The sequence below is a fragment of the Mesoplodon bidens genome (genome assembly GCF_964165515.1).
Source record: "Mesoplodon bidens genome assembly, chromosome: 16".
In the NCBI taxonomy this organism is placed as follows: domain Eukaryota; kingdom Metazoa; phylum Chordata; class Mammalia; order Artiodactyla; family Ziphiidae; genus Mesoplodon; species Mesoplodon bidens.
The window spans coordinates 26,668,777-26,740,865 of record NC_138173.1 but is presented as its reverse complement, the minus strand read 5'-3'; positions in this window follow the sequence as shown (position 1 = coordinate 26,740,865).

Here is a 72,089-nt window from a genome sequence, read left to right as displayed (position 1 = left end):
GACTTTTGTATAGGACTCATATCTAACTTCACTTGTCAATTTTACACAAGTACTAAAGACTGGAAAACTACCAAAGGATTTATTAATGGAGTAATTTACTGTTTCACTTCCTAGAAAGCATATCACGTAATCCACTGCACCTTTTCTAATGGTTATAATTATCTACCTGTTACTATTTCACTGAAGTGTCTCCCTCTTTAACCCAAAAATTCAAAACAAGTTAGCAACATGGAGATATTATTAATTTCAACACATACTTGTTAATACAAATTTTTACATAAGTTCATTTTATTAAATATATTTAATCATATATGTAGAAATGTATACTTAGGCCATTTTACTTATGAAAAGTGTCCATCATATAAATAAATTTGCAAAGTCAATCTTTGATGCCAAGCCAGGATTATTCAGTTAGGAAAATTCCAATACCATTTTCTCATTTTAATTAGGTATGATAATATTTATTTTTAGGTATTTTATGAAGCACAATGAAAATGAATTAAAGAAGGTTTTTTTGTGACATATTGTTAAAATCACTCAAGCCAAGATGAATATGATTAAAAATTAGATTGGCCATATAATTTATCATCCAAATCAGACCAATTTTAAGAGGTAAAGGAGACACTTTTAGTAAATGATATGAAACAATGATATAAAGTCATATGAAAAACTTATATGAAACTGTTTTTGTTAAACTAAGCCATATGATTATTTATTCACTTCTATGACAAATTAAAAAAGAAAAAAGTCAATGTGCTGATTATTATGGCTTAATATAAAATAATTCAATGTATTAGATAGGAAAAATATGTTTTATATCAGATAAGAATTTTGGAAAAGGGAGGATTTTCACATATGAATCATGTTTGAGCGAAAGCTTTAAACATATAAAATTTTGGTAATTTTATATAAGAATTAATAATAAAAGTTAGATATAATTCTAAAAATTTAGTTAGGCTTTGTGACAATGTTTTCCATGTTATTAAATAAATTATGGTTCCATACAAATTGTGAAATTTTTGTTCTACATCTGTGAAAAATGACATTGTTAGTTTGATAGGGAAACACAAAAGACCCCCAATAGCCAAAGCAATCTTGAGCATGAAAAACGGAGCTGGAGGAATCAGACTCCCAGCCTTCAGACTATACTAAAAAGGTATAGTAATCAAGACAGTACGGTACTGACACAAAAACAGAAATATAGATCACTGGAACAGGATAGAAAGCCCAGAGATTAACCTACGCACTTATGGTCACCTTAATTTTGATAAAGGAGGCAAAAACATACAATGGAGAATAGACCACCTCAGCAATAAGTGATATGGGAAAACTGGACAGCTACATGTAAAAGAATGAAATTAGAACACTCCCTAACACCATACACAAAAATAAACTCAAAATGGAATAAAGACCTAAATGTAAGGCCAAACACTATAAAGCTCTTAGAGGAAAACATAGGCAGAACACTCTATGACATAAATCACAGCAAGATCCTTTTTGATCCACCTCCTAGAGAAATGGAAATAAAAACAAAAATAAACAAAAGGGATCTAATGAAACTTAAAAGTTTTGCACAGCAAAGGAAACCATATACAAGAGGAAAAAACAACCCTCAGAATGGGAGAAAATAATTGCAAACAAAGCAGCCGACAAAGGATTAATGTCCAAAATATACAAGGAACCCACACAGCTCAATATGAAAAAAAAAAAAAAAACAAACAACCCAATCCAAAAATGGGTAGAAGACCTAAATAGACATTTCTTCAAAGAAGACATACAGATTGCCAACAAACACATGAAAGAATGTTCAACATCATGAATCATTAGAGAAATGCAAATCAAAACTACAATGAGGTATCATCTCACACCAGTCAGAACAGTCATCATCATAAAATATACAAATAATAAATGCTGGAGAGGGTGTGGAGTAAAGGGAACCTTCCTGCACTGTTGGTGGGAATGTAAATTGATACAACCACTATGCAGAACAGTATAGAGGTTCTTTAAAAAACTAAAAATAGAACTACCATACGACCTATCAACCCCGCTACTGGACACATACCATGAGAAAACCATAATTCAAAAAGAGTCATGTACCACAATGTACCTTGCAGCTCTATTTATGATAGCCAGGACATAGAAGCGACCTAAGTGTCCATCAACAGGTGAATGGATAAACAAGATGTGGCACATATATACAATGGATTATTACTCAGCCATAAAAAGAAATGAAATTGAGTTATTTGTAGTTAGGTGGATGGACCTAGAGTCTGTCATACAGAGTGAAGTAAGTCAGAAAGAGAAAGACACATACCATATGCTAACACATATATATGGAATCAAAAAAAAAAGTTATGAAGAATCAGGGGCAGGACAGGAATAAAGATGCAGACATAAATAATGCACTTGGTAACATGGGGAGGGAGAAGGGTAAACTGGGCCGAAGTGAGAGAGTGGCATGGACTTATATATACTATGAAACATAAAATAGATAGGTAGTGGGAAGCAGCCACATAGCACAGGGAGATCAGCTCAGTGCTTTGTGAACAATTAGAGGAGTGGGATAGGGAGTGTGGGAAGGAGATGCAAGAGGGAGGAGATATGGGGATATATGTATATGTACAGCTGATTTACTTTGTTTTAGAACATAAACTAGCACACCATTGTAAAGCAATTATATTGCATTAAAGATGTTTTTAAAAATTAATTAATTAATTATGTACTGTAAAACAAATCAGTATATTAAAATATATAATGTCATTTGTTTGTCAATAGGTGGTAAAACATCAAAAGATTTTAAAGGATGAAATTTGATGTGGATTGATATATATTTGAATAAATATTTCTTGAGAGGTTGTGGCAAAATAGGTTCTAAACTCGTCTAGATCTAACTCTATGTCTGTATCTATCTATATTTTATCTTCAAACTGAGTCTGAAAGAAATAATGGGAAATTTATTCATTTTTGCATCTAGTGAACTTTTATATATCTGAGAGTCCTAGAAAATATTCAAGTCTTAATTTAAGGCATTGGCTTCTTTCACCTGTACTGTTTGGATGTTAAAGAAGGATTTCCTTTCCATAAAATGCTATATCCTACAGATGTGTTCTGAGAATTCACAAAATAATATTTAGAGCTAAATGGGTGGGTGTGGGTGTGGGGAGCATCTTTAATATCCAAAGTATTTTAATAAAGCATTTGATGTTATCTTTGTTTCCCTGGGACTTTCCCTCAAGCACCTATATTCCTTGTAAATAGAAGAAGGAAGAGCTGAGATGGTTAAATGATTCCTCTAACCTCTTATTTCTAGTGCTCGTGCTTCCTTCTGCTCAGAAACGTAGACTCAGAAATGTAGGCAAGATAGAGGAAGTCAAAGACTTTTGGAGTTCTTATGGTGCATTTATGATGTTAGTAAATACTTATATAGAATTTATTATAGGCTGGGCATTGTTTTAAGCACTTTTAACTTTATTCATATTCTTAATTCTTATATCAGCCTTCTGAAATAAGTACTGTTAATATCTCCATTTTAAAGATATTCAAATTAAGGCATGACAAAGTGACTGGGAAGGAATTTGCAGCCAGGCTGTCACTTTCCAATATGCAGTGTTAATTGTAGTGTATTCTGGGGCCTTTACCCTTAAAGGGTGTTCCCCAGAACAATCAATTAAAATTGTCTCTTTGGTGCCCAAAGAGGTTTTACACTTTGAGGCAATGCATGGTACCAAGGTTCAGGTATGGTGAGGGTCATAACTTTCCTTTTTAAGGTAAAGTAAGAGGAAGGAAACGAGAGATGGAAAAGAGGAATTTGAAGAATGCCTAAAAGGCACACATCCAGACAGATCAATTATAGGAAGAGTTTACACAAAAGTTAATTATTTGGGCACTGATTACTTTAAAATTATTAGCACCCCCACATCCATTTGAGATTCTTCAGGTAACCTCTAGGATACAAGTACTCTAGTCAAAAGACTATGTAGTACTCTTTTAATTTAATTAATTAATTTAAAAAATTAGTAGCAAGAGAAACCTTCCAGATGGCAGATGAGTGAGACCTGGAGATTGTCTTCTACTCCACAAATATATCAGAAATACATCTATATGTGGAAGAATTTCTACAGAACACCTATTGAACACTGGCAGAAGACCTCAGACTTCCCAAAAGGCAAGAAACTCCCCACATACCTGGGTAGGGCAAAAGAAAAAAGATAAAACAGAGACAAAAGAATAGGGATGGGACCTGCACCACTGGGAGGGAGCTGTGAAGGAGGAAATGTTTCCACACACTAGGAAGCCACTTCACTGGTGGAGACGATGGAGGGTGGCAGGGTGGAAGCTTCAGAGCCACAGAGGAGAATGAGGCAACAGGGGTGCAGAGGGCAAAGTGCAGAGATTCCCGCACAGAGAATCAGTGCCGACCAGCACTCAGCAGCCTGACAGGCTTCTCTGCTCCCCTGCCAGATGGGAAGGGTGGGGGCTGGGAGCTGATGCTCTGTCTTCAGAGGTCAGATCCCAGGGAAAGGACTCAGGTTGGCTGTGTGAACAGAGCCTGAAGGGGGCTAGTGCACCAGCTAGCTGGGATGGAGTCCAGGAAAATGTCTGGACCTGCCTAAGAGGCAAGAGAGCATTTTTTTTAGGGTGCCAAGGAGAGGGGATTCAGAGCACTGCCTAAACAAGCTCCAGAGATGGGCATGAGCTATGGCTATCAGCACAGACATCAGAGACAGGCATGAAATGCTAAGGCTGCTGCTGCAGTCACCATGAAACCTGCGTGCAAGCACAGGTCATTATCCACACCTCCCCTCCTGGGAGCCTGTGCAACCTCCTACTGCCAGGGTCCCATGATCCAGGGACAACTTCCCTGGGGGAACACATGGCGCACCTCAAGCTGTTGCAAAGTCAAACTGGCCTCTGCCATCGCAAGCTCACACCACATTCCGTACCCCTCCTTCCCTTATGGCCTGAATGAACCAGAAACTCCTAATTAGCTGATACTTTAACCCCATCCTGTCTGAGCGAACAGCAGATGCCCTCAGGTGACCTACACGCAGAGGCAGGGTCACATTCAAAGCTGAAACCCAGCAGTTGTGCGAACAACAAAGAGAAAGGGAAATCACTCCCAGCAGCCTCAGTAGTAGTGGATTAAACCTCCACAATCAACTTGATGTCCCCTGCATCTGTGGAAAACCTGACAGACAACGAATCATACCAAAATTGAGGCTGTGGATTTTGGAAGCGACGATATATACATTTATTTCCTCTTTCTCATTTTGTGAGTGTGTATATGCTTCTTTGTGTGATTTTGTCTGAAAAGCTTTATTTTACCAAAACCCATCCTAGGGTTCTGTCTATCCTCTTTTCTTTTTCTTTTTCTTTTTTTTTTGGTATTGATTTAGCACTTGTTATCAATGGTGGATTTCTTTTTTGGTTTGGTTGCTCTATTTTTTCTTTTTTTTTACTTTTTACTTTCTTATTTTTAATAATTTTATTTAAAAAACTTAATTTAATTTAATTTTTTTCTTTCTTTCTTTTTTTCTCCCTTTTCTTCTGAGCCATGTGGCTAACAGGGTCTCGGTGCTCTGGCTGGGTGTCAGGCCTGTGCCTCTGAGGTTGGAGAGCACAGTTCAGTACATTGGTCCACCAGAGACCTCCTGGCTCCACGTAATATTAAAGAGTGAATACTCTCCCAGAGATCTCCATCTCAATGGTAAGAACCATCTCCACTCAACGACCAGCAAGTTACACTGGTGGACACCATATGACAAACAACTAGCAAGACAGGAACACAAGCCCACTCATTAGTACAGAGGCTGTCTAATATCATAATAAGGTAACAGACACCCCAAAACACACAACCAGACATGCTCTGGCCCACCAGAAAGACAAGATCCAGCCTCATCCTCCAGAACACAGGCACCAGTCCCCTCCACCAGGAAGCCTACACAGCCCACTGAACCAACTGTAGACAGTGGGGGCAGACTCCAAAAACAATGGAAACTATGAACTTTCTGAAGGAGCAAGGTAAAACCCCAACAGACCAAACAAATGAAGAAGAAATAGGCAGTTTACCTGAAAAAGAATTCAGAATAATGATAGTTAAGATGATCTGAAATCTTGAAATAGAAAGGAGAAAATACAAGAAATGTTTAACAAGGACCTACAAGAACTAAAGATCAAATAAACAAAGATTAACAAAACAATAAATGAAATTAAAAATTCTCAGGAAGGAATCAATAGCAGAATAACTGAGGCAGAAGAACAGATAAGTGACCTAGATGATGAAATAGGGAAAAAACTATCTCAGGGCAGAATAAAGAAAAAAGAATGAAAATAATTGAGGACAGTATCAGAGACCTATGGGACAACATTAAATGCACCCACATTCGAATTTTAGCAGTCCCAGAGGAAGAGAAAAAGAAATGTACTGAGAAAATATTTGAAGAGATTATAGTTGAAAACTTCCTTACCATGGGAAAAGAAAGTATTAGTCAAGTCCAGGACGTATAGAGAGTCCCATACAGGACAAATCCAAGGAGAAACATGCCAAGCCACATATTAATCAAACTACCAATAATTAAATACAAAGAAAAAAAAAACCATCGAGGGAAAATCAACAAATAACATTTAAGGAACTCTCCATAAGGTTAACAGCTGATCTTTCAGCAGAAACTCTGCAAGACAGAAGGGAGTGGCAGGGCATTTTTAAAGTGAGGAAAGGTGAAAACCTACAACCATGATTACTCTACCCAGCAAGGATCTCATTCAGATTTGATGGAGAAGTTAAAACTTTACAGACAAGCAAAAGCTAAGAGAATTCATCACCACCAACCAGATTTACAACAAATGCTAAAGGAACTTCTCTATGCAGGAAACACAAGAGAAAGAAAAGACCTGCAATAACAAACCCCAAACAGTTAAGAAACTGGTAATAGGAACATACATCTCAATTACTACTTTAAATGTAAATGGTTTCAGTGTTCCAAACAAAAGACATAGACTGGCTGAATGCACACACATATAAGAGCCACACATATACTGTCTACAACAGACCCACTTCAGACCTAGGGACACATACACACTGAAAGAGGGGATGGAAGAAGATATTCCATGAAAAAGGAAATCAAAAGAAAGCTGGAGTAGCAACTCTCATATTAGTCAAAATAGACTTTAAAATAAAGACTATCACCAGGGACAAAGAAGGACACTATAGAATGATCAAGGGATAAATCCAAGAAGAATATATAAAAATTGTAAATATTTATGCACCCAACATAGGAGCACCTTATATAAGGCAAATGCTAACAGCCATAATAGGGGAAATTGAGAGTAACACAAGAATAGTAGTGGACTTTAACACCCCACTTTCACCAATGGACAGATCATCCAAAAGGAAAATAAATAAGGAAGCACAAGCTTTAAATGACACATTTAAAAAGATGGACTTAATTAATATTTATAGGATGTTCCATCCAAAAATAACAGAATACACATTCTTCTCAAGTGCTCAGGGCACATTCTCTAGGATAGATCATATCTTGGGTCACTAATCTAGCTTAGGTGAATTTAAGAAAATAGCAATTGTATCAAGTAACTTTTCTGACCAAAACACTATGAGACTAGATATCAAATACAGGAAAAAAATCTGTAAAAAAAATGAAAGCTAAATAATACACTGCTTAATAACCAAGAGATCACTGAAGAAATCAAAGAGGAAATCAAAAAATACCTAGAAAAAAATAACAGTGAAAACATGATGACCAAAAACCTATGAGATACAGCAAAAGCAGTTCTAAGAGGGAAGTTTAGACCAATACAACCCTACTTCAAGAAACAAGAAACATCTCAAATAAACAACCTAACCTTATACATAAAACAATTAGAGAAAGAAGAACAAAAAAAAAGCCCAATGTTAGCAGAAGGAAAGAAATCCTAAAGATCAGATCAAAAATAAATGAAAAATAAATGAAGGAAATGATAGCAAAGATCAATAAAACTAAAAGTTGGTCTTTGAGGAGATAAACACAATTGGTAAACCATTAGCCAGACTCATCAAAAAAACAAGGGAGAAGACTCAAAACAATAGAATTAGAAATGAAAAAGAAGTAACAACTAACACTGCAGAAATACAAAGGGTCATGAGAGATTGCTAAAAGCAACTATATGCCAATAAAATGAACAACATGTTAGAAATGGACACATTCTTAGAAAAGTACAACTTTCCAAGACTGAACCAGGAAGAACTAGAAAATATAAAAAGACCAATCACAAGCACTGAAATTGAGACTGTGATTAAAATTCTTCCAACAAACAAAAGCCCAGGACCAGATGGCTTCACAGGAGAATTCTATCTAACATTTAGAGAAGAGCTAACACCTATCCTTCTCAAAGTCCTCCAAAATATAGCAGAGGCAGGAACACTCCCAAACTCATTCTATGAAGCCACCATCACTCTAACACCAAAACCAGACAAAGATGACATAAAGAAAGAAAACTACAGGCCAATATCACTGATGAATATAGGTGAAAAAATCCTTAACAAAATACTAGAAAACAGAATCTAACAGCACATTAAAAGGATCATACACCATGATCAAGTGGGGTTTATCCCAAGAATGCAAGGATTCTGTAATATATGCAAATCAAACAATGTGATACACCATATTACAAAACTGAAGGATAAAATCCATATGATCACCTCAATAGATGCAGAAAAAGCTTTTGACAAAATCCAATCGTCATTTGTGATACAAATCCTCCAGAAAGTAGGCATAGAGGGAACTTACCTCAACATGATAAAGGCCATATATGACAAAACCACAGCCAACATTGTTCTCAATGGTGAAAAACAGAAACCATTTCCACTAAGATCAGGAATATAACAATATTGCCCACTCTCACCCCTATTATTCAACATAATTTTGGAAGTTTTAACCACAGCAATCAAAAAAGAAAAAAATAAAAGGAATCTAAATTGGAAAAGAAGAAGTAAAGTTGTCACTGTTTTCAGATGAGATATTATACATAGAGAATCCTAGAGACACCACCAGAAAACTACAAGAGGTAAACAATGAGTTTGGTAAAGTAGCAGGATACAAAATTAATTCACAGAAATCTCTTGCCTTCCTATACACTAATGATGAAAAATCTGAAAGTGTAATTAAGGTAACACTCCCAGTTACCACTGCAACAAAAATAATAAAATATTTAGGAATAAACCTACCTAAGGAGACAAAAGACTTTTATGCAGAACACTATAATACACTGATGAAGGAAATTAAAGATGATACAAACAGATGGAGAGATATACCATGTTCTTGGATTGGAATAATCAACATTGTGAAAATGACTCTACTACCCAAAGCAATCTACAGATTCAATGCAATCCTTAGCTAACTACTAATGGAAATTTTCATAGAACAAGAAGAAAAAGTTTCACAATTTGTATGGAAACACAAAAGACCCCAAATAGCCAAAGCAATTTTGTGAAAGAAAAACAGAGCTGCAGGAATCAGGATCCCTGACTTTGGACTATACTACAAAGCTACAGTAATCAAGACAGTATGGTACTCGCACAAAAAGAGAAATATAGATCAATGGAACAGGATAGAAAGCCCAGAGATAAACCCACGCATGTATGGCCACCTTATTTTTGATAAAGGAGGCAAGAGTATACAATGGAGAAAAGACAGCCTGTTCAGTAAATGGTGCTGGGAAAACTGGACAGCTACATGTTAAAGAATGAAGTTAGAACACTCCCTAACACAATACACAAAAATAAACTCAAAATGGATTGAAGACCTAAATACAAGGCCAGACACTATTAATCTCTTAGAGGAAAATATAGGCGGAACACTCTATAACATAAATCACAGCAAGATCCTTTTTGACCCGCTTCCTAGAGGAATGGAAATAAAAACAAAAATAAACAAATGGGGCCTAATGAAACTTAAAAGCTTTTGCACAACAAAGGCAAACATAAACAAGACAAAAAGACAACCCTCAGAATGGTAGAAAATATTTGTAAATGAAGCAAGTGAAAAAGGATTAATCTTTAAAATTTACAAACAGCACATGCAGCTCAATATCAAAAAAACAAACAACCCAATTAAGAAATGGGCAGAAGACCTAAATAGACATTTCTCCAAGACATACAGATATCCAACAAACACATGAAAGAATGCTCAAACCACAATGTTCATTGCAGCTCTATTTACAACAGCAAGGACTTAGAAGCAAGCTAAGTTTCCATCGACAGAAGAATGGACAAACAAGATGTGGCACATATATACACTGTAATATTACTCAGCCATAAAAAGAAATGAAATTGAGTTATTTGTAGTCATGTGGCTGGACATAGAGACTGTCATACAGAGAGAACTAAGTCAGAAAGAGAAAAACAAATACCGTATGCCAACACATACATATGGAATCTAAAAAAAAAAAAAATGTTCTGAAGAACCTAGGAGCAGGACAGGAATAAAGATGCACGTGCAGAGAATGGACTTGAGGACACGGTAGGGGGAATGGTAAGATGGGAAGAAATGAGAGAGTGACATGTACTTAAATATATTACCAAATGTAAAATAGCTAGTGGGAAGCAGGTACATAGCACAGGGAGATCAGCTCAGTGTGTTTTGATGATCTATTTGGGTGATATATGGAGGGAGGGAGGGAGACACAAGCGGGAGGAGATATGGGGATATATGTATATGTATAGCTGATTCACTTTGTTATAAAGCAGAAACTAACACACCATTGTAAAACAATTATACTCCAGTAAAGATGTTAAAAAAAAAAGTTAGTGGCAAATGGCAAGACTAGAGAAATTCCTGAAAACAATTTTACATTTGGGTCTGCAAGCAGCATATTTGTCATTTAGCTATATAGTATATGAAGTGACAGGAAATTATATGTGTGCTTTCTTGCTATGTTTTGCTTTTTATTGTCATTTAGCTTTCTGTTCTAGATTGGAAAATTAAACATAGGAAAATCTTCTCCAGTCTGATTATTATTTTAGTTAGGGGGGGAGTATTTATATGAATGAGAAAATACAATCTTGTATGCTAATTTAGAGAAAATCTTTAATGTAATTCAAGTCAAGGAGATTCAACCAGCGAGGTTTTACCAGATGTTAAGAACCATTCAAAGTGACTTCCATTTTATATGTTTATAAATGTGTATGATATTATTTTATTATTTTGTCAGAAATATTAAAAACATAAAACATCTGAAATGAAGCCTAAAGAAAAATGCAAATGTAGTTTACCATATTGGCTAAATGAAATGCAGAGAAATGCATTAAATCTTTTAAGAGGTTGAAAGTGATATCTAAATTGCTATAATTTCTGTTGCATTCCAGTAGTTATAGTTAAGAAAAAAAAAGATGGTTTAATCTAATTAAATGTGCTATGCACTTTCCAAAAAAGAGAAGATGCCCTGAAATTAAATAATTATGGTTAACATTTTTCAAAGAGTGACCTTAAAATATAATTTCCTCTCATTCTAGTGATACTCAAAATGACAAGCTATGTCAGAATGAAAATCACAACTATTAGGTGGGATATTATTTTTTCTTTGAGTCATCTGGTCTTTATTTTGTTAAGTGAATTCTATTTTAGAAAGAAAGGGACTATATTTGTTTATATTTATAATGTGCAATGGAATTTCTTTCTTTGATTACAATAGAGACCACAGTGTTTGCTAGAATAAGAGTTTTTATTTTTTTTTCATTTATGAGATGTTAAAGAACATTCACAGAGAAGAGCAAGAAACTAAAAGATAAAAATCAATGTGAAAAGTAATTGGTCTGTAATTTAGGACATCTGAAACCCTAAATTGTATTTAATAACATTTCCTGAAGCACATTAGATTATCACATCTTCATTTTGCAGTTTCAAAAATCTTGTTAAAATCTATTCAGTAAAGGTATTGTACCTTGCTGGCTTATTCATTGCAACTAGTTTTTAAAAGTAATGAATTTCTGCCTTCCCTATGTAAAGGACTCAGCTGATGGACCAGTTATCCCATGATTATTATGAGATGGCAGATGTAATTGTGTAATTTTCTTCTAAGTTAGGAATATGTGCTTTAGCACATCATGATACTCTTCAAAAAAAGTTGAAAACACTACATTATATATTTTACCCCTATTTCTCTAAACATGAAACTTAAGAAAATACTTATGGGATTTTAGATATTTATATAGCCTATTAAAATTAACTCAAGTCTATATTACACCAGGGATAATTTTCATCAATAACTTCTGGGGATTTTACATTTCCTGATATTGGCTAGAAACCATGCTGATTAAAGTGACCTGATGTCAGTATCAGTACAGTTTTCACTATCAGCATTTTCACTAACATTTCTCTGTCCTTGAATCATCAAATCCTTCTTTGGTCTCTTTTACCTAAAGATTTTTTCCTTGCCTATTTTGATTATTTAAGTTTTTATGTGTTTTTTTTTGTATTTATATTTGGTCTTATAAGTACTACATTTTCCTTTATAGGTCATATTTGCAAGTATTAATTTTCAAACTTAATATGGTTATTTAAATTAATTTGAATATAAAATTAACTGTTAAGTAGAGGTGGAGTTTGTTGCATAAACACCACTAATATGAGAGATGAAGTGACAAGAGTTTGTTCATTTTTCTTTTGTTCATCTCCTCTTCACCAGCTTTCTTTCACAAAGTTCTACTCTTTATACCAATATCTGTGTAATGAAGATTTGAAAAAAAAAAGTAAAAATTGGTCTAGACCTCTAGGAGCAAATATCATTCAAGCAGAGTGATGCTAAATTTAAAATCTAGACTCCACTTATTTTTTTAAAATTACACTCACAGTATCCACAAAAATTAGCATTGCAGGTTTCACTACTTAGATTTGACCTACTCTCCAAATGGATTTTTACAACAGGCATAATAAAATGATAATTGCAAAGGCATTGTGCAGCTGAGTGAAAGTGTTAGAAATGTGAAAGGCAGCCAAAGAACTTAAAATTAAGCAAGAGATTGGAGGTAAAATAAAAAATTGAGACTAATATGTACATTTAAAATAGACTCACACATACGTAAACTCATTCTAACAAAAAATTAGCAACTAGTTAATTTGCTATTGACCAATTTTGTTGACATTGGAAGAATAATATTTTTTTCTGAATTCAGCTCAGTATTAAAATGATTAGTACGTGTAGAAGACGCCTGTCAAACTTGTGATCTTCTCTAATGGACTGAGAGGTATAGTAAAAATCATAACCTTTTCTTTTAACATTTCCTGCAAATACATTGTGGCTGCAAACTTCAGTTTGGGAAAGCAAACTGAAGTTTTGCTGTAGAATAATGACAGGACTTAGTCAACCATGTCATTCAAAGGAACTGAGAAGATGAAAGGAGATTTTATACTCATTTGCATGACTCCTCCTCTCATATAATATTAGGATTCAAATTCTAGTGTCTTATCTGCTATTCTACAAGAATCCACTTATATAAAAGTTTATTAATAACACCAGCAGTATTCTTATTTACAATCATCAATTTTATAAATAAATGCTAACACTTTGGATTATTTTAGCACCTTCTCAAATACTGATAGCAAGTAATATTTTTATCCTTACTTGTGAGTAAAATTAACACATCACATAATGTGTAGTAGGTAGAATTCTAAGGTGGCCCCAAAGATTCCTATTTATATGTTGTGTATATTTACTTCCCCTTGACTGTGGGCAAGCCTATGAATATGTTGAAATATTGCCCTTGAGATTAGGTTACTAAACAGTTGACTTGGAGTTAATAAAAAAGAGATATTATCCTACGTGTGTCTGACCTAATCAGGTGATTTTAGAAAGAGACATGATTTACTTCTGTCTTTGAAGATGTAGTCTCCATGAGTTCCACAGCTGCAAGATAACATTCTTCCAACAAACATGTGAGCTTGGGAGAGAGCCCTGAGTCTCAAATGAGAACGCATTCCCAGCAGACACATTAATTTCAGCCTTCTGAGACACTAAGCAAAAAACCAAGCTAAGCCTTATCTACATTTCTGATGATAGAACTGTGACATAATAACTGGTCATTGTTTTAAGCTACTAAGTACTGGTAATTTGTAACACAACAAACACATGATGTTAAAAAATAACAAAGAGAAGCTTCATAGAGTTATTTTACTTTTTATTGAAATTACTGTTTATTGTAATACTAACATCAAATTTAGGGGAATAGTTATTATTTTTTGGAGGGAATGTGTTCATAGACTTTTTCAGCTTCTTTGGCATGGAAGGATGTCCAGAACATACAAAGGATCTCTCTCTCTCTCTCTCTGTCTCACTCTCTCTCTCTCACTTTCTCATTTTCTCATGATAAAATTATGGTTAACAATTTTGGCAAGAATAGCACAGAAGTGATACATTATGCCCAGAGCTACTTGATTTTTTTTGTTTGTTTCTTTATGGTGATATTAATTTTAATTATTTTTCTGTTACATTTCTCAACAGCAAATTTATTATTTTTCTCCTTGTAGTTAAAAAATGCCATGTAGGGAGATAATTGAAGACTATGTAAGTATGTTATTTGTAACTAAATTCTCATTTACTAGTTTTAGATTCATTAAAGATTTATGTGCCTGAAAATTTAGTTACTATGTTGATTATCAAAAGGTGATTTTCTAATTCCTTCAGTATTTTGCATTTCATTATAATGAATAATTTTCTTTCTCTTCTATGTCCTTGTTTATTTATATGATTATATGAGTATAGACCCATGGATTGATTAAATGGTTCAAATCCATTACTGTAATTATTTGTTTTAAAGCTCAATTTGTCCCTGGTTTAGCAAATGGGACTTTATCCAAGATACTATCTGCATAATTTAATATGTCCAGCTGATTGTTATATAATAGTATCTCAAGTACTGATTTCCAAGAAGTTAGAGATACAAAATTATGACCAAAATATGAATCTTTCCTCTTATCAATAAATTATTAAATGTTTAAATGGTATTAAATAAACAATAAAGCAAGAATAGGATGTTAAACAAAATTTTAACTAAACATAATTGCTAGAAAATCCTTATATTATTTTAGTCAACCTAGATATACTAGCTAGAAGAATAATTTTCCTTAGCTTTGTTTTCCTAAGAAAACAATCTTAAAATAATTGATTGAGATCATTAAATTAGATTTTCAACCTGGGGCTACATTTTACTGTGAAAACTTCAAATGAAGGGTTATGAATTTCTTCAACCTATATTTATCAAGCTCAAATTTCTCTAGACTTCATTTGGAGGAGACTTTGCATAGTAATAACTGAGGAGCTTAGTGGATATCTGTGATTTCTGAAGGTAATCATCTCTCCTGCTTTAGTGCCTCCCTGCTGTGTTCAATGAATTCGGAGCAATGGATGATGATGGCTAAATAATTAATTCAGTGCAGGAAATCTGAGTGGATTTTTTTTCTTACTGTTGTTTTTTGTTTAATTTGATGTACAAATAGAGGATTTTAAAAAAGAAATCAAAAAACACATCTTAGTGCAAAAAATGTTTGTCAGTGTTCATAACTTTTATGATGTTTTGACCAGAGTCCTTGTTGAATACTTTAACAAAAATAAAATAGTAAAAGTTCTGATCTTCCCTTCAAAGTTGTCATTATATGCAGATGACATGATAGTCTATACAGAAAACCTTAGAGACTCCACACAAAACTATTAGAACTGATAAACAAAACCAGCAAGCTAGCAAGATACAAGATTAACATACAGAAATCTGTTGCACTTCTTTACAGTAACAATGAAACATCAGAAAGAGAAAGTAAAAAAAGAAAATCCCTTTTAAAATTGCAAAACAAACAAACAAACAAACAAAAACAACCTAGGAGTAAACCAGGCTAAAGAGGTGAAAGAATTATATGATGAGAACTATAGAAAATTAAAATAATTAAAAGAAATGGAAAGATATGCCATGCTCTTGGATTGGAAGAATTAATATTGCTAAAAGGGCCATACTACCCAAAGCAATCTACAAATTCAATGTGATCCCTATCAAATTAACCAAGATACTTTTCACAGAGCTAGAACAAATAATCCTAAAATTTAATTGGGATCACAAAAGACCCAGAACTGCCAAAACAATCCTGAGGAAAAAGAGCAAACCTGTATACATAACCCTCCCAGAATTCAGACAATTACTACAAAGCTACAGTAATCAAAACAGTGTAGTATTGGCAAAAAACAGACATACGGATCAATGGAACAAAATAGAGAACCCAGAAATAAAGCCACACACCTACAGTCAATTAATCTTCAACAAAGGAGGTGAGAATATACAATGGAGAAAAGAGAGTCTCTACAGCAAGTGGTGTTGGGAAAGCTGGACAGCCACATGTAAATGAATGAATTTAGAACTCTTACATTCTACACAAAAATAAACTCATAATGGCTTAAGAACTTATATATAAGACAGAACACCATGAAACTCCTAGAAGAGAACATAGGCAAAACATTCTCTGATATAAATCATAGAAATGTTTTCTTAAGTCAGTCTCCCAAGGCAAAATAAATAAAAACAAAAGTAAACAAATGGGAGCTAATCAAACTTATATGATTTTGCACAGCAAAGGAAGCCATAAACAAAATGAAAAGACAACCCACAGAGTGGGAGAAAATATTCACACACAATGCGACCAACAATGGCTTAATTTCCAAAATATACAAACAGCTTATACAACTCAATATCAAAAAAAACAACCCAATCAAAAAATGAGCAGAACACCTAAATAGACATTTCTCTAAAGAAGACATACAGATGGCCAAAGGCACATGAAAAGATGCTCAGCCTCACTAATTATTAGAGAAATGAAAATCAAAACTAAAATGAGGTATCACCTTACACTGGTCAGAACGACCATCATCAAAAACCCTACAAATAATAATACTGGAGAGGGTGTGGAGAAAAGTGAACACTCCTACACTGTTGGTGGGGATGTAAATTGGTGCAGCTACTATGGAGAACAGTATGGAGGTTCCTTAAAAAACTAAAAGTAAAGTTAACATGGTCAAGCAATCCCACTCCTGTGCATATATCTGGAAAAGATGAAAACACTAATTCATATATGTACCATAATATTCATAGCAGCACTATTTACAATAGTCAAGGCATGGATGCAAAATAAATGTCCATCAACAAAAGATTGGATTAAGAATTGTGGTGCATATACAACAGAATATTACTCAGACATAAAAAGGAATTCAATAATGCCATTTGCAGCAAAATGGGTGGACCTAGAGATTATAATACTAAGTGAGTCAGACAAAGACAAATATCATATGATAACACTTACATGTGGAATGTTAAAACATGATATAAATGAACTTATCTCCAAAACAAAAACAGAGTCACAGACATAGAAGACAATTTATGGTTACCAAAGAGAAAGTGGACGAGGGATAAATCAGGAGTTTTGTATGAACAGATACACACTGCTATATATAAAATAGATAACTGACAAGGACTCACTGTGTAGCACAGAGAACTATGTTCAATATTTTTTAATAACCTATAGTGGAAAATAATCTGAAAAAGAATATATATATATATATATACACATATATACATACATACATATATATATGAATCATTTTGCTGTACATTTGAGTAACACAATGTTGTAAATCAAATATACTTCAATAACAAACAGTAAACGTTTAGGAGGTGTTTACTATGTTTGCTTTATTATACTTTTAATAAAATGTTATTTTAATAGGTACTCCTATAATATACATTTATTCTTTATACAAGGCATTTTTAAAGATACATACTTGTATGCAATCTCAGTATTTTCAAAACACAACAGCAAAAAATTATGATATTCTAGTGAGTTGAGAGAAGTAGTCTGCTGTGAGGAAACTGAACTTATGCTAACATTCCTGAATATTGAATGATGTGACTATGTGACTATGCAATCATCCATGGTTACTAATAACTAAGAGCAAAAAGTTAGAGTGAAACTGGTAAAGAATGTCAGAGTAAGTTCAATGTAACTACTGATCAATGCAACTACTATTTATTTAAAGTAGCATAATATATAAGGAGCTTCAGTTCTATATAAATAGAGATGGACAGCCATGACAGCTTTGTAACCACTTTCTCACAGTCTTCATGCATTCAGGGTATTTGCTTGCTCAATAATAAAGTCAGCTAACTTTATATTTATGAATTAGTGGGTACTGTGCCAATTTTTCCCCCAAGACTCACTGTTAATTTACTCTAAACAATTGAAACCTTTAAGGATTGTGCAAATTATATTAAAGTGTTATTTTGAGTTTGACTTACATAAAGCTAACAGATAAAATCGATCACATGGAACTTGTTTTTTGCAAATATAATCCAAAAGGCATCTATCATGTAATCATGGAATGATACATGTTAGAAATGAAGTTACTTTCAAGGCTTTTTGTTCTTTTGCTTAAACATAGAGTATTATTGATGAACCCTTTCTTTCTGAATCATTGATATAGCAAAGAATGGTGGAAAATATCGGTAAATTCATCTTTACTCCAACATAGAATACTCAATAAGATTTTTCAATCAGACTTACAATTTGTAGATAGGGCTGAAAAATTGCTGTTTCTCCCTTTGGCTCTCAGCACTCTCAAGCAACAAGAAGAATAAAAAATAGACATGCCAACTTTATCTTCAGTGAAATCCAGAGAAGTTTGAAACCCCAAGCCAAAAAAATAGAAGAAAATATGTGTGAAAAGCAGATATTATTATGAAAAAGAGTAAAAGAAAAATACCAATTGTGCTGATCTCAGAAAGCATCAACATAATATAAATTTCATAGATGAGGGATGAAAGAGAAAGAAAAGAACCCGTTTGGCAGTGGAGTAGGAGATGCACTGTTTATGAGTTCCCCTGGACTGACTCTGATCTGTAATGCAGAGGAGAGAGTGATAATTAATAATGGAGGCAGACAGTCTGCATTTGTAGAAAGTAGTGTAGCTATTATATGAAATATTGAGGAGAAGAGCTAAGTGGTAGTATTAATATTCACACAAATTTCTATCTCCATTGACTAATTACACTCAATTATGCAAATTCAACATATTATAAAGGGTGCAGCACCTGAAAAACTAGAAAAAGTAAATAGATGTCAAGTATCAATAGAATGTAAGACTATATATAAAAAAGTATTGCCATACAGCAGGGTTTCTCAAGCTTTCTCTAGTGGACAGGATAGTAAATATTTTAACTTTGGACGTCATATGATCTCTGTTGAAACTACTCATTCTTGCTATTGTAGTACAAAAGCAGTCATAAACCATATGTAAATGAATAATCATGACTGTTTCTAATAAAACTTTACTTATGGAAAGTGAAATTTGATTTATATAATTTGAATTAACAATTCAAACATGAATATTTTTAAACCATTTAAAAGTGTAAAATATTTTCTTAGCTTATAAGCTACAAACAGACAGGCAAAAGAAGGGATTTGGCTTGCAAACTCTAGTTTGCTCACCCCTTGCATAAAGCATATTAAAAATCATGAACAAATATTTCTCCAAAATTTAAATATCAGTGTGTGTATCAAAGCCACTGCTTATATAAAATAGTAACATGAAACAGAAATATAAAAAATGAAGAAAATATATTTTGAGGAAAGAGTAGGTAAAATGTAAGCTGGTAAGGTCACAAAAGAAGTGTAAGAAAAATATTATATAACTGTATGCAAACATAGTAACAGTACAAACAAAAATAAGTATACCTTGCTAAAAATACTAAAAGACATACATGATAGAAATATGAAAATTCAAGTAAAGAAATAGAAAAGGACTTGGGAAGTATTAGAGGAAACGAGGTGTAGGTAGACAACTTACTTACAATTTAATTTCCTAAAGAAAGAATATGGAATAATAAAACAGGACGATATTTTTGTGGTGATATAATTCTAGTAAATTTTCAAGGGCAGAACATATAGGGACCCATAGGCCATTGGCTTATTTTCACTCCAGTTTTATTATGAGTCAAAACGAAAAATCAGTTAGTCCAGATGTTGGCCTGAAGGATTGGAAAGGTTGGGTGATATCAAATGGAATTCAGAAAAGGGTAATTACATTATATTTGTGGGGAAAGATGGGAACTGAACTTTTAAAAATCTAATTTGGGGATATATACATTCATGCTTTAAGTTCATTCAATTAATTCATGAAATTCAATTCAATCAAAACATTTGGATAATACTTTCATTACTCTTAACCATATTCAATTTAAAATTTCTCACCCATAGCACAATGGGTTTTAATGAATTTAATGAATTTCATTATCCATAATGATATTCATACCTTGTTATATGGAAAAGGAATTCTCCTAATGAATATGGCATTTGAGAATTCTGTTGAAAATGATATAAAATTATAGAATATCAGAAAAAACTTGGAAATTGAACTAATATCTATGACTAGTTTTTTAACATGATCATGATGTCAAAAATATTGACAATAACATAAATATTGGCTAAGTCATTAAGCATCTTTTATTTCAACAGATAATACAGTCATTGAAAATAGTTACACTCCCTCAGTATATTTGCATACGTTTACTAAAATCAAGTTTATTTTATTAAAATTACTTTATAAAATTTTTTAATATGTTTATTACCTGAAAATTACTTTACTATTTTTAAATAGATTAAATGAACAGTAAAAGGGTATTCAGTTAATACATATCACTTTTTAACAATGTGACCAAAAAAGGTGACCAGCAAAATTTCTGTAAAGTGTTCTATTAGTGAGTGTTGATCTTAAAATTCATCTCATAATAGCATCTTTAGGTGTCATTTTCAAATAGTGAAAACTTTAGATTGATGATATCTAATATAATTATTTTACAAAAAATTCTCCTTCATAGAAAATAGAGTAGTAGTTTGTTTTAATTGAAAAATCATTATTCATTCCTCTTAGAGATGATATATATTCAATAAAGGTATTATAACATACCAAATTAAGAGAGATAGAATAGATAAATAAATAGTAAGTTTCTGGAGATAAATTTTAATTTTGGCAACATCAGAATAATTTGTTTTTAAAAATATATAAACTTCAAATATAGAATATTCATAACAGTGATATCCTAAGATTATGGAAAAATAGACTAGATTTTTTTGGGCCTGTACATCTTCTACAAATCTCATTCCTTTGCAGTAATATTTTTATAAGATATTTAATGGAATTTTCCTTCTCCCTCTCTCACTCTCTCTCTCTCATTTATAAGTCAAGAATGAAGAGACATCTTAATACATTTCCTTTCTTTCTATCATGAACCTGGATCAGAATAGACGATTTTCACATGAAGATTAACAAATTATAATTCTTAATTAAATGCTTCTTTTGTCCCAATAATTACAATTTAAGAGGACAAACTTTTACAGTGATTCCAAATTAATTTGGGTTTTTAAATCCTTCCTCCCCCAATATAGATTTTTATGGGTATATACAAGTTTTAAAATATTGTGGTATGGTAAAATGATGTTCTATAAATATAAATATTGCTTGCTTGTAAAGTCAAAATCTATGGGCTTAATATGTAATTAGAAAAATATTATATGTCAGCTGAAGCTGATATTATTATGCTTGCTGATCTCAAGATCCCCCAAAAATCAATAGTACAGAAGTCTATTTTTATGACAGAAGCTCTTTTTAGTTCCCAGAATAATTTAATTACAATGTGACTAAATAATTTAAAAAAGGAGGACCATGTTAATGAATTGGAATTTCAAATAGAGCAAGTATCAAGTATATGCCTTGTAAGGAAGCAAATAAAATATTAGGCATTCATGAAAGTAGCAATTAGAGCAGTGGGATTTAAATCAAGTTATATTGACAAAATATTAAAAAATACAGAATATTATTTAAATGAGAGTACATTGAAGATATCAAAGCAAAAGGAAAGCATTCAACCATTTTAAACTATATTTGATGTGAATTTTAATGTTTTCTAAATTGTATACATGAGTAGCCTGAGAAATAATAACTGTGATAGCTATTTTATCTTTAGTAGCTTGTATACTTTTCCTGGGAATATAGATAAGAATATAAAGAAAATAGTGATTCAATGCCTGACATTTGGGACTGTTTAAATTTTAAATTATTAGCGTGTCTACTATATTTTCAGGCAATTACTGCTTTTTATAAAAAAAACTTTTCTGACAACTTAATGTTTAAGTAGGATTTTTCACCATGTCATATGGCCATTACTTGGGGTGGGAAAAGAGGATTTCATTGGGGTAAGAGTTTAAGCTATCTCAGAGAGGGAAGGAAAGGCTGCCACCTTGCACAGTCATTTTACTTTTGCTGTATATTCATATAAATTCTTAGTAACTTTTGGGTCTCTTCTAAAAAAAATGCTTTGTTTATTTATTTGGTACAATAGTCTGAACTTTTCCTTCTGCCACTTAAAATTTTATTTTCTCTTGAAAATTATTTTATTTGAATATGATATTGAATCATCTTTGACAGATTCAGAAAAGAACAATATTCTATTGCAATATAACATTGGCCCAGCAGAACCTGAGAGTCTGGACTTAGTTATTTATCCCTCTCCCATCTCAAACTGTCTGCAGAATCTAGTTCCATGAGTTGATTTATTGGAGAGCATTGGTTTTCCACTCTGGTAATTCTAACGCACCATTTTTATAACATATTTTTAGAATTCCATCTTTACTGTCCTGAAATTAAATTCACAATAGTATAATGTATCTACAAATATACTGAAAAAATGAATAATATAACTGTAATAAAAAGGAGAAATAAAACAAAGGCAATTTACAGTGAACTAATATGTATTCAATATTTAATGCTTGGATAAAACTCCACAAAAGACCTAATGAGGTAATCATATGCTTGCATCAATATGCAGAGTCACCACAGAGAAGATTTCAATAAATGTAGACAGATATAGATTTGTTTTATTGATGACCCTCATGCAATAAGTGTTTCTGTTCATGGCATGTTTACATAAAGGTAAAGAGCCAAATAATTACTCTTAGGTACACTCACTGTATTTGCTTTTACTTGGAAAAAATCATTGATGTTTACAATTGTGAAAACTGTGCAAATGTGTTGATTGTAAAATGTTGTTAGAGTATAGACTTAGATAATTATAAACATATTTTTCACAAACTTGAAAGCCCAGCAGGACATGTGAAAGTCACATTGGTTAAGGGGTGATTCTCTATAATGCATGCCATTCTGTATGACATTGGCACTCAAGTTCCCTGTAGTTTTCTACCCAGATCATTGTGATAACCCAAAATGCCACCATCCTCAAATAATCTGAGCATCCCTAAGGAGGAAGCACTAGCATAGTGCACTTGACTGGCAAGATTGTTTGTACCTGAGGTCTGGAGATAAAGACAGAAGCAGTGGAGAGAGGATGGAGGTGTCTCCTGAAGAGACACCTTGAGCAACTAAATATTTGCTCTACAAAGCAAGAAGCTGAAGTCAGAATGTCCATCATCAAAAAATCTACAAACAATAAATGCTGGAGAGGGTGTGGAGAAAAGGGAACCCTCTTGCACTGTTGGTGGGAATGTAAATTGATACAGCCATTATGGAGAACAGTATGGAGGTTCCTTAAAAAACTAAAAATAGAACTACCATCTGACCCAGAAATCCCACTACTGAGCACATACCTTGAGAAAACCTTAGTTCAAAAGACACATGGGCCCCAAAGTTCATTGCAGCACTAGTTACAATAGCCAGGACATGGAAGCAACCTAAATGTCCATCGACAGATGAATGGATAAAGAAGATGTGGCACACATATACAATGGAATATTACTCAGCCATAAAAATGAACAAAATTGTGTCATTTGTAGAGATGTGAATGGACTTAGAGTCTGTCACACAGAGTCAAGTCAGAAAGAGAAAAACAAATATCGTATATTAATGCATTTATGTGGAATCTAGAAAAATGGTACAGATGAACCTACTTGTAGGGTAGGAATCACAGATGCAGACATAGAGAATAGATGTGTGGAAATGGGGGGGAAAGGTGGTGGGATGAATTGGGAGATTAGGATTGACATATATACCCTACCATGTATAAAATCGATAGTTAGTGGGAACCTGCTGTATAACACAGGGAGCACAGCTCGGTGCTCTGTGGTGACCTAGATGGATGGGCTATGGGGGTGGGAGGGAGGTCCAAGAGGGAGGGGATATATGTATACATATAGCTGATTCACTTTGTTGCACAGCAGAAACTAACACAACATTGTAAAGCAACTATACTCCAATAAAAATTAAATAAAGAGGAGGGACATTAAAAAAAGAAAGAAAATGAAGTTACCAGACTGAAAATACAAACATAAACAGCTGTTATTTATGACTCAGATGACAAATTTGGCACAGTTGGGGATAGATCAATTTCTTCAGAAATTCATTTCTCTCCAATACAGTGATAACAGAAGAGAATGCAGTATCCGCTTGGTGTATAAAGGATGTTGCCAACTTTATAGGATAGTGCTCTACAAGAGATAGTACTCTAGTAAGAGAATTAGCAGGCATTCTGTAGTCTAAAGTCATGTCCTAGTCTACAGATATGAAAGAGGAAGTCAGCAAAACTACCCACAGGAATATCACAAAATAACTGAGAAAGATATTCAGGTGGCTTGAGGACCTACAGTTGAGGAATATCAAGCAAGCAAAAACTGAGTAGTAATGTTAATATGGCTTCATATGTACTAGAAGCTGATAGTCTCTGATAAATTTCCAGTTACGTTGGTTTAATTAATTGAAAACTTGCTTTATATCCCTTTAACTTATCTTCATCAATGTGTACCTGTGTGTGTGCATGTGTGTGTGTGTGTGTGTGTGTGTGTGTGTGTGTGAGTACTTTCTTAGTTTCTGGCACTGCAAGATGTTTCAGGCTTATGTTGTAAATTTTCTGCTCCAGTAGTAGAATCAGCCATTTCTCCAAGAATCTCTGACTATTTTATTGGAGAATGGTATTAGAAACCAAGGTCAGGGTGCTAGGTGTGCTCAAGGTGTCTTCTTTTGATGATAGTTATCACTTGTGTCTCATACGTAGAAGGGGTATAAAAGACAGCTCTTGGGATAAAATAGAGGATTTTCTGGCTCTTAAACCCAGCAAAACCCGCAGACTTGCTATAACTCTGGTTGCTTTAAAGCTTTTTCTGGTTACTGAATAAATTTCCAAGTAGTCATTAAATTGTATTCCCAGTTTAGAGAGGGACAGTGCTACATAGCAACTAAGAACATGGACTGCCAGGGCCAGAATTCCAGTTCCAACACATGAAGAAACACATCATGCCTCTGTGACCATGGTCAAGATATTCAGTAGCTCCATGCTTTTTTCCTCATCTATAAAATATTAATATGAATATTACCTTAATTATTGAATTGTGAGGATTAAATGAATTGATATAAGTAAAGTATTAGAACAGTGCCTAGCAAAGAGCAAGCAATCTACAAAGCCAGCTATTTTATATATATATCTATATATCTATATATCTATATATCTCTCTCTATATATATCTATATATATCTTTAGAGCTAATAATATTTGTTTATATTAACATGTATGGAAGTCAGATCAGTTACAAGCAATCCAAGACCTAGTCAGTGGTTTATTTTCCATTTTTATATTTATTCATTCAACACATTACAGAGAGTCTACCCTCTGCTATGTAGAGTTGTAGAGTCACTGGGGATACAATAGTGAAAAAAGGCCTCTGCTCTCACGGAGTTTACATTCTAATAGAGGAGACAGGCAGAAAAAAAAAAAAAAGCACAGGGACATGTAAGTCGAGGTAGGAATAACTACTATATAAAAGTAAAAAAGGAAAGATAAATGGAGCTCTTCAGTGAAAGTGGAGTATCTGTTATCTTAGAGGGTAATTATGGAGGACAGGTGACATTTGAACAAAGTGCTGAATAAAATAAAGTGTAAAGTCATTAAGATATCTTGAAGAAGAACACGAAAAAAGGAACAGGAGAGTGGTAAGAGGTGAGATTGAGAAGTTAATGTCTGCCAGGTAACATAACTTTATAGGAATTTATTTTGTGGGATAGAAGTCTACTGGAAAAAAATATGATCTAATTTCTGTTTTGGCATAATCACTCTAGCAGCTGTGTGAGCTTGGAGAGACCTGTTTATATGTCATTACATTAGTTCAGGAGATAGATTAAGGTGAATATTTTTATAGGAACAGGGTTTTCGTGCTGCAGGAGGTAGTTGCATTTGATATATATAAATTTTTTCTCTTTTTTTTTTTTTTTTTTTTTTGCGGTACACGGGCCTCTCACTGTTGTGGCCTCTCCCGTTGCAGAGCACAGGCTCCGGATGTGCAGGCTCAGCGGCCATGGCTCACGGGCCTAGCCGCTCCATGGCATATGGGATCTTCCCGGACAGGGCCACGAACCCGTGTCCCCTGCATAGGCAGGCGGACTCTCAACCACTGCGCCACCAGGGAAGCCCTGTTATATATTTTTCATTATTAATTTATATTGCAGGAGAACAAAAGCAATATTTAGAATGTGAACATTTGAGATTTCATATCAGTTGTTCTCAGACTTTACTGGCCAAAAATACACATGGATCGTTTGTTAAAACACAGATTGTTGGCTGCCTTACCTGAGAGTCTTATTTAATAAGTCTCAATGGGATCTGATCACTCGCATTTCTAAAAATTCCTAAGTGATGCCTATGCTAGACCACACTTTCAGGACCTCTGCTTTATAGCACAGGGAGGATGATTCTATTGGTTATGGGTTTTAAATTATAATTTCTTTATATTACAACTTTTGTATATATTGTTATCTATTTTTTAGCTGTTGTGTTTTGTAATGGAAATGACTTATTAGTAGATTAGCACAGGGGTATAATTTGGGAAACAGATCTTACTGGTAATAAGTGATTAAAAGTTTAGACTCCATTAGTCTTCAGAAATGGATTTAAATTTAAATTAAGGTGTGTGTGTGTGTGTATGTGTGTGTATGTGTCTGTGTGTGTGTGTTGATTGGTTGGGAGGAGCAGCTTTTGGATAGTGAATATAAAAGATTGGAGAAATAAATATCTAGGCTTACTAAAAATGGATAATTACATCTCAAGTTGTAAATACAAAAAAGGTGACTCTATAAAAATACTGACTAAAATGAGGAAATTGAAGAGTTCTGAATTTGGTTTTACTTACCTTTGATATGTACTATATTCAATATCTTAATGTATTTGATTAAAATTTAGATTACATTTGATTTTTTTTTAAATCCAAAGCTAGAGATTTTATTTCTTGCACATGCCCAAAGTAATTAATATAAACTCCCATCTTCTGAGGGCCTTAAAGAAAGTTTATTTAACATAATAAGAGGTTTAATAACTTACAGTAAAGACTACATAGTACTCTTCTGCTGCTGTACACCAGTTGTTTTAATGAAGGTAACTCCAAGATCTGGAATGTGATTGAAAATGAGAATGTTTTGCTGTTTCTGCTTATTTGCAGAATTTGTATACCCTGTGGGAGATTTACCTGAGGATCTTGCTATGGAGTCATTATGTCTTCCATGTGATTTTGATTTTGAACTTGAACTAGTCTGATTTTAATTGTCAAAAGGACATCTATATAATCTATAAAAATACAGAATCACTATGCTGTATACCAAAACTAATGTAACTTTGTAAATCACTATACTTCAATAAAGATTAATTAATTAATTAAACATAAAAAATAGGATATCTAAATTGTGATCCCCAATAGGTACTTTATATATAATGACTCAGAAAAATGACAGGTTAAGTCTAGATGTGTGGCCACGTTTATATTTTAGTTTCAATTTAACAAATGGGTACACTGGAGAAGATATTGGTTCTATCAAGGGACTATATTGTTTTTCCACTTATTTTTTTTACTTACATTTAAAAAAATTATTGGAGTTTAACTGATTTACAATGTTGTGTTAGTTACAGGTGTACAGCAAAGTGAATCAGTTATACATGTATGTATATCCACTCTCTTTTAGATTCTTTTCCCATATAGGTCATTTCAGAGTATTGAGTACAGTTCCCTGTGCTATACAGTATGTCCTTATTAGTCATCTATTTTATATATAGTAGTGTGTATATGTCAATCCCATTCTCCCAGTTTGTCTCTCCTCACCCTTTCCTCTCTGGTAACCATAAGTTTGTTTTCTACATCTGTGCCTCTATTTCTGTTTTGTCACTTATTTTTATTTATTTTTAACAGTAAAGATGATAATCTAGAATTCAGTTCATAAATTCTCTTATTCACCTTACCTAAAATATTTTTAAAATATTTATTTAATTGATTTTGAGCCTATGTTCAGCTTTCAAAATGGATTAAAATGCCTAATACTATTACTTCAAATAGTTAAACAACAAAAAATAAAGTAAATTAAAATCATGCACTTAACTGCATTAATCAATTTACGTAGACCAAATGTGCAGTTAATTGATGTTCTAATTGGCTTTGCATCCACAGCCTTGAGACTTCTGCCCCCTCATTAAAGTGTTTTCACAAGCATGGGCTTGCAGCATGTTTCTTGACATATTTGTGTGCATCTGTGACATCTTATTATAGTATCCCTTTAATTTGCTTCATTATTCCTATTTTATTTCTTTTAAGTTGAAATGTTTACCACTGAATTTTAAATATGAGGCCTCAATTCGGAAAGTGCTCAGGGTATGCATAGAAAAGTGAAACTTGATAAAAGTGCTCTGTGAAACCACAGTACACATTTTTATCTGATTTCTAAATCTTTTACTTTTCAAAATTGGTAATATTGTCATTAAAAGAAGATTCCTTTTTCCTCTTCTTGTTATGTCCCAGCTTTGTTAGCTTTCATTTCCCTACACTGAATTTACAAAAGCCACTTAGCTGCCCATGCTCCTAGTTTATCCCAGTCATTCTGATTTTTACTGTTCAGCTACTTTGCATTGATTGACTCATGGCTCCTCTTCAATAGTCAGCAAGTTTCATCACCTAATGCACATTCTTTCTACCAGCTCTCTGCACTCCTGTTCTCTGACAGTGCATGAAACACTCCATATCAAACCCTCAGCAAGTTTTTAAAGCCTCTCACAGATTAATCTTGACCAACCTATATTTTCTAGTGACTAGAATTCAATAGAGGTCTTATAAGAATGAGGTAAATCTAAGGCTAAGTTTTTGTGTTCTAAATACCAACAATGCATTCTCCTTATTTTTTCCCTTGGTTCCTCAGGAGTTGTTTCATCAAGTTTCATTGAATGTTTAATCTAACTGTTAAAATACACACACAGGGAGCAAACGAATATTTCTGAACATGACTCCATGAAAACTTGCCTCATTTTAGAAGCAGAATATGTTAATTAAATCAGTTAATAATTTACCACTCAAATACTTCCTCAGTTCAATCTCTTTCCCCACCTATATAGGGCAAAGCAGATTATTTCCCAACCAGCATTACCAGAGACTTCATCTGGAGACCTAAAGATTTTTTTGTTGTTTTTTGGAAAAAAAAAATCACTTTTCTCATGTTTTGTTTGTACTTTGATTTGATAATTTGGAAACAATAATAATAATTCTAATGCCTTGGGCTACAGCCATAAAATACTGTAAATTTATCTATTGACTTTTGAAAATTATTTTTTTATAAATTTATAATCCAGATTCAACAAGGCAATTATGATTTGTTTAAAACAAATAATATTTGAAGCAACTGTCATCAGTTAAATGGCAAAATTTAATAGCTGTCCAATTACTGTGTTATACCAAAAGGGTACCCTGTTTTGGAGAAACAGAGTATATCAATAGTTGATTCTATGGAAAAATAGAACTTCATTTGTAGTCCTATACTTTTTTCTTGTTGTTTCTTAACATCTTTATTGTAGTATAATTGCTTTACAGTGGTATGTTAGTTTCTGCTTTATAACAAAGTGAATCAGTTATACATATACGTATATCCTCATATCTCCTCCCTTTTACATCTCCCTCCCATCCTCCCACCCCTCTAGGTGGTCACAAAGAACCGAGCTGATCTCCCTGTTGTAGCCCTATTCTTAATCACATATCAATATTTTGTGTAACTTTTCAGAGAATGTATTCAGACTTTTGTTTCCTTAGATACTTATCTATGGTTCCCACACTTCACATACTCAATTTTTATAAAATGCAAACCTGTGAACATACCTTTGATCTCCTTTTTCTGTGTGCAGTATGAATTTCATGTATCAGCTGGTACTTAGGTATTCTTTGTGATGTGTGCCAAAACATACTTCAGTTTTAGCAGTGCTGATCAGTTTTTCCCTTTGCCTAAACATGGGTTTTTGCATAAGTGCATGAATATTATATTTTGCCTCTCTTGTAAAAAAATAAACATATATATATATATATATATATATATATATATATATATATATATATAACTTGAAAAGTCTTTGTATTTACGATACTAAAGTTTACATAAATATAGACATCTTTAGGCATGTCCAAAGTACCAATACTTAAGCCTTAATTAGATCCTCTTTGCACATAAATTGACATTTGTATTCACTTTTGTGTGTAAAAATAGACTATGTAAGAAATTCTAGAAATATATTAGAGAACTGGTTTCTCCATAAAGTGCAGTGAATGGCTTCCAGATGCCTTGAATAACAATTGAGGTGTCCTGTGACTAAGTTTCAAATAAAGTCTTTTCTCACATATCTCTGTCTCTGTACTATAGAAAGCAAGCCAACTAGTTTTTCTTTACTAAATGGCATTTTTTTAATCATCTCACTTTCCTTCACACTTTAGACTATTTTATTTCATCAAAATAAATGTCACTCTATTTCAAATTTTTACCTATGTATTTACATGTCTGGTCACAAGATGAACATCTAATTATGTTGTGGTATTATTAAATGGAGTCTTGACTCAAATGCCAGCTTTATTGTGATTAAGATGAATAGATGTCTCTGAAGCAGATTGATTTGCTCTAAATAGCTGTTCACATTTCAAAGAGGGGATCCCTCAAGCTAAATTACAATCTCAACAACAACAAACCCATTTACATTTTCCATCCTATTACTTTGTTTGAATAAACAGAGAAGCAGTCTCCTTAACCTACACTGAATTATTTTTATAGGATTGATAAATGCAGCAAAGATCATGACCTGGTGCATCAGTTATTGACTGTTAAAACGCTACGCTAATTTCCTGACTATTTCATTTTGGAAAATGGGCAGCTCTATCCTTGTAGCATCATAAGTACAGCAGACACAAAAGCAGTTAAAAATGCAGGTTGTTGGTGTTTACTATAAATTTCAAATCTAGTCATACTTCCTTCATCCATATCTACATGGTACTTAGTTATGTATGTTTGGTTAATAAAGTAATTTAGAACTTAATAACTTGAGAAAAACTTAAATATTCTTCAAAGCATGCAATCGCTGGAATTGTTTTTGTATATACAAAATATTTCAGCTAACTCAGTATTATATAGATACATGGATGGTCTAGGTACTTGCTACACGAAGTGTGATGCTCTGTTCAGTTACTGCATCACCTTGGAGTTTGTTAAAATTCAAAATCTCAGGCTGGTCCTTATATCTCCTAAATCAGAGTGGGCATTTTCATATCTCCCAGGTCCAGATGATTCTAATGCATGTTAACATTTAAGTTCTGCTGTTTGAGTCTTCCTGTCTTTAGAATTCAAAAGTAAATTCTGTTTATCCCAAATCAATATTTTTCCCAATCTAATTGTGCCTGTGTACCATTAGGGAGAGGATGACAACAGAGGTTTTTGTTTATTTTAACTTGTATTCAATAAGCCTGTATCAAGTACTGGCATGTGCTGGGCTCTGTGCTAGGTGCTAATTGTACAAAGATGACAAGAACACTTCTCAGGCACTACAGGAGTTCCACATCAACTGTAAGGACAGATAGAGAAATGATTGCAGTTTGGTGTCACAAGTGCTTCTAACATTTTAGAGTTAAGAAATTCACCCACACATGGCAAAGCTATTAAAAAAAAAAAATATATATATATATATATATATATATATATATAGAGAGAGAGAGAGAGAGAGAGAGAGAGAGAGTACTATAGTTTGTTTACAATGTTGTGTTAGTTTCAGGTGTTCAACAAAGTGAATCAGTTACACATATACATATAGCCACTCTTTTTATCTTAGATTCCTTTCCCATATAGGCCATTACAGAGTATTGAGTAAAGTTCTCCATGTTATACAGCAGGTTCTTATTAGTTATCTATTTTATATATAATAGTGTGTATATGTCAATCTCAATCTCCCAGTTTATCCCTCCCTCCTTTATCCCCTAGTAACCATAAGTTTGTTTTCTATATTCATGACTATACTGCTTTGTAAATAAGTTCACTTGTATACCTTTTTTTAGATTCCACATATAAGCGATACCGTATGACATTCATCTTTCTGTGTCTGACTTACTTCACTCAGTATGACCATCTTTAGGTCCATCCATGTTGCTGCAAATGGCATTATTTTGTTCTTTTTAATGGCTGAGTAATATTCCATTGTTATATGTATATATTGTATATTCATATAGATTGTGTATGTTGGTAGACAATTAGGTTGGTTCCATGTCCTGGCTATTGTGCTGCAATGCTCACTGAGGTACATGTATCTTTTCAAATTATGGTTTTATCCAGGTATATGCCCAGGAATGGGATTCCTTGGTTATATGGTAGCTCTATTTTAAATTTTTAAAGGAACCTCCATACTGTTATCCATAGTGGTGTATGAATTTTTATTCCCACCAACAGCAAAAGATGGTTACCTTTCTCCACACCCTCTCAAGTATTTATTGTTTGTAGCATCTTGATGTTGGCCATTCCGACTGGTGTGAGGTGACACCTCACTGTAGTTTTGATTTGTATTTTCTCTAACAATTAGTGATATTGAGCATCTTTTCATGTGCTTTTCGACCATCTGTATGTGTTCAGAGAAATGTCTATTTATGTCTTCCACCCATTTTTTAATTGAGTTGTTTGTTTTTTTATATTGAGCTACATGAGCTGTTTGTATATCATGGAGATTAATCCCTTGTCAGTTGCTTCATGTGCAAATATTTTCTCCCATTCTGAAGCTTGTCTTTTTGTTTTGTGTATGGTTTCCTTTGATGTGTAAAAGCTCTTATTTTTAATTAGGTCCCATTTGTTTATTTTTATTTTCATTACTTTAGGAGGTGGATCAAGAAAGATTTTACTGAAACTTATGTCAAAGAGTGCTCTGCCTATGTTTTCCTCTAGGAGTGTCATGGTTTCTAGTCTTACATTTAGGTCTTTAATCAATTTTGAGTTTATTTTTTGTTTATGGTGTTAAGGAGTGTTCCAATTTCATCATTTTACATTTATCTATCCAGTTTTCCCAGCAACACTTATTGAAGAGACTGTCTTGGAATACTCCCAATCCCATTCTACAGGGCCACCATCATGCTGACACCAAAACCAGACAAAGATATCACAAAAAATGAAAAGTACAGGCCAATATCACTGATGAACATAGATGCAAAAGTCCTCAATAAAAGACTAGCAAACTGAATCCAACAACACACTAAAAGGATCATACACCATTATCAAGTGGGATTTATCCCAGGGTTGCAAGGATTCTTAAATATATGCAAATCAATCAATGTGATACATTACATGAACAAATTGAAGGATAAAAACCATATGATTTTCTCAATAGACACAGAAAAAGCTTTTGTAAAATTCACCACACATTTATGATAAAACTCTCCAGAAAGTGTGCATAGATGGAAACTATCTCAATATAATAAAGACCACATATGACAAACCCACAGCCAACATCATTTTCAATGGTGAAAAACTGAAAGCATTTTCTCAAAGATCAGGAATAAGACAAGGTTGATCATTCTCATCACTCTAATTGAACACAGTTTTGGAAGCCCTAGCCAAGGTAATCAGAGAAGAAAAAGAAATAAACAGAATACAAATTGGAAAAGAAGAAGTAAAACTGTCACTGTATGCCGATGACATGATACTATACACAGAAAATCCTAAAAATGCTACCAGGAAACTACTAAGCTCATCAGTGAATTTGGTAAAGTTGCAAGACATAAAATTAATACACAGGAATCTCTTGCATTCTTATACACTAACAACAAAGATCAGAAAGAGAAATTAAGGAAACAATCCCATTTACTATCACACACACACAAAAAAAAACTAGGAATAAACCTACCTAAGGAGGCAAAAGACCTGCACTCAAAAAATTACAAGACACTGATGAAATAAATCAAAGACATCACAAACAGATGGAAAGATATACCATGTTCTTGTATTGGAAGAGTCAATATTGTGAAAATGCCTATACTACCCAAAGCAATCTATAGATTCAATGCATTCCTTATCAAATTACCATTGGCGTTTTTCACAGAATTACAACAAAAAAAATTACAATTTTTATGGAAATGAGAAAGACCCCAAATAGCCAAAGCAATCTTGAGAAAGCAGATTGGAGCTGGAAGAATCAGGATCCCTGACTTCAGACTATACTACAAAGCTACAGCAATCAAAACAGTATGGTACTAGCACAAAAACAGAAATATAGATCAATGGAACAATATAGAATGCCCATAGATAAACCCACACACCTATGGTCACCTAATATAAGAGAGGCAAAGCTATTTTGAAGAGGTAGAAATAGTTTGAAAGTAAGGTCTGTTTATAAGTTGTCTCCTAAAACTAAATAAACAAGTTTTATTAGATATTTGACAGACTATGCATAGCTAATTGCACTATCAACTTATACATACATTGTGTCTAGATGTAGTTTTATATATGTGCAATATATAATTGAAATATAAATGATCAAATGTACACATTTTGTATTCCAATAGACATATTTTAAATTTACATTTACATGTTACAGAGGGGGTGATTAATAAAAAAGGGTAAAATAATTACCCCAAGGTCACAAAATGGGTAACAAATCATGTTGGGATTCAAGTTTATTTATGCAAATAAATATTTTCCTCACTAGATTAATCAAAGAGCATTTAAGGAATTAGCATTATAATAATATTTCTTCTTTTGCAAAAGGTTTTTGGATTTGTTTGTGTTGATAACAAATCTTTGATTAAGAAATCACAGGCATGTTTTTTTTTTAGCCAATATATAATACAAATGACCAATGTATCTCATAGCGGACATACCATAATCATGACTTTAAAACAGTTTCTGAAGACATGCAACTCAGTGGAAAATTTATGGGAAGCACCAATAGTCTTCAGTCATGCATTCCACAATTCTGGACCAATGATTCTTTTAAAATATTTTAAAGGTTTATTTTGTCTTTTAATTATGATCAACTTTTAAAACACAAAATTATGACTTCCTGTATATTAACTGTTTAAAGACATTTTAACAGTTGTTGCATCCAAGTAGCAATGGCATAAACTTGAGGAACTGAGCCCTTTAACAGGAGCAGATGGCCTGTCAGAGACTGCAGCTCAGAAGCACGCCTCATTTGATGGCAGCCAAAAAAGTAATGGACAGTGTTCAAGCCTTGGACGCAGAAGAACAAACACTTTTTCTAGGGTTTATTTGGTAAACTCTGTGACAGTTGGACATCTGGATATGCTAGAAAGAAAGAATTTTAAGCTATAATTGAAACCTGTTCATTTGAAGTAGATGATCCATTTTCTGTAATTAATTCTAAGTAGTGGGTATTTGTCACAAGCCAAATTAATAGAAATTAATTTCAAAACCTTGGAGGGGCATGACATGCTGATCTGTGTAGCATGACCCTAAAGGGGAAAGTTTATTACATGAATAAAATTTCATTGTGAAAAAAAAAATAATGTCATTCTGGCAAACGCTGAATAAGGCAAGTAAGTTTTTCAGAGGGTAAAGTGCCTATCAATTAGATAAACTAGCATGCTGAGGGCACCATTTGATAAATTACTGCTTCCAGAAAACTAAATTGTAATGTGTTGTATAGAAAAGTCACTCATTCAAGGGTGAGAACACTGCTTTTAAAGACCAGTCTATTTCTTTTACAATCTTATTTGCTTCCTCTTTAGTTTAAAGCATGGCGGAGTGAAGTTAAATGTTCAGTCATGTTAGGTTTGTGAATGCAAGACTGTGGAGAACCAAACTAACATCCCTCAGTACATTTACTACAACACATCTGTGATTGTCTTCAGAAGTAGAGAACTATCAGAAAAAGTCAAGGCTTATCAAACTAGTAATATTTTGTATGGCAGTTTCTAGAAACTTCACAATCATCTCAAGCTGCAGAAGGGCTTTGGAAGCACTGGTCCATGAAGAACTGTCATCTATTTAGTTACTATGCAATTCTGGTGGATTAATTTTTTAAGGTTAATATTTCAGCTTAGCTCTGGCAACATTACAATCCTACTTTTGTGTACTAACAATTACCTACATGAGAGGATGAGACAAAATTGGAATATGATTTCCGTCCTTAAGAAAGCTTCTAAGAAACGGCAGCGTCAGCTTGTCCTCATCTACTGAATATGGATCTTAGCCATCCCTTTACTTTTATTTCCATTTTGTTTTTCTGTTCTCTTCAGCTTGTGCCTTTTTACATACATATATTTTAATTAATTTTTATTGGAGTATAGTTGATTTACAACATTGTGTTAGTTTCTGCTGTACAGCAAAGTGAATCAGTTATATATAGACATATATCCATGATTTTTAAGATTTTATTCCCATATACATCATTACAGAGTATTGAGCAGAGTCCCCTGTGCTGTACAGAAGGGTTTTTTTTTATAGGAGGTTCTAATTTGTTATATATTTCATACATATTAGTGTATTTATGTCAATCCAAATCTCCCAGTTCTTCCCACAACCATCACCCACCCAGCCACTTTCCCCCTTTGGTGTCCATAGGTGTGTTCTCTACATGTGTGTCTCTATTTCTGCCTTGCAAACCAGTTCATCTGTACCATTTTTCTAGATTATATATATATTATATATATATATATATATATATATATATATATATATATATATATATATGCATTAATATATGGTATTTGACTTTCTCTTTCTGACTTATTTCACTCTGTATGACGGACTCTAGGTCCATCCATGGCTCAACAAATGACCCAATTTCGTTCCTTTTTATGGCTGACTAATATTCCATTGTATATATGTACCACATCTTCTTTATCCATTCATCTTTCAATGGGCATTTAGGTTGCTTTCATGAGCTGGCTATTGAACATAGTGCTTCAATAAAGAGTGGGGTGCATGTGCTTTTTGAATTATGGTTTTCTCTGGGCATATGCCCAGTAGTGGAATTGCTGGGTCATATGGTAATTCTATTTTTAATTTTTTAAGAAACCTCCATACTGTTCTCCATAGTGGCTGTATCATTTATATGTCCACCAACCAACCAAGAGGGTTCCCTTTTCTCCACAACTTTCCTAGCATTTACTGTTTGTAGATTTTCTGATGTTGCCCATTCTAACTGGTGTGAGGTGATACCTCACTGTAGTTTTGATTTGCATTTCTCTAATAATTAGTGATGTTCAGCAGTTTCTCATGTGCTTATTGGCATCTGTATGTCTTCCTTGCAGAAATGTCTATTTAGGTCTTTTGCCCACTATTTTTTAACATCTTTATTGGAGTAACATTGCTTTACAATGTTGTGTTAGTTTCTGCTGTATAACAAAGTGAATCAGCTATACCTCCATATCCACTCCCCCATGAGTCTCCCTCCCACACTCCCTCTCCCACCCCTTTAGGTGGTCACATAGCACTGAGCCCATCTCACTGTGCTATGCAGCTCCTTCCCACTAGCTATCTATTTTACATTCAGTAGTGTATATATGTCAATACTACTCTCTCACATCATCCCAGCTTCCACTTCCCACCCTTCATGTCTTCAAGTCTATTCTCTATGTCCGTGTCTTTATTCCTGTCCTGCCCCTAGGTTTATCAGAAGCATTCTGCCCACTTTTTTTTAATATTGAACTGCATGAGCTGTTTATATATTTTGGAGATTAATCCTTTGTCTGTTGATTTCTTTGCAAATATTTTCTCCCATTCTGAGGGTCATCTTTTCGTCGTGTTTATAGTTTCCTTTGCTGTGGAAAGCTTGTAAGTTTCATTAGGTCTCATTTGTTTGTTTTTGTTTTTATTTCCATTACTCTAGGAGGTGGGTCCAAAAACTCTTGCTGTGACTTATGTCAAAGGGTGTTCTGCCTATGTTTTCCTCTAAGAGTTTTATAGTATCTGGCCTTACATTTAGGTCTTTAATCCATTTTGTGTTTATTTTTGTGTATGGTGTTAGGGAGTGTTCTAATTTCGTTCTTTTATATGTAGCTGTCCAGTTTTCCCAGCACCACTTATTGAAGAAACTGTCTTTTCTCTATTATATATCCTTGCCTCCTTTGTCATAGATCAGTTCACCATAGGTACATGGGTTTACCTCTGGACTTTCTGTACTGTTCCATTGATGTATATTTCTGTTTTTGTGTCAGTTCCATATTGTCTTGATGACTGTAGCTCTGTAGTATAGTCTGAAGTCAGGGAGTCTGATTCCTCCAGCTCCTTTTTTTTCCCTCAATAATATTTTGGCTATTTGGAGTCTTTTGTGTCTCCATACAAATTTTAAGATTTTTTTGTTGTAGTTCTGTAAAAAATGCAATTGCTAATTTGATAGGGATTACAATGAATCTGTAGATTGCTTTGGGTAGTATAGTCATTTTCACAATATTGATTCCTCCAATCCAAGAACATGGTATATCTCTCCATCTGTTTGTGTCATCTTTGATGTCTTTCATCAGTGTCATAGTTTTCTGAGTACAGTTTTTTTTTTTTTTTTTTTTTTTTACCTCCTTAGGTAGGTTTATTCCCAGGTATTTTATTCTTTTTGTTGCAATGGTGAATGGGATTGGTTCCTTAATTTCTCTTTCTGATCTCTCATTATAAGTGTACAGGAATGCAAGAGATTTCTGTGCATTAATTTTTTATCCTGCAACTTTACAAAATTCATTGATTAGGTCTAGTAATTTCTTGGTGGTATTTTAAAGATTTTCTATGCATAGTATCATGCCATCAGAAAACAGTGAGACTTTTACTTCTTCTGTTCCAATTTGTATTCCTTTCAATTCTCTTTTTTCTCTGATTGTCATGGTTAGCACTTCCAAAACGATCTTGAATTATAGGGACAAGAGTGGACATCCTTGTCCTGTTCCTGACCTTAGAGGAAAGGCTTTCAGGTTTTCACCATTGAGAATGATGTTTGCTGTGAGTTTGTTGTATATGGTCTTTATTATGTTCAGGTAGGTTCCCTCTGTGCCCACTTGCTGGAGAGTTTTTATCATAAATGGGTGTTGAATTTTTTGAAAAGATTTTCTGCATCTATTGAGATGATCATATGGTTTTTATTATTTAGTTTTTAATATGGTGTATCACACTGATTGATTTGCATATATTGAAGAATCCTTGCATCCCTGGGATAAATCCCACTTGATCATGGTGTATGATCCTTTTAATGTGTTGTTGGATTCTGTTTGCTAGTATTTTGTTGAGGATTTTTGCATCTATATTCATCAGTGATATTGGTCTGTTATATTCTTTTTTTGTAGTATCTTTGTCTCATTTTGGTATCAGGGTGATGGTGGCCTTGTAGAATGAGTTTTGGAGTGTTCCTTCCTCTGAAAATTTTTGGAAGAGTTTGAGAAAGATGGGTGTTAGATCTTCTCTAAATGTCTGATAGAATTCACCTGTGAATCCATCTGGTCCTGGACTCTTGTTTGTTGGAAAATTTTATATCACAGTTTCAATTTCATTACTTGTGATTGGTCTGTTCATATTTTCTATTTCTTCTTGGTTCCATCTTGGAAAGTTATACCTTTCTAAGAATTTGTCCATTTCTTCTGGGTTGTCCATTCTATTGGCATAGATTTGTTTGTAGTAGTCTCTTATGATGCTTTGTATTTCTGCAGTGTCCACTGTAACTTCTCCTTTTTCATTTCTAATTTTATTGAGTCCTCTCCCTCTTTTTTTGATGTGTCTGGCTAAAGTTTAAAAATTTTGTTCATCTTCTCAAAAACCAGCTTTTAGTTTTATTGATCTTTGCTATTGTTTTCTTTGTTTCTATTTCATTTATTTCTGCTCTGATTGTTATGATTTCTTTCCTTCTGCTAACTTTGGGTGTTTTTTGTTCTTCTTTATCTAATTGTTTAGGTGTATAGTTAGATTGTTTATTTGAGATTTTTCTTGTTTCTTGAGGTAGGGTTGTATTGCTATAATCTTCCCTCTTAGAACTACTTTTTCTGCATCCCATAGGTTTTGGATCATCGTGTATTTGTTGTCATTTGTCTCTAGGTATTTTTTGATTTCCTCTTTGATTTCTTCAGTGATCTCTTGGTTATTTAGTAACATACTGTTTAGGTTCCATGTGTTTGTGGTTTTTACATTTTTTTTCCCTGTAACTGGTTTCTAATCTCATAGTGCTGTTTTCAGAAAAGATGCTTGATATGATTTCAATTTTCTTAAATTTACCAAGGCTTGAATTGTGACTCAAGATATGATCTATCCTGGAGAATGTTCTGTGTGCACTTGAGAAGAAAGTGTATTTGGCTGTTTTGGGATGGAATGCCCTATAAATATCAATTAAATCTATCTGGTCTATTATGTCAGTTAAAGCTTGTGTTTCCTTATTAACTTTCTCTCTGGTTGATCTGTCCATTGGTGTTAGTGAAGTGTTAATGTCCCCCACTATTATAGTGATACTGTCAATTTCTTCTTTTATAGCTGTTGCAATTTGCCTTATATATTGTGGTGTTCCTATGTTAGGTGCATGTATATTTATAAATGTTATATCTTCTCCTTGGATTGATCCCTTGATCATTATGTAGTGTCTCTTCCTTGTCTTTTGTAACATTCTTTATTCTGAAGTCTATTTTATCTGATATGAGCATTGCTACTCCATCTTTTGATTTCCATTTACATAGAATATCTTTTTCCATTCCCTCACTTTCAGTCTGTATGTGTCCCTAGGTTAGAAGTGGGTCTCTTGTAGACAACATATATATGGGTCTTGTTTTTGTATCCATTCAGGAAGCCTGTGTCTTTTGTTGGAACCTTTAATCCATTCACATTTAAGGTAATTATTGATCTGTATGTTCTTATTACTAATTTCTTAATTGTTTTGGGTTTGTTTTTGGTAAGTCCTTTTCTTCTCTTGTGTTTCCCACTTAGAGAAGTTCCTTTAGCATTTCTTGTAGAGCTTATTGCTGGTGCTGAATTTTCTTAGCTTTTGCTTGTCTGTAAACTCTGTTGTGCTTATTGTGCATTTAGTTTCTGTTCCTTGTTAAGTGGAACATATTACTTCAAAATTACATATTTTTATTTTGTTTTGAATAATGGAAAAAGACAAGCTAACCTTTGTGTTCATCCTTAAATATGGCATATCTGCTTCCAGATAGTTATGACAGGCTTGTCAAAATTGCCTGATCATCATGGGAAAATAAATGAGAATTACAGGAAAAAGGAAGCAATTTCAATTCATTTTTTTTACCCTTTTTCCTGGACTGTAAAGTAATTCCAGATCACAAATATTGGTGGAATGCAGAGGAACCTTGGACCATTTTATGGAATATTTGGACTCCTACTCACTACTTTGTGGTTTGAGTTCATCCAGATTTCCCTTAAAAATGATGAGGTTTGGGCTTCCCTGGTGGCGCAGTGGTTGAGAGTCCGCCTGCTGATGCAGGGGACACAGGCTCGTGCCCCGGTCCAGGAAGATCCCACATGCCATGGAGTGGCTGGGCCCATGAGCCATGGCCAGTTTGCCTGCACATCCGGAGCTTGTGCTCCACAATGGGAGAGGCCACAACAGTGAGAGGCCCGTGTACCACAAAAAAAAAAAAAAAAAGATGAGGTTTAATAATGCAATCTCGAATATGGTTTTAAACAAATTTCAACACAATATGTGAAAATTCAAATATGAGATCATCTTTCTGAGAATTGAATTTTCAGTCTGTTTCAATATTTCCTAAAGGCAATCAGTTCATGATTAGCTACATTATTATAATTATTTACATTGTATGATAGATCTAACTTATTGAGATGATTTCATATTGAAATTGCAGTGCAGATACTTTTCTATTAGTAATCTGATACCACAAAATTATCATTATCTATTTTTCATTAATTATTTCAAATACTTGCTCACAACAGTCAAAACCACCCCTTGGGTTGAAAACTGTGAATCTATTTCAAATATAGGGAAACTACACTTGGGAGTTCATTGGTTTAAGTACCAATCTTGTAAATGGGATCATATCCAGTCCAAACCTGCATCAAATCATAAGGAAGTAGGCAAGATAGACATTCACATATGAACGGAATAATGGTTGATGATGGGGGCGTTTATGAGATATTTATTTTCTTACAGTTCAGAGTTTTATAATTGTTTGGTTGACCTTCCAATTAGCAACATTCAGTGATTAAACTTCTAGTAGTCAATTCATGTGTAAGGTTCTAAATTCAAATAGGTGTATAAATATAGGAGATAGTGTGTTTGTGTGCATGTGTGTCAGTACACTAATATTTCATCATTTTACCAACTGCCTCCAACCTACATTTGATTAAAATCAGCATCTTAAATTAGAAAGAATAGGGAGGACTGGGGAATGAAAGGAAGCTTTAGAAATGCAGAAGGAGCTTTGTTGGAAGATGCTTCAGGGACAGAAAGCCAGTATAAAAGAAAATATCTGTTTTTTCTAATTTATATTATTTAAATATTCTGGTTCTAAAGCATTTGCTTGCCACTGTTTTTTCCCTAGTTGTTCTGATATTCTTTTATTTTATGTATGGAACTTTGAATATCAATGAAACCTGTATAATCATCTATATATGTATGTATATCAAAGCTGAGGAAACGATTGAAGATTATCAACAAGAGGAAGAACTGCACAAATTCCTAAATCCAAATTGGTTAATAGTTTTGTTTTGGGATATTTTTAATGTGGTGGTTTAAAGTATCCAGTGTAACAAAACTCTCATTAGCTAAGCTTGTTTAGTCTATTTTATGAAGTGGAACCTCTGTATCTAACATACATTTGAAATTATGACACATTATCTTCACCAATCAGTAGTTTGTTTTCCTTTAACTGTGATAAAAGACATATAACATAAAATTTACTATTTTAACCATTTTAAGTGTATAGTGAATACAGCAGTAAATGGAAAGAAAGGAAGTGGATATGGTAGAGAGAAGCTGGGCTGTAACATAGTCTCAACAAAGGCCTAAGCAAACTCCATAGGGGCCTTTGTAATTGTACTGAGTAAGATTGAGGGGCCAGGCCTTTACATACCTTTAACAACTGGTAATTTGATGCACACTACCCTGCAAATGGAGTGGGACCATGAAGCTGAGGAATCTCCTCAGCCAAATCAATTCCAAAGCTGACAGCTGAGGACTGTCTGGTGGCAACAATCCCAGCTGCAGAAAAAATAAGATTTCAGTACTGAAAGGGCATCTGAACAGTTACTTACAGACATGGCTTCAGTGTTTTCCCATAAACAATTCTCATTTGTTCTGATAACAGTGCAAGGTAGCTAGGGCAAGTATTATTAACCACAAAGCAAGTTAATAATGGAATTAAAAATTTATACTACATGGAGAGCTTATTTATTTTATTAAATACAGAATTAGTGATGTGACACTGGCAGAGAACAATAATGCAAAAACGTGTACTTACAGACCTTTTAACTTGTAATATGTAAAGGAATGATTCTGAGTAATTTGATGCTAAGGAAAAAACTGCATAGAAAAAACAAAACAGGAATAAGCATAACAAATTTCTGATGATTGATGGGGAAGCTCAAATCTCTTTCTGTGATTCAGCATCAACTCTAGCTAATATCTGTATTTAAATGTTTACAATGCCACTTAGTATGAGGTAACTAAACACTAAGACAGCTCATAGAGATTTTTCTTCGTCAATTTTCTTTATTTTTCCCTCATTTTTTGTACATTTTCTTGTACTAAAACTTCAGATATTCTCCGGCTGAGAAATGAAGGTAGGCACAGTAGTGGATCATGTTTTTGACAAGGTCAAAGCTTGCTGACCCGTGCACAATATACTTACCTGCCACATTTTTGTCAACATCTTGACAAGGTCATAATGCATTAAAGAGAAACGTTTAGTCTCTAACACTCTAATGCTCACTTTTCTTGAAGAAAGTGTGCAAAAGTGTACAATTTTAACACATCACTATCATTACTGCCTACATAGTAGGCAATTTCGTTCATTGTAAGTGAAATCTTGCATGCAAATACATCGATCAGAAGAAAAATGTTCTGAACAATAGCCAGCTACATCTTTGAAAGATACACATTGGTTGACCTCTAAATATCATTGTGGCTTAAAACTAAACCAGGTATTTTCAAGTATGTTTATTATTGGAACACTTTCATTAAGCAAAGACCAAAAATAGAGTTGTTGTTTATCTATGTATCTGTCTATCTATCTATCTATCTATCTATCTCTATCATCTATCATTATCTTTATCTATCATCTATTTAATTCCAGGGCTTGGACCAACTGATTTGTCTCTCCTTCAACTCCAAGCATAACTATGATTTCAATCTGTGAGAACTATAAGGATATTCTAGGGCAAAATTTATAAACCTCTTACTTACTGTCAAATTTTAGAGGGTATTAAGGGACTATAATATATATATATATATATATATATATATATATATATATATATATATATATATATATATATATATATATATAGTTAAAGCCACAATGACACATTTTGAACATCTATTTTAGTACTTAATGCCTGTATGAGGCTAGTTCATGCATGGATATTATTTACCTGTCCATATTTTGATTCAGGATTATGTTTTTTTTTTCCTCCTATATATGTCTGTCTTCATTAACTGAATAAAAGTTTGGCACAGTTGCATTGGCTTGAACAGAACAAAATTTGATAAATATTATCTTAATATGGTTATCAAATCCTTCATAGCCAATACCATTTCTACATTAGTATTCCAGTTATAAAATACAAATACTTACATGGAAATACTATGATCCAAAAGATATATTTACTACACATAGAATCTTTTCTTGGACTTTTACTCTTTTTTCTTGGCCTGCAAATCTTAATATCTGTCTGAGGTACAATTTTATCAAGGAGATAAGTCAGACAAGAATATCAGGGATAAATGGTGTAGGACTTCCAAGAGGAAACAAAGGATACACTTAGAAATCAAAACACAGCAGTAATTTTAGATAGAATTGTCACATACTTGCCTATTGGCAAGTAGAGTAGAACTTGGGGATTTCACCTTATGGTAACCATTTCTCTTAGGAATATGATAAGGCAATCCGATTTTATCTTCCTAGGAATCTAGGTGTTGCTAAGATGTTTCTTTGGTTAGAGTCAACTGACTTTTACTTCTGGATCCTGATGTACTAGGTATATAGATTCTAAAGGATCTACAAGTTTATGATAGTTTTTCCTTATATTTTAAAGTCCTGACAAAAAGTTGTTATCCACCATATTTTTAAAAGTCCCCTGTAATTTATGAACAGTCCAATTCTTCAATGTACACATACAGAGAGAAAGAGACTATATACATATATATATATATATATATATATATATATATATACACACATAGATGTATATATATATTAATTTTATATATGTATACTATGCATATTATTTACTCCCACATTTTAAGTGTGAGAAAAAGTTTTATATACATAAAACATATGCATATTCATATACACACATATTTTACACTATAGTATTATATAATTAGGCTGATAATCTCAGGCTTTCATACATTTTGGGAAAAGCCTAAGTTTATTAAACATATAAACTCACTCCTCTATCATGTTAATGAAAGAACAAAATGTTAAAATCAACAGAATTCATAAACCAAGGTTTTAAATATTTGTATAAAGTATATCATAATATACAGTTACATAAGCAATGAAACAAAAACTTGACAATTAATTAAAGCACTTTTGTTAATGTTTTGTATTTTATCATTCCTAGTGAAAAGTTGTTTAGCTCCAACAGAGCTATACTAATTCATGTACACTATGAAGAACCACAATGACATTTATATGTACTTACACTCACAGTATTCATCAGTTCCTCTAATAAACATTTATGAAGCATGAACGTTTCCAAAATTATGCATAGAATATAAAGAAGATGAGTGTATGTCCCATTGGGATTCTGATTAATAAGCTTTCTCAAGGAAACTTAATATTGGCCACTGTTAAATGGATGAGGAAAAACAAAAGAATCCCAAGCCTGAAAGATTTGGCTCCAGGTAATTTGACTTCAAAGGTATTTACTTTACATAGGATGACAGTGTGTACTTGATTTCATGCATATGAAATATAATTCAATTTATTAAATCACACACTGAATTGACATTAATGTCATTAGTTTCATCTTAGATATTCTGTTTATATGTACTTTCTTTTGAGGCTTCAAACTATTGACACTGAAATTTTTAAACTTATTCTTTGAGTTAAAGCAATCAAACTAATTTTTAAGCAATCAGTATGTGACTTGAAAAATCTAATTTCTCCAAAACATATCTATCTATCTATCTATCTATCTATCTATATCTATCTCTATATATATATATAAAGCTAGGATACACTAGGTCAATATTGAAAAAAAATTTCTTACACATTTTTAAAAGCATGTTGTTTATACACATTTTCACATTGTAATACCTCATTCAAATTTTGATCTTCACAAGTCAATGATCTTGAATGTCCAAGTATGGTTGTTCCCACTTTTAGCAAACTGAATACGAGAATAAAAAAAATAATAATAAGAAATCAGTAGAGACTTCCGGGTAAGATGGCGGAAGAGTAAGACGCGGAGATCACCTTCCTCCCCACGGATACACCAGAAATACAGCTACACGTGCAACAACTCCTACAGAACACCTACTGAACGCTGGCAGAAGACCCCAGACCTCCCAAAAGGCAAGAAACTCCCCACATACCTGGGTAGGGCAAAGCGGAGATATCCCCACAAAGAGGATCGGTGCCGAGCGGCACTCACCAGCCCGAGAGGATTGTCTGCTCGCCCGCAGTGGCGCGCGGCGCTGGAAGCTGAGGCTCGGGCTTCGGTCAGAGTGCAGGGAGAGGACTGGGGCTGGCGGCGAGAACTCAGCCTGAAGGGGGCTAATGTGCCACAGCTAGCCGGGAAGGAGTCCGGGAAAACTCTGGAGCTGCCGAAGAGGCAAGAGACTTTTTCTTCCCTCTTGGTTTCCTGGTGCGCGAGGAGAGGGGATTAAGAGCGCTGCTTAAAGTGACTCCACAGACGGGCGCAAGTCGCGACTGAAAGCGCGGAGGCCAGTGACGGGCGTGGGACGCTGGGGCTGCTGCTGCCACCGCCAAGAAGCCTGTGTGCGAGCGCAGGTCACTGCCCACACCGCCCTTCCGGGAGCCTGTGCAGCCCGCCACTGCCGGGGTCCCAGGATCAAGGGGCGGCTTCCCTGGGAGAATGCACGGCACACCTCGGGCTGGTGCAACGTCACGCCGACCTCTGCCACTGCAGGCTCGCCCCGCACTCCGGGCCCCTCCCTTCCGCCCGGCCTAAGTGAGCCAGAGTCCCCGAAGAGGCTGCTCCTTTAACCCTGTCCTGTCTGAGCGAAGAACAGACGCCCTCTGGCGACCTACATGCAGAGGCGGGGCCAAATCCAAAGCTGAGACCCAGGAGCTGTGAGAAAAAAGAAGAGAAAGGGAAAAATCTCCCAGCAGCCTCAGAAGCAGCAGATTAAACTCCACAATCAACTTGATGTACACTGCATCTGTGGAATATATGAATAGACAACACATCATCCCAAATTGAGGAGCCTGGAGTCAGTGCTGTGCCTCTGAGGTGGGAGAGCCAACTTCAGGACACTGGTCCACAAGAGACCTCCCAGCTCCACATAATATCAAACGGCGAAAATCTTCCAGAGATCTCCATCTCAACACCAGCACCCAGCTTCACTCAACGACCAGCAAGCTACAGTGCTGGACACCCTATGCCAAACAACTAGCAAGACAGGAACACAACACCACCCATTAGCAGAGAGGTGGCCTAAAATCATAAAAAGTCCACAGACACCACAAAACACACCACCAGACGTGGACCTGCCCACCAGAAAGACAAGATCCAGCCTCATCCACCAGAACACAGACAATAGTACCTTCCACCAGGAAGCCTACACAACCCACTAAACCAATATTAGCCACTGGGGACAGACACCAAAAACAACGGGAACTACGAACCTGCAGCGTGCACAAAGGAGACCCCAAATACAGTAACATAAGCAAAATGAGAAGACAGAAAAACACACAGCAGGAGAAGGAGCAAGATAAAAACCCACCAGATCTAACAAATGAACAGGTAATAGGCAGTCTACCTGAAAAAGAATTCAGAATAATGATGGTAAAGATGATCAAAGATTCTATTTCCCAGATGCAAAATCTTGGAAATAGAATAGACAAAATGCAAGAAACAGTTAACAAAGACCTACAAGAACTAAAGATGAATCAAGCATCGATTAAAAACACAATACATGAAATAAAAAATACTCCAGATGGGATCAATAGCAGAATAACTGAGTCAGAAGAATGGATAAGTGAGGTAGAAGATAAAATAGTGGAAATAACTGCTGCAGAGCAAAATAATGAAAAAAGAATGAAAAGAACAGAGTCTCAGAGACCTCTGGGACAACATTAAACGCACCAACATTCGAATTATAGGGGTTCCAGAAGAAGAAGAGAAAAAGAAAGGGACTGAGAAAATATTTGAAGAGATTATAGTTGAAAACTTCCCTAATATGGGAAAGGAAATAGTTAATCAAGTTCAGAAGGCACAGAGAGTCCCATACAGAATAAATCCAAGGAGAAATATGCCAAGACACATATGAATCAAACTGTCAAAAATTAAACACAAAGAAATCCTATTAAAAGCAGCAAGGGAAAAACAACAAATAACACACAAGGGAATCCCCATCAGGATAACAGCTGATCTCTCAGCAGAAACTCTACAAGCCAGAAGGGAGTGGCAGGACATAATTAAAGTGATGAAGGAGAAAAACCTGCAACCAAGATTACTCTACCCAGCAAGGATCTCATTCAGATTTGATGGAGAAATTAAAACGTTTACAGACAAGCAAAAGCTGAGAGAGTTCAGCACCACCAAACCAGCTTTACAACAAATGCTAAAGGAACTTCTCTAGGCAAGAAGCACAACAGAAGGAAAATACCTACAATAACGAACCCAAAACAATTAAGAAAATGGGAATAGGAACATACATATCGATAATTACCTTAACTGTAAATGGACTAAATGCTCCCACCAAAAGACACAGATTGGCTGAATGGATACAAAAATAAGACCCATATATATGCTGTCTACAAGAGACCCACTTCAGACCTAGAGACAAATACAGACTGAAAGTAAGGGGATGGAAAAAGATATTCCATGCAAATGGAAACCAAAAGAAAGCTGGAGTAGCAATTCTCATATCAGACAAAATAGACTTTAAAGTAAAGACTACTAGAAGAGACAAAGAAGGACACTACATAATGATCAAGGGATCGATCCAAGAAGAAGATATAACAATTGTAAATATTTATGCACCCAACATAGGAGCACCTCAATACATAAGGCAAATACTAACAGCCATAAAAGGAGAAATCGACAGTAACACAATCATAGTAGGGAACTTTAACAGCCCACTTTCACCAATGGACAGATCATCCTAAATGAAAATAAATAAGGAAACACAACCTTTAAATGATACATTAAACAAGATGGACTTAGTTGATATTTATAGGACATTCCATCCAAAAACAACAGAATACACATTTTTTTCAAGTGCTCATGGAACATTCTCCAGGATAGATCATATCTTAGGTCACAAATCAAGCCTTGGTAAATTTAAGAAAATTGAAATTGTATCAAGTGTCTTTTCTGACCACAATGCTATGAGACAAGATATCAATTACAGGAAAAGAGCTGTAAAAAATACAAACACATGGAGGCTAAACAATACACTACTTAATAACGTAGTGATCACTGAAGAAATCAAAGAGGAAATTAAAAAAATACCTAGAAACAAATGACAATGGAGACACGACAACCCAAAACCTATGGGATGCAGCAAAGCAGTTCTAAGAGGGAAGTTTATAGCAATACAATCCCACCTTAAGAAACACGAAACATCTCGAAGAAACAACCTAAGCTTGCACCTAAAGCAATTAGAGAAAGAAGAACAAAAACATCCCAAAGTTAGCAGAAGGAAAGTAATCATAAAAATCAGATCAGAAATAAATGAAAAAGAAATGAAGGAAACGATAGCAAAGATCAATAAAACTAAAAGCTGGTTCTTTGAGAAGATAAACAAAATTGATAAACCATTAGCCAGACTCATCAAGAAAAAAAGGGAGAAGACTCAAATCAGTAGAATTAGAAATGAAAAAGGAGAAGTAACAACTGACACTGTAGAAATACAAAAGATCATGAGAGATTACTACAAGCAACTCTATGCCAATAAAATGGACAACCTGGAAGAAATGGACAAATTCTTAGAAATGCACAACCTGCCAAGACTGAATCAGGAAGAAATAGAAAATATGAATAGACCAATCACAAGCACTGAAATTGAAACTGTGATAAAAAATCTTCCAACAAACAAAAGCCCAGGACCAGATGGCTTCACAGGCGAATTCTATCAAGCATTTAGAGAAGAGCTAACACCTATCCTTCTCAAACTCTTCCAAAATATAGCAGAGGGAGGAACACTCCCAAACTCATTCTTCGAGGCCACCATCACCTTGATACCAAAACCAGACAAGGATGTCACAAAGAAAGAAAACTACAGGCCAATATCACTGATGAACATAGATGCAAAAATCCTCAACAAAATTCTAGCAAACAGAATCCAACAGCACATTAAAAGGATCATACACCATGATCAAGTGGGGTTTATTCCAGGAATGCAAGGATTTTTCAATATACGCAAATCAATCAACGTGATACACCATATTAACAAATTGAAGGAGAAAAACCATATGATCATCTCAATAGATGCAGAGAAAGCTTTCGACAAAATTCAACACCCATTTATGATAAAAACCCTGCAGAAAGTAGGCATAGAGGGAACTTTCCTCAACATCATAAAGGCCATATATGACAAACCCACAGCCAGCATCGTCCTCAATGGTGAAAAACTGAAACCATTTCCACTAAGATCAGGAACAAGACAAGGTTGCCCACTCTCACCACTCTTATTCAACATAGTTTTGGAAGTTTTAGCCACAGAAATCAGAGAAGAAAAGGAAATGAAAGGAATCCAAATTGGAAAAGAAGAAGTAAAGCTGTCACTGTTTGCAGATGACATGATACTATACATAGAGAATCCTAAAGATTCTACCAGAAAACTACTAGAACTAATCAATAAATTTGGTAAAGTTGCAGGATACAAAATTAATGCATAGAAATCTCTGGCATTCCTATATACTAATGATGAAAAATCTGAAAGTGAAATCAAGGAAACTCCCATTTACCATTGCAACAAAAAGAATAAAATATCTAGGAATAAACCTACCAAAGGAGACAAAAGACCTGTATGCAGAAAATTATAAGACACTGATGAAAGAAATTAAAGATGATACAAATAGATGGAGAGATGTACCATGTTCTTGGATTGGAAGAATCAACATTGTGAAAATGACTCTACTACCCAAAGCAATCTACAGATTCAATGCAATCCCTATCAAACTACCACTGGCATTTTTCACAGAACTAGAACAAAAAATTTCACAATTTGTATGGAAACACAAAAGACCCCGAATAGCCAAAGCAATCTTGAGAACGAAAAATGGAGCTGGAGGAATCAGGCTCCCTGACTTCAGACTATACTACAAAGCTACAGTAATCAAGACTGTATGGTACTGGCACGAAAACAGAAAGATAGATCAATGGAACAGGATAGAAAGCCCAGAGTTAAACCCACGGACATATGGTCACCTTATCTTTGATAAAGGAGGCAGGAATGTACAGTGGAGAAAGGACAGTCTCTTCAATAAATGGTGCTGGGAAAACTGAATAGGGACATGTAAAAGTATGAGATTAGATCACTCTCTAACACCATACACAAAAATAAGCTCAAAATGGATTAAAGACCTAAATGTAAGGCCAGACACTATCAAACTCTTAGAGGAAAACATAGGCAGAACACTCTATGACATAAATCACAGCAAGATCCTTTTTGACCCACCTCCTAGAGAAATGGAAATAAAGACAAAAATAAACACATGGGACCTAATGAAACTTAAAAGCTTTTGCACAGCAAAGGAAATCATAAACAAGACCAAAAGACAACCCTCAGAATGGGAGAAAATATTTGCAAATGAAGCAACTGACAAAGGATTAATCTCCAAAATTTATAAGCAGCTCATGCAGCTCAATAACAAAAAAACAAACAACCCAATCCAAAAATGGGCAGAAGACCTAAATAGACATTTCTCCACAGAAGATATACAGACTGCCAACAAACACATGAAAGGATGCTCAACATCTTTACTCATTAGAGAAATGCAAATCAAAAGTACAGTGAGATATCATCTCACACCAGTCAGAATGGCCATCATCAAAAAATCTAGAAACAATAAATGCTGGAGAGGGTGTGGAAAAATGGGAACACTCTTGCACTGCTGGTGGGAATGTGAATTGGTACAGCCACTATGGAGAACGGTATGGAGGTTCCTTAAAAAACTAAAAATAGAAATACCATATGACCCAGCAATCCCACTACTAGGCATATACCCTGAGAAAACCATAATTCAAAAGGAGACATGTACCAAAATGTTCATAGCAGCCCTATTTACAATAGCCCGGAGATGGAAACAACCTAAGTGTCCATCATCAGATGAATGGATAAAGAAGATGTGGCACATATATACAATGGAATATTACTCAGCCATATAAAGAAATGAAATTGAGCTATTTGTAATGAGGTGGATAGACCTGGAGTCTTTCATACAGAGTGAAGTAAGTCAGAAAGAGAAAGACAAATACTGTATGCTAACACATATATATGGAATTTAAGAAAAAATAATGTCATGAAGAACATAGGGTTAAGACAGGAATAAAGACACAGACCTACTAGAGAATGGACTTGAGGATATGGGGAGAGGGAAGGGTAAGCTGTGACAAAGTGAAAGAGTGGCATGGACATATATACACTACCAAACCTAAGGTAGATAGCTAGTGGGAAGCAGCCGCATAGCACAGGGAGATCAGCTCGGTGCTTTGTGACCACCTGGAGGGGTGGGATAGGGAGGGTGGGAGGGAGACACAAAAGGGAGGGGATATGGGAACATATGTATATGTATAACTGATTAAATTTGTAAAAAAAAAAAAAAGATCCAGAAGAAAATCTGAAGAAAAAAAAAAAAGAAATCAGTAGAAAAATTGGGAGTTGAATTTGTTCATTTTGTTTATTTTTATGTTAAATACCAGCATTTTTTCTTCTATAATATTAATCAATAGCAAAAACAGTGATTATCAGGTTTACAAAATTTAAAATGGTTCTTGTTTCTATGTCTTCAAAATGTAGTGATTATCAAGCGTGCACTCCCTGAAAGAGCCAGATGAAGCTCCACCCTGGCTTGCTCCCAGGTTACTGCTCTGGCTTGGCTTTCACTGGTCTTGAGGAAGAATAAGCCAAGAACATTTGAGCCAAAAGGAGCATCCAGAGTATAATCATCATCACAAGGCTAATAATCATAACAGCTGCCAAAAGGATACACAACAATGGTGATATGGGTGCTGAAGCACTCAATAATTTTGTTGAGCCTTGGAAGTTATGCATAAAATGCTGTGTGATCACAGTGTTGTACCACTGGGAAGTATGGTGTGTTTAATCATCCCTTTCCTCTGGCATACTCGTTGCTTGTTTCTTCTTTGTCAGTGTCACACTTGCCTAGTCTTTAAAAATTTTCAGCTTTAAGTAAGGAGAAAACAATGAAAAAATGTAAAACCCTGCAATTTTGCGAGGACTGAATTTCTAATAGAATGACATTATAATAGTTCAGTTTCAAGCAGTTGTAACAGTGGAAATTAACCAATAAACCTGACAGCACATAGAGCAATCTTTAAGTACAAGTAAATTTACTACTAGTTGTCATGCAGGCACAGACAAACTGCATCGCTAATGCTATTTCTGAACTTAATTCAATATTTTATAAAACTATGTCTCTAAAAATGACAACAAGCATTAAGAAGCTGTATAATATTTCAGTTCTACAATTTAAGCAGAAGTATTTAAATGATAAAAATTTTTCTGACTCAAATAAGTAATATAAACCAGTAGTTTTAATTACCTTTAGCTGAATATAAAAGAAAACCTATAAAGCATTATTATAAGGTTAACATTTACAGTGATAAGCTCAAGAAAGTCAGTGTCATTTACACATGCTTTTAAGAAAAACTATGAGGGTCTTTGAACACATTTATGATTCAGATTCAAACAGAATCTTTTGAACAGTAAAATGTCACTGGAAAAGACAAGGGTATGCTAGTAATAGTTATAGCAATACAGGCATTTATATTTCTGTAAATATTCAGTTGACCATGCTTTGAAAGATGGTTCTAAAATTATATGTAATATAAGACATAGGAAAAAGCCTTACAGAACATGAGATTTGTTTCATACTGGGATGAATATAGACGGCCATACTAGAGGATCTATGTCAAGAAGATTCATTGCATTGCATAAATTAAAGGAGTATTCAGTCCATTTTATTGAATCTCTCATTTAAAGGTGAGAAAATTAAATCTCCCAAAAGCCAAATTGATTTCCAAAGTCACAAAAAGTATATGAGAAAAAAAAAATCGAGTCCAAAATGCATCTTCTCAGTCTTAACCCTTAGCATTTGACCAATATACCTGCTGGAGGTCTAAAATCATAATGCTATCATTCAGTAAATACTTATTAAGATGATTAAATTGAATTAAATTGAAGAGTTACTTTCAAAATATTGTATAGACGTTAGATGGCTAATAACTAAATATCAAAAGAATGTTCGTATTACAAATGGGCTAATTTGATTTCTTCTTGAGTTTAATATTACTTACATTTTCTCTTATATCACACATAATTGGTTGCTTCAGAATTTTTAAATCACAATATAGCCATGTAAGAAATGATGATAAACTGATGAAGTTTCACAGGTCAATTTCTTTGGCCACGCAGGAAATTTGATATTATCAGTTTACAAAAGAGAACCACTCATATTAGACACTTTTCTACATAAATTTCACTTCATTCCACAAATTTTTACATTTATTCTAATCTTCCATTCAAGGCAGAAAATACTATATGCAGTAGATTAGCACCAGATATGTCAGGAGTAAGAAAAAACTACTTTTTAGAGGAGAAAGTTGTTTAATATATTGGAAACTTCCTGTATACCACTTCAAAATCCTCCTTGTCTCCCTGCTACTTCATTCAGTGTGTGATAACCAATCAAACAAAGGGCTTCAATCAGTTTCACGCAGGTGCAATCCAACAGTGCCTCACCTCCGAACCATGTTGCTTACTACTTCCTTCTTGCTCTGGGCTTCTCTGATGCTGCAACACGGGATGCCTAAGGAAATCAGCTCTGCCCTGATAAATGTTCATCCCTCACACAAGCAAGACCTGTATTTGTGACCATTAATTCTCACATTTGACCAATAGGGATCTGGAGTCAACAGATAAATCCTACCTCTTTTTCCTGCCCTGAGTAGAAAGTCTGAGAATACAGTTCACAGATTTTTCCACAGTTCTCACAGGGTCAGGTTTCAGGGAATCTCATCTGTAAAAAACTACAGCACAGATTTAGATTGACTTCCCTCTTTATACATTCCACTTCCCCTAGTTCACTTCACAGCCCTCCTCTTCCTCTCTGTCCCTTACACCTGATACCTGGGGTCACTTTGCAAATACACTGCCGGCATGCATGCCACTGTCTCAGGCTCTGTTTTCAGAACAACCCAGACTAACTTGGAGCTGTGGTTTTTTAATGTGACTAATTTTACTCACTATGGATATGGATGGGACCAATCTAAACAGCCATAATTCAAATGTGAATTCCAACAAAATTATAATTTTTACATGTCATGTACATAACACTTACCATTGATCTTTGAATTTATTCATGAAAAGTTGAAATGGCAAATATTTATGCCACTAACACCAAGTTTCTATTTTAAAGTCCAGGATATTTACAGAGTGACTCAGTCATGGAGAATTATCTAAATGTGTGGTAGAACTGTAAACAGGAAAATTTCAATTAGTTGATTTTCATTGGACTCAGCAGTAGCCAATGGCAACAGTACTGCTAATATTTGTAGTTACCTATAGCTATGAGGAAGTACTATTACTAACACTAACTTATTTAGTTTCAGTATTAAAGCAGAGACAACTGGAGTTTACATTCTTTCACTACGATATTATAGCTTGAACAATACTGCATTAGAAATTGACTCCAAAACCTATTCTTTTGCCTTTAAATAACATCAATCTTTTTGTTTGCCATCCACTTAATTCTACAGCTTTCTTAGGGAAACCTATGTGAACTGAGTGGAGCAGTCATTCAATAGTAATCATTTATTAATTTGTGTGCATTGTCATTAAGGTATATGCTACTTATGTGAGTACACTTATGAGTAGATACAGCACTAAAAGCCTGTGTTTTGAATACAGTATATTTTAAATGAATATATTTTAATCTATATGTGAAACTGATCTTAATAGTGTTAGAACTAACAATGAGTTGTCCTTAATTTAGAGGGTCACATAGTGAACTTGTATAAAATTTGATCACATGTTCTGACTCAGCTATGATGCATATTGGATAACAAACTGTAAAGGGCATATAGCACTTTATCTGACCCTTAGCCATAACTCACACCGCAAGCCCTCTCTTCTCATTGCATATTAATCATTTACACTCCATGATAATGAAATAAAAACCTGGAATTCTGATATTCAAAATTCTGTTTAGATGAAATTCCAATTAAGAAGAAAATGTAAGAACTTAGTGGGCACAGGAAGCAGTATGAATTGGTTTCACTAAGACTTCTAAGATTTCAGGGCTGATTTCCTTAGGTAGGTTCATATTCTTTGAAGATAACTTTTGTGATTATTGTCACATACTGTCATCTAATGCACTGTTGCATTTACAGTGAATGATCTGGCTGTTAGGGATTAGAGTAGCTGGTAAGGACAAACTGGAGAGGCGCTGAACTGATTTTATTCTCCACTCTTGCAGGTTGAAAACAAAAATATTACCTTGGAATGAAAATGCAGAAACCTAATTTAGAGATATTTAAAATATACCCTTTGGCAATTTAGCAGTTGTGAATACCAAGTGTATCTAATTATGTTCCTTCTGCTACTTAAATCTTCTCTTGGAAAAATATAATCCTTTCAGTACACAGGACATTTTCTGACTAAGCAAATCAACATTGGACTGACAAGATCTAAGTTTTAACACATAAAGAGAAATAATATTTATAATCTGCTCTCTCCAGTTCACCCTGGATGCTGTCCCAAGGGAATCTTTACAAAATGCCAATGTCATCATTTTATACATTTCATTAATATTCCTTAATTATTTAGTATAATAGAATTGCCAATTAGGTATCTTCTCATATGGCTACTCAAAAATACTATTAGTGGCTCTTTGGAATGATGTGATGAAAAGGGCTCTGAGGCAACGAATAGGATAAACAGAAAATGTGCCATTTTTCTTAATGAAACCAGAATGGAGCGGGATATCTGAATACCTTTTAAAAGTACATAAATATGTGGTTGCATCTCCCTGGCAAACCCTTCAGCCTTAGCTCTTCTTCCTCATCGCACTGTCCCTTAGTCATGTGAGGATGCTCTCAGCTCTTGAATGAGCTCTTCCATCCCTGACCTCTGAGCTTTTGCTCATGTTCTGCATTCTACTTGGAATTTCATATCCTGCATCAATCAGGGTGGACAGCTTCTGTGTCTTGGAAGATGGAACTTAATCATCTCTTCTACTATTACATCCTCCCTGATTCATTCAAATACAGTAAGTTACTGCTTCCTTGGTGCCTCTGTTTAACTTAGTGCATAACTTACTTCATTCATGCACTCATTCATTTAGCCTTTCTCTCAACAAATATTACATACATAAACATAGCATATATGTATAGTCTATGCAAAGGACTTTATGCGTGATTGTGAATAATATAGAAATGCTTATATGAATATGCTCATCCTGTTTTATATAGCTTAGGGCCTCTCATAAATATTCATAACTATACTACACGTATTTATTTATGTTTCCCATATTAAAATATAAACTTTTCAGAAGACTGATTAGAGCATATATTTATTTGTATTCCCCATATTTAGTACAGTGTCCAATACAATGTTCTTCAACTTCGTTACCCATGCCTAAATTACAAACTTACATGGCTTATAATACAGTAGAGGGTCTAGAGTGAAATTACATTGGAAAAAATGTGAGAAAAAATGCATAAGTACACAATACATAGCTCATTATACAAAGAAACATGAGTCCTTTGTTAGAAATTAAAATGTGCTCTCATACTTAAAAACAATGTCTTTAAAATATTTAAAGCAATTATTTTAAGCTCTAAGAAAGAAAAAAAGCAATAATTAAATGAGAAATATGTAGAGTATCCAGGGAAAGATAGTAATATTAATCTATCAACAAAAGTCAGTGGAGAAAATCCAACTCATAGCTTCATAGTATTATAAATATGCTTTCAAAACACAGAAAAATCCTCAGATATATTTTATCTATCTACTTATCACACTTCTCTGTATCATTGATTTATCTAGAATTCAAATAGAAAAAAGGGATCAGCATAGGTAATTCATTATTTTACATCTCTGTATAACTAAATGTATATTCATAGATTAATTCATAGCTCAACTTATAAAACTATTCAGCTCTTTCCTTATTTTCTAGTGTCAAAATACAAAAAACAAAATGAGCAAAAATGCTTTGATTTATATGTGTGTTGGAGCTCCTTTCCTGAAAGTAGAAAGTGGCTTGAACAATTAACAGCTTTGTCCTTCAGAGTCATTGTCCACATAGAAAATAAACACAGTAATAACACAATTCTGACTTTCTCTCTCCCTGGCTCTGACTCTTTCTCACATACACACACACACACAAACATGCACACACACACATTAAACTTAAACTTTAATATTTAAACTAAATCACTGCCATTTACACAATTTTTTTTTGCAAAAGAGATTTATTTTTAACTGTAATGTGTTTTATTATTTTTATTTCATTACAATTTTTTTTAAATTAATGCGTTGCAGAAGTGTGCTGATGCAAGATGTATGAGGGCCACAACCAGGGAGATTTGGAAGCTGTTTAGAAGTAAAAATTGGTGATAGTAAATCTTAAAGTATTTGACGATTGCTCTGTCAGGTAAAACACTTTGAAAGGCAAAATACATAATTAATTATAAAGAGTTATTTTATAATTGTTAATGAACTTGGTTTATACTACTGAGAATATGAGATATCAGACATAATTATAATGCCACGTAGATAGATAGGTAGATATTAGTATAATTATAGGTACAGATATAGGGATAAGGATAAGGATAAGTTTGATATGAATATAGATGTCATTACAGATGCACATGTGGATATAAATATACAGAAGGGTATTGGTACACATATATATAAAAAGTTAATAAGCTCCCCCGTTACACAAAAATCTATGTGTTATCACAGATATATCACTGTTTCAAGGCACTGTTGGTGTACAGTTCCACAGATGGATTCAACATTTGCCTAGTACGGGATTATCTCCTAAAATATATGTATATCTATTTTCTACTAAATATTAAAAATAGAAAGTATTTTTAAAAGCTCACTTTACATAATTTACAAATTATTTTACCATGAGCTATACGTCTGAGTATTACATTTTTATAAAACATGGTAAAAAATAAATTAGAAAGTCTTATTCTCCTTGACCAACTGGCTATGGATATTCTGCAAGTATGTTAATCCCTTTGTCTTGTTCCCTTGTGTCAGAAATGACAAGTTTGAGCAAGATAGTCTCCAGTATACTTTTAGCTAATAACATGAAATTTCACTTTTCTGTTAATGTAATTGGCTGAGTTCATAAATAGCTTTTTACATTTGTGAGGGAAAAAAATTTCATGCTGTTTGCTTCTTACATTTTAAAAAATTCATTTGAAACCACACTCTGTAGTTCTCATTCTCCTTCTATTTCTCTGATACTATACATAGTAGTCTCTTTTTCCTCATTCAAATCTCATGCAACTTCATATTTCTTCATCTTACACTTATCTTTTACCATTAACATCTCTCTAAGATATTTTTAACTGTATCCTTTATATCTAAGGTGACTCAGCATCCCAGGTAGAGATGAACCATGTTACATCTGTTGCTGCTTCACAATTACCAGTATTAGCTCCTTACACTTGCAAAGACACCCGGGTTTGAATGGCAGTTGCATAATCCTTCAAGCTATGAGCATTTTTTCACAATAAATTAATTTACCCCAATTCTACAAATATATATATATATATTTTTTTCGGTACGTAGGCCTCTCACTGTTGTGGCCTCTCCTGTTGCAGAGCACAGGCTCCGGACATGCAGGCTCAGTGGCCATGGCTCATGGGCCCAGACGCTCCGTGGCATGTGGTATCTTCCCAGACTGGGGCACGAACCCATGTGCCCTGCATCGGCAGGTGGACTCTCAACCACTGAGTCACCAGGGAAGCCCTCTACAAATCTTGACAAGATGGTCTTGCCACTTCCTTTGTTTCACTGAAGCCTGACTTTAACTTGAGAAGAGGGATTTATTTCTTGCACTCTCCTTAGAGGGAAATGCTCTTCTCTCACATGCCCAGACAGAGGGGAGGAAAGTTGATATTCTTTAGCTCTGAATTGGTACTCTCTATTGTTCCATAAATTTCCCTCCTTTGAGGCTCAGGTATACCTCTGAATTTATACCATCATTTTATCTCTCCTCAACCGAATTATTTACTAACTTTCTGGCTTCTTTTCCCGTTTCTTGAAAGATCTCTCCAAGGTGGGTCCCATCCTTGATGACAGGCTGACTTTGTTCTCAATATCCCGATTTAGAAGCTTAGCCACAAGTATATGTCATCCTCAAAACAGTGACTTATTTTTTATTCAACTATTGCAAAATTATTTCCAAACCCACATCTATAAAGTTGTCTAACTCAGAAATATCCTGTCTAAAATCTTCAATTATAATGCGTTTCATTCTGATCACAAATTATCTTTTGCTTTTTTCACTCTCTTGTGTTTATTTTCATTGAAATCACCAAGCACAGTACCCTTTCATTTTGCACTTCTATTTCATTTCTCTTTGTCTTCCCTTTTCTTTCTTTCCAGGATGATTCCATTTCTTCAACTACTGTATAGTTTGGTCAAAATCAAATTTGGATACCATCCTCTTTAGGCCATTCATCTATTATTCTCTCTCCTCATTTTCAGCTTCCCACTCTTTAATTTCTTGCTCTTGTCAGAATAGAAATGCACTCCAGCCTCTTCCAAAAGGCAAAAACAAACAAAGTAAAAAGACTAGTATTTCATAACCTTCTTTAGCTATCTTCCTTCTTCTCTTCATGCTCAAATTTCTTGAGAAAAATATCTGTCAATGGATACTTTCTCACATCTCATTTCTTCAATATATATTCCAATCCCTGCAAACTCTCACTACATTTAACTCACCTAAGTCACAAGTTATCTCTTACTTATTAAATCCAGTCTTGCCTATGGTTACATTTGGCACTGCTAATAACTTCCTAATTGAAATTTTCTTTCTGTTTTTTTTAATTCAATTATATCATTCTTGCCTATTACTTCTTAGGTGATTTTAAGGAATTTCCGATCTTCTCACAACACTTGAAAATCAATTTTTCTCAAGTTTCTGTTCTCAGTCTCCTTCTTCTTTTCATATAGTTCTATTAAAACTGTCCAATTCATTTCGAGTGAAAGGCAAAGTGCTTACAAAGACCTGCAAGGCTGTCATGAATGCTGTGATCCAGATCTACCCTTCAAGACTGAAGTAATCATTTCAGCTACTGATGTTTTCAGTTCTCCAATTTTCCCAGAAAGTGTCTCAATATGACAAAGGCACATCTAGGTTAATACACTTGAGAATACAGAAATGATCCACTCCATCTTATTAAGGGTTAGCACTTCTACCTTGCTTGAAGATAATTAAAGGTCTCCATTCTTCAAGGTAATATAAGCTCTTTCAGGATATTATTTACATTGACCTCTTGTCCGTTTATCTATAACTTGGGTCAAATAATATAACCAAATCCTCAGACCTGTTAAAGAAGGAAAGGGACCATATCAAGAAGGATTTTCAGTACCAGCAGGAGAAGGGAGTATCTACGGAAATGCTGCTTGGTGTTCCAGACCAAAGGAGCAAGATCACAAAATTGAACAAGGGAGGTTTCATCAAGTTGGGAGAAGTCTCCTGGTATACAGAATTAAATGTTCTGGCAAGACCTCAAGGAAACAATGCTAACACACTCTTAGAATAACTATGAAAATGATTACCCTTGTTAAGTGAGGAAGAAAAGTTCAGATTTCCTATAGGATACATTGGAAATGGGTACAAAAGTCATGGTATATTAGATGTAATGTGTAAAGGTGGACACCCATCTTCTGGCCATATTTTTTAGGAGGATTTGGGGGGAACTATTTAATAAGTTATTAAGAATCACAGTCAAATCTGTGTGTCAGGAAACCCGGGCACATGTCCTCGACTGCACGCATTTGTTGCAATTAGAGCAGAACATGAGACAGATCTGAAAGCATTTCCAAGGTCACACTCAGATCCATCAATATGGAGAGGAAGCCTCACTGGCACAAATAACTTCCAGATCACAGTGTGTTCACTGAGTCTACACATCATCTGGTGGTCACATATTTGGTCTCCAAAGCTGTAATTGGAATAAACATCATTGGAAGTTGACACAATCCACACATATGTTCCTTGGCTTATGAAGTAAGAAAAATTACAATAAGAAATGACAAGTGGAAGCTTCTGAAACTGCCCTTTCCTCTCCCAACTTGGCCAAGATATTGGATCCCAGGGGAAATCAAAGACTAATAACAATCTAAAGGGCTGAAAGATGCAGAGATTGTGGTCCCCATCATATTTCTATTTAACTCATCAGTTTGGCCCCTATAAAAACTAGACAGGTTCTGGAGAATAACTACAAATTATCACAAACTCAAACAAGTAGTAATCCCAATATCAGCTCTGTGGCCAGTAGTAGTATCTTCATTACAGTAGATTAATATGGCCTCAGGTACATGGTATGTGTCCAATAACCTGGTATGTTCTTTTCCATCTGTATCAGGAATGAGGATCAAAAAGAATACAAAAGATATGTCTATGTGACCAACACTAAACATGGACACATTGGACTCCTTGTACCAAAGGATTATCAGACAAGAAGAAAAACTATTCCATCTATCTGGGATAATTTATACTATCAGGAGGAGGTAAGGCTGTTGTTACATAGTGGGGCATGGACAAATATGACTCAGATTAAGGTGATCCACTTAGATGTCTCTTTGTATCCCCTTGCTCAATTTGATTGTAAATAGGCAGGTCCAAGTGTCATGTTTTGAGAAGAATGGGAGAATGAAGGTCTTAGACCATACCAGGGATAGGGCTGTGGGTCATTCGACCATGTACGCCACCTGGTCCAACAGTAGTGCTGGTAGACAATGAGGGTCATCTAGGATGGAAAATAGAGAATTGAGATGATGTTCATCTGCTGAGGTCTCAAGTCTCAAGTCCAGCAACATTGGTGTGGGCTGAAGTTCATTTTCAATGTTCCTTCAAGTAAAGTTTTTCACTAGAGTATTGAAAGAGATGATCCTAGAATGTAAATGAAACAAGAGAATAACTGAGCACATCAAACTCTGTGGTATGGTGGGTACTGTGTTACATGACCTAGACCTAGATTTCTCTTTCAGGACAGAAGGAATTACTTATTCAGCTGCTGGTAAGTTTTCTTGTTTGACAACTTTCATATGTCAGACTTCTACAGGAAGTACCACAGCCAAAGAGAATTGCTTCACTCAAAGTCACACTCCTGGGTTTCCCTGGTGGCGCAGTGGTTGAGAGTCCGCCTGCCAATGCAGGGGACACGGGTTCGTGCGTGTTTGTGCCCTGGTCCGGGGAGATCCCACATGCCACCGAGCGGCTAAGCCTGTGAGCCATGGCCACTGAGCCTGCACGTCCGGAGCCTGTGCTCCTCAATGGGAGAGGCCACAACAGTGAGAGGCCCGTGTACCGCAAAAAAAAAAAAAAAAAAAAAAAAGGCACACTCCTTCCTAGGGGCAGCCTGCATCCAATGACTGGCTACTGAGGGAGTATAAAGCAGGTCCTCTATACAATGGAGGAATAATGTGATGGTCTGTCTCAGCTTTCCAACTCCACCCAAGGTTGGCTAAACCCCTTAGGTGACTGCACCATGGCCTAACTTCTGCACTATTCTGATTTTGTCACTTCATACAGGTAGTTATAATGAGAACACTCCCTGATTAATATCCATCTGTAATTTCCATTTTATTGCCAGTTTCCCAGGGACCTCAGCCCATGACAAAATCACACTCTACCCCCTTTACTCACTAATCTATTCTATGACTCTCCCTCATCCATTTGCTTTGCCCCAACTCACTATCCTTCTTCCCTGTTCTTCTGGAAACAAGATAGTTCCACCTTATGCTTGGTCAATGTCTTTATTAATATCTGAAGGAATACTCTTTTTCCAGTATCACTGGGTTTCTAACTTCCTTCTCATCTTTGATCAAATAGTAAAATTCTCTATTAGGTCTACCCTGACTACGCTACACACACATACACACACACACACACACACACGCCAAAAACACACAGCCCAAGCAGGCATTCTTAACTCCTTTTTATTCTCTCTTTGTCTTTTATTTCCATAGCATTTACTAGCTTTTAATAAATAGTATATTATAGATTTCTTGTATTTATTATTCACTTTTTGTCTTCACTCAAAAATATATGCCCAACTAGGGAATGATCTTTGGTTGTTATTTTTTCCTCATTAATATATTTAAACACATAAGAATGAGTCCAGGCACATATTGACACCCAATAAGTATTTGTAAAATAAATGAGATCCATTTAGAAATTTCACAAGCATTTCCTAAATTACTTGTTCAAATTATCACCCATGATCAAGTTCTCAAATGTGCCTCTCCTTTCTTCCTTCTTATATATTAATAATGTCCTAATATATCTAGAAAGCAGGTAGCTATTCTAGGGGCATATTTGTTTACCTCAATTACCATTCCAAATTGTCCTCAAATTGTTTTCAATCCACAGTTATTTCTTTAACGTTGGTTCTCATATATTTCATGGATTAAACATATTCTAATTGTTCCCTTTGAAACTGACTTCAAAACTTTACTAATTCTTCCTCTACAAACAGAACCAATTTCTCAATGTGCAAGTTATTATTCTTCTGCTTCAAATCCACATAAACCTGAATTTCTTAACTTTCTAAATCATTTGTTTTTCCCTGAAAAATAGTACGTATTCTCATGGTGTATCAGTTAAGATGTTTTTGGCTGCCAGAAACAGAATGACGGCCAAATGCAGTTTAAAAGTTAGACATTTGGTTGTCTCTCATAATGAAAATTTGGAGATGAATAATTCCAAGTTTAGTGCAGCAGCTCCAAAATATCAACAATGACCCAGGTGCTTTATAGCTTCCTGCTTTAACATTCTTAGTATGCTGGCTTTTTGTTCTTATTCTTGTATCCCCAAGCAAGGATGAGAGTCACTACATCTTCATGAAAATATCCCATGTAGGAAGAAGAGGAAGTAGCATAAACATGGGGCTCCCTTATTTTATCAGGAAAATTAATCTTTCCTAGTTGGCATGTGTACATTCTCCCTTATATTTTATCACATGTCTACATCTAGACAAATTATGTATGTACCATAAAATCAAGATTACTAAAATTTGCTTAACTAGAGATTTTTGGAACATTTTTATCATAAACTTCAGAAGAAAATGTATTTTCCATGTGACCTTCATGAAGAAATTCTTTAATATTATTGATGTATCTGAAAGGTTCTATGACATATACATTATATTATATGTATATTACAATATTGATATAGATTTAGAATATATAGATATAGAATATTAACATAATTTATATAATTGATGCAATACTATTATTGATTATAATCTATATTATATATGATATGATTATAACATATATATACATACATATAATTCTAATAATATAATTCTAAGTTATATATTCTATCCCATCTGAGTTTGTTAAACACTGATGAAGGTCAAATCTATTGTTTTAACAACTTACTGAATAAAAGCTTGGCCTTTTACTAAGAGTGGACAAGAACAAATTGAATTATTTCTAAGGGGGTTTGAGTGGAAGAATAACTTCTCTCTGCTTGTCCTCATGCATTTTGTTGGTTGAGCGATATCTGAACAAAATTGAGGTTCTCTGAACAATGAAAGTGAATGTTGACCAATAAGCATACAATGGTATCCACAACACAAGATATTTTTTGCATGTACATAATCCATTTTTAAAAATTAGTTCTTGGCTTAATTGCTAAAATTGTTTCAAATTCTAGAAGTGCCCCTTTCTATAAGAAGTTGTTCTTGATTACCACAAAATGGATTAACTGTCTTTCTTGTGGTTTCTCACAGTAAATTTTCCTTACTTTAAGTAGATTAGTGTAATTGTTAGACTACGGTCATATTTTTTTTCTTTCTTTTATTTACCTGACTGTGAGCTTCCATGGCTTCAATTATTATTTAATCATTTCTATCCACTCATCTCTACACAAAGTGTCTGGCATGTATATTTAATGTGTTTCCTGAATGTCTGAATTAATGCATTTTGGGTGAACTTTAACATGAAATTTCTAAATTTTCCAGGATCTTACTGTGTGTTTGTAGTGTACACTTTAACATATACAAAATAATTTTCTTTAAATGTGAATAAATTTTTTCCTTGAAAAGTGATGCACACATGTTTTATATCTTGATATATGAAAAAGTGAATTGATCATAGCAGCTCTCACTAAAAACCTTCTGATGTATAAAATTAATTAGTCATACTTTTTGTGGTCTCTCATGCTATATTTTTCTTACCTTGATCACGGCCTCTATGTTTGGCAAGCACTACAAGGAAGGGACAAGTAAAGTTATTATTTTTATAGTAAGGTGTTTAGATATTATGTGAAATTGAAGGATAGAGGTATCTGGAAATGCTGTATAATGTATATCACAAGTCCATGTTCAGAAACACCTTGCAATCTCAATGTATTGCAATTCTAATACATATTGATGAGACTTGTTTTTTGTTTGTTTGTATGTTTGTTCTAATCAAAGCATGAATAAATGCATCAGTTTTTATATTCCAGAAGCCACTATTTTTTTTCTTGGAATAACATATCTGATTTATAATAGAGTTTTAATACACACACTTATGCACATATATATGACATATTATGTGTTGAAAATAACATGCAATCACATGGTGTGAATAAGGGCAAATAATTAACTGGCATTTTGTGACATTTGAAACTATGGAAATGAAGCAAATATCTCCGCCTTCAAAATGTCCAATATAATTGCATTATTGTTTAAATTAGTTAAATCAGTGTTAAACAGAAAAATTAAAATGACTGCATACGTCTAATTACCTAAACCCTCTAGTGAGTTGAGGTAGATGCTGAAGAAAATAATTGGTCTTCATTATATTCAGAATTCTCTAAAAAGAAACAGTGTTTTATGACAGTTCTAATCTGGTCAAAGGTAGAAGATAAAATCATACACGTTACTGAATATTTTTTCCTGTGAATTTTTCCCTCCCACACAGGGAAAATAGACTAAAATCAACCTTTCTTAAAAAAAAAAAAGGTTAATGTGTAATTGTTTTCCTAATTAGACATACATGTATACATATTTTTTATTTAACACAAGCAGTATTTAAATAAGTAGGAAAGATGTAATTGCCAAAATATTTTCATGTATGAACTTAGACAATAGTTTGCCTAAAATTCCTGTGGTGACACATTATAAAATAAATGACATATCTAATCTTACAATAATAAATTACTCTTTCCTAATATTTTATCCCCTGTACAACAGTTTAGTAACTATATTAAGAGAATGACATAAGATAATGCTTGTCAGAGTTTTGGATTTCAAAAAAATTATAAAGAAACTAGGGGAGTGGGGAATATAATTGCCAAATTTCCTTTTATTAGCTCTAACTATTAAAATTAAATCAAATAGGAAACACAAAGAAGAATGAGGGGAAGAAGGAGAAGAAAGAGGAAAAAAGAAAAAATAAATAAAAGGAAAAATTATCATGTACCAGCATTTAGACTGCTCATCAACGAATTTGTTGGCATTTAGGTCTTTCATTTTGGGAGGAAGGGATATTCCTTCAAAACATCCCCTTCATTTGGAAATTTTACTAAACAATGACAGCAAATATCATCTGCAAAAAATGAACACATAAACATATTTAGGCCTTTAAGAGAGTTTTAATAAGTATTGTCTTTTTTTTTTCACCTATTTCACAGATCATCATAAATAAACTTTCTACTGTGAAATTTGCTGAAAGGATTAGTTGATTTTACTTACTGGAACTACAAATTACAAGATTTTAAGATGTTCATTCATAGATATTTTATAAGGTGTAACAGAAATATAGAGGCAGAATTTGGAACTGTCTAATTTGTGGGAAAGAATTTAAGATAGCAAAAGTGCCAAACATATAAAGAGTCCTTTCAAATCAGTACATGGTAACAAATGAGCCTGAGGAATTTTTACATCCTATTAAAAACATGGAAAGAGTTCAGTTGACTAAAACTTTCTCAGTAAGAAAGAACAATATCCATTGAGTATATATACTATATCTTTATCCATTCATCTGTCAATAAACACTTAGCTTCCATGTCCTGGCTATTTTAAATAGTGCTGCTATGAACATTGGGATGCATGTATCTTTTCGAATTATAGTTTTTTTTTCTGGATATATGCCCAGGAGTGGGATCACTGGATCAAACGGTAACTCTATTTTTAGTTTTTTTTAAGGAAACTCCATACTGTTCTCCATAGTGGCTATACCAATACACATTCCCACCAACAGTATAGGAGGGTTCCTTTTTCTCCACACCTTCTCCAGCATTTATTATTGGTAGACATTTTGATGATGGCCATTCTGACTAGTGTGAGGTGATATCTCATAGTAGTTTTAATTTGCATTTCCCTAATAATTAGTGATGACAATATTTTCATGTGCTTGTTGGCCATCCATATGTCTCCTTTGGAGAAATGTTTATTTAGATCATATTACTCAGCCATGAAAAAAGAATGAAATAATACCATTTGTAGCAACATGGATAGACCTAGAGATGATCATATTAAGTGAAGTAACTCAGACAGAGAAAGACAAATATCATATGATATAACTTATATGTGGAATCTAAAAAAAATGATACAAATGAACTTATTTACAAAACAGAAATAAACTCACAGATATAGAAAAAAAAACTTAAGGTTACCAAAGGGGAAAGGGGGGATAAATTAGGACTTTGGGATTAAAATATAAACACTAATATAAATACATAAAATAGATAACTAACAAAGACTTACTGTATAGCACAAGGAAATATCTCATAATAACCTATAACAGAAAACAATCTAAAAAAGAATATATATGTATGTGTAAAAAAAGGAAAAAAAAAACAATATCTAGAGAAGTACAATTTTGAGAGGAAAGAGATAAAAATCATGTAAATGGTAAATGGGAAGGTTAAATATCAAGAACTCTTTCTATCGCCAGCATCACCAAGGGTGAAGTGTCTCTAATAAATGTTTCTAAAGAAACTGTTCCCTTTCTGCTATATGTCTATAAATAACATTGTTACTTCAGGTTATCATAACTTAATACTAAAGAAGATCCAATTATTTCCTTTGTTATGACTTGATGCCATGTAATGAACTTTCTGATTATAGTTTATCTTTCAGTTTATTCTTCTACAGGAAGAAAAATGCACAGACTAATTGAAATTATATTGTAATCATTCAAGCAGTTGGAGCTCTCATTGGAAAAAAAGTAAATTTATTTCAATTGTACTTTGATACTGGAACATGATCTTCCCTGACTAGTAAGAAATATATCTTTTTTTGTTGGTATAAATAACATTTAGAACACAATTGTGTGATAGACGCTTGCTAATTTTTATTACAGACTATCTCATAACTGAAATTGGAGTTAGCACCATTATTTTATGTTAGGAGAATTTAAGCTCAGCGATGTTAAAGTACTGCTTAACAAAATAAGTGAGAGAGCCTAAAATGAACCCAATTATTATTTTTTTAACATGGTTATTGGAGTATAATAGATTGCTGTGTTAGTGTCTGCTGTATAACAAAGTGAATCAGCTATACGTATACATATATCTCCATATCCCTTCCCTCCTGTGTCTCCCTCCCACCCTCCCTATCCCACCCCTCTAGGTGGTCACAAAGCACCAAGCTGATCTTCCTGTGCTATGAGGCTACCTCCCACTAGCTATCTACTTTACATTTGGTAGTGTGTATATGTCCATGCCACTCTCTCAATTCGTCCCAGCTTACCCTGCTCCCTCCCCGTGTCTACAAGTCCATTCTCTACATCTGCATCTTTATTGCTGTCCTGCCTCTAGGTTCTTCAAAACCTTTTACTTTAGTTTAGATTCCATATATATGTGTCAGCATACAATATTTGTTTTTCTCTTTCTGACTTACTTCACTCTGTATGGCACACTCTAGGTCCATCCACCTCACTACAAATAACTCAATTTCAGTTATTATTATGGCTGAGTAATAGTCCATTGTGTATATATATATATATATATATATATATATATATATATATATATATATACCATATCTTCTTTATCCATTCATCTGTCATTGGACGCTTAGGTTCCTTCCATGTCCTGACTATTGTAAATAGTGCTTCAGTGAAAATTGTGGTACATAAATCTTTTTGAATTATGGTTGTCTCGAGGTATATACTCAGTAGTGGGATTGCTGGGCCATTGGTAGTTCTATTTTTAGTGTTTGAAGGAACCTCCATACTATTCTCCATAGTGGCTGTACCAATTTACATTCCCACCAACAATGCAAGAGGGTTGCCTTTTCTCTACACCCTCTCCAGCATTGTTTGTAGACGTTTTGATGGTGGCCATACTGACTGGTGTGAGGTGATATCTCATTAGCATTTTGATTTTCATTTCTCTAATTATTAGTGATGTTGAGCATCCTTTCATGTGTTTGTTGGCAATCTGTATATCTTCTTTGGAGAAATGTCTATTTAGGTCTTCTGCTTATATTTGGATTTTTGTTTGTTTGTTTGTTTTGATATTGAGCTGCATGAGCTGTTTGTAAATTTTAGAGATTAATCCTTTGTCAGTTGCTTCATTTGAAAATATGTTCCATTGTGAGGGTTGTTTTTTCATGTTGTTTATGGTTTCCTTTACTGTGCAAAATCTTTTAAGTTTTATTAGGTCTCATTTGTTTATTTTTGTTTTTATATCCATTTCTCTAGGAGGTGGGTCAAAAGGATCTTCCTGTGATTTTTGTCATAGGATGTTCTGCCTATGTTTTGTTCTAAGAGTTTTATAGTGTCTGGCCTTATATTTAGGTATTTAATCCATTTTGAGTTTATTTTTGTATATGATGTAAGGGAGTGTCTAATTTCATTCTTTTACATGTAGCTGTCCAGTTTCCCCAGCACCACTGTTTGAAGAGGCTGTCTTTTCTCCATTGTATATTCTTACCTCCTTTATCAAAGATAAGGTGACCATATATTCATGGGTTTATCTCTGGGCTTTCTATCGTGTTCCATTGATCTA